The sequence below is a fragment of the Trachemys scripta genome, chromosome 8, assembly GCF_013100865.1.
Source record: "Trachemys scripta elegans isolate TJP31775 chromosome 8, CAS_Tse_1.0, whole genome shotgun sequence".
Taxonomy (NCBI): Eukaryota; Metazoa; Chordata; order Testudines; family Emydidae; genus Trachemys; species Trachemys scripta.
Window position 1 is genome coordinate 46,062,694 of NC_048305.1, and position 71,075 is coordinate 46,133,768.

The following is a 71,075-nucleotide window of genomic DNA, read 5'->3' on the forward strand; positions in this document are numbered from 1 at the left end:
TCCAGTTCTTCCTGCTTATTCCCCATACTTCTCGCATTTGTATATAGGCATCTAAGATACTGGTTTGATCTTTCCTCCCAGTTTTGTCCTGACCCTCCTTTCTCTCTGCCAATATAGCCCACGCTCCCTCTCGTTTCCGACCCATCTCCCAGGACTCTGTGTTCCCCACTTACCTGTGGGCTTTGCTCACCTGTCCCCGTTGAACCTAGTTTAAAGCCCTCCTCACTAGGTTAGCCAGTCTGTGTCCAAATAGGGTCTTTCCCCTCCTGGAAAGGTGAACGCCATCTCTGCCTAGCAGTCCTTCCTCGAATAGCATCCCGTGGTCTAGGAAGCCAAAGCCCTCCTGGCGACACCATCTTCGCAGCCAGGCATTCACCTCCATGATGCATATGTCTCTGCCCGGGCCCCTACCTTTGACAGGAAGAATCGAAGAGAATACTACCTGCGCTCCAAACTCCTTCACACATACTCCCAGAGCCCTGTAGTCACTCTTGATCCGCTCAGTGTCACGCCGCGCAGTATCATTTGTGTCCACATGGATGAGTAGCATGGGGTAGTAGTCAGAGGGCTGGATAATCCTCGACAATGCCTCCGTAACGTCTCGGATACGGGCTCCCAGCAGGCAGCATACCTCCTGAGATGAAATGTCAGGGCGACAGATGGGTGCCTCCGTCCCCCTCAGCAGAGAGTCTCCGACCACCACTACCCTACGTTTCCTATTCGCAGTGGTGGCAGCAGACCTCCCAGCCTTAGGGGTACGAGGCTTCTCCTCCTTTACTGTAGGGAGTGATTCCTTCTTTCCTGTATCAAGAAGAGCATAACGGTTACCTATTACCACGGCGGGAGGGAGATGTGGGTGAGTTTTAAGAGAATGGCTGGGTGATGTGGTTATCTGGTGCATGAGAGAAACAGATGTGAATTACGCGTATGTGCGAGAGAGAAAGAGACCAGTCAGATGACAGTCTCATTAACTACACAGTCCTGATCCATCTTCCAAACACTGTCCAGCCTGTGCTCTGAATAAATAGCGTGTGATCATCTAACTGAAAACAGTTGTCATAATGCAAATACTCAAAGGAGTTGGGTTCAAGTTGCCCAGCCAATCCAAATTCTGCCATTTCCCGAATTCTGAGCACTTGACTTTGCAAACGTAATGTTCCTTTAATGTAGTCGCTCTGTGTGTAACTTCCTAGGTTAGAGCAAGCTGAAAAAATGGCAATTCCATGATGCAGGATGGATGAAGTGTCCCTTGCTTGGGTACCCTTCTGCAGCAGGCCATAGCATAATAAGTGCACCTGACTCAGTTTCTCCTTCAGTGGTTCCCAGAAACTCCATGAAGAGGCTCTCTTGCCTAAATAATACCCCTCCTGGGGACACTATTACAAAAACATAGCGCAAGTAGTCCATAATGAAAGTCCCAGACCTCAGTGCATTTATCACCTCCAGTTCACGCAGTCCTTAAAATCCCAAGACATACAGTCCTGTAGCGGGGTGGTCCCCCACTCCTGCCTGGAAGGGCTTAAAACAGCCCTGGCAGAGGGCTGGGGCAAAGGAAAAGCTACTAGGCTGATCGGGGAAGCAGCTGCAGCTGGGCCATGCCCTAATCAGCCCCCAGCTGGCCCTATATAAGAGGCTGGGTGCTCAGCAGTCTCTCTCTGTGTTCAGAGAGAGATGGGCCTGGTTGTAGGGAACCTAACCAGGTATCTGGAGTGGAGCAGGGCTGGGAAAAGGCCAAGGGAGCCGGGGAGCTCTGGCCTAGGAAAGCCCTAGGCTGCAGGCCTGGTAAGGCCTATTAGGTACTGGGTTGTAGGGGGCAGCCTATGGGTAGCCAGAGGCAGGCAGCAGGTCCAAACCCCTTTGCCTGTGATGAGTGGCTTATACACTGCAGTCTTCCCCAGTGAATGGGCGCTAGATAAGGACTGACAGTAGTCAAGACTGAGGTGAAGTGAGGATAGTGAGTGGGGGTTCCCCTGGGAAGGGGAGACCCAGAGCTGTGAGGGGTTATTGCTAGGGGGCAGCACCCTAGACAACAGGGCACCAGGTCTGGGAGGGACACGGGGGGCCAAGCGGTAGCAGGACACTGGCTTGCAGAGGGTGCTCCAATGGCTGGAGAGTTAATTCCTGAGATAACCAGCAGGAGGCACTGCAGAGGTGAGTCTTGCATTGTTACAAGTCCCTTGATACCAGTGTCTTCTGCCATACCTGTGCTTTTTGCCAGACTGCTCTTGTCTCTTTTACCAGGAGAGGCACCCCAGCCCTTCCAGCTAGAGTGCAACCTTGCTCTTCCCAGCAGGAACCACAACAGCCACTGTGCTAGGAAATCATCCCCACTTGGGAAGCATCCCTCACTCTCCCTGACCCTCAGTCCTGGCTTCCTCACTTGGGGTAGTCAGCTAACAACCCCCTTTTGCTGCTCTCCTGCCTTCCCCCAAGAACCTCCTTCAGAGACCTCCACCAGTCTCTGGCAGCTCTTACCTGCCCTTTTCCTGACATGCTCCTCCTGTCATTTCTGTGGCCCAGGTGCCTTCTTTTAAGCCCCCCGGGGGGTGAGGAGGCTGTCAGTTATCACAGGTCTCTTGCCTCTTTTTAAAGGGCCAATGTTAGCCTGTGACAGGGACCATGATGAGTCCCACGTGGTTCATTGGTAGGGCTGGAACCCTGACAGTCCCTGCACAGACCTCAGCTGTGTGAGCTCAGAGTACCTGGTGGCAGCAGCGTGTGGGCCAGCCACTAGAGGAGATGATGCACACATTGTGTCAGTGGATTTCACAGATATTTGCAGAAGGATGTTGAGGATCAGGAATTCTGAGGTCTGAGCACACTCTAGGCCTTCTGCTCCTGCCTCTCGCAAGCCTGATCCTTTCTGTCCCTGTCCTGGCCCCAGTCCCAGTCTCCTCCACCCAGCTCCTCATCCCTGTCCTGGTATCTCCACCACTGCCTTCCCCTGGGCTCGACAGCCCAGACCAGGTCTCCCTGCTTGTCTCCATGTCCCAATGCACCTTCCTCATCGCAGTCCCAGATCAGTCCCCACAGTCAACAGTGTGCCCTTGTTGCCAAGAAGGCTAACGGCATTTTGGCCTGTATAAGTAGGGGCATTGCCAGCAGATCGAGGGACGTGATCATTCCCCTCTATTTGACATTGGTGAGGCCTCATCTGGAGTACTGTGTCCAGTTTTGGGCCCCACACTACAAGGAGGATGTAGAAAAATTGGAAAGAGTCCAGCAGAGGGCAACAAAAATGATTAGGGGTCTGGAGCACATGACTTATGAGGAGAGGCTGAGGGAACTGGGATTGTTTAGTCTGCAGAAGAGAAGAATGAGGGGGGATTTGATAGCTGCTTTCAACTACCTGAAAGGGGGTTCCAAAGAGGATGGATCTAGACTGTTCTCAGTGGTACCTGATGACAGAACAAGGAGTAATGGTCTCAAGTTGCAGTGCGGGAGGTTTAGGTTGGATATTAGAAAAAACTTTTTCACTAGGAGGGTGGTGAAGCACTGGAATGGGTTACCTAGGGAGGTAGTGGAATCTCCTTCCTTAGAGATTTTTAAGGCCTGGCTTGACAAAGCCCTGGCTGGGATGATTTAGTTGGGAATTGGCCCTGCTTTGAGCAGGGGGTTGGACTAGATGACCTCCTGAGGTCCCTTCCAACCCTGATATTCTATGATTCACACTTGGCTCCACATCCACATCCCAGTCCTCCTCCCATGCCATTTTGTGTCCCAGTCTCCCCCAAGGCCTGCTTCCTCCACCCTCTGCTTCCTCCTCACTGCCTAGGTGCTGACAGAGGAAACATGAAAGCACAGGAGACAGTCTTTCACTACACTCTGTTCCAATGTCCAGTGCTGCAGCTGCTGGCAGCCAGGAAGAGCAATTGCAGGGAAATTCCTGCTCAGCCCTGGGCCGGAACATGCTCAATTGCTCTGTGGGGATGGTGCATGCGCAGTCCATCAGGCAGATAGGACCTACGAGGAGCTGGAGCATGCTCAGTGTAGATGGAATCTTCAGAGGTTTAGCTAGGGTTACCATTCGTCCGGATTCCCCCGGACATGTCCGGCTTTTTGAGCTAAAAATGGCATCCAGGGGGAATTTGTAAGTGTCCGGACTCCCTTCTCTCTCCCCCCCCCGCATATGCAGAGCACGCGCGGCTAACAGGGCAGCAGGCCGGATGGTGCCACTTACATGGGGCTCCGACAGCCAGAAAGAGCCCCTCCTCCCCCCTGCAGCTGAGATCACTCCCTCCCAGCATTTGCAGATGGCCTCCGGCAGTCTGGAGCTCCTCCTCCCCTGCTGCCCAGCCTGCTGGGACGAGCAGCACGGTAAGGGGGCCAGGGGGTCAGAGAAGGGGCAGGGAGGTTCTGGAGGGGGCAGTCAAGGGGGGGGTGTCAGGAGTTCCAGGGGGGGCTTTCTGGGGCGTGGGGGTGGATAAAGTTTTGGGCAGTCAGGGTACAGGTAGGGGGTAGGGTCCTAGAGGGCCAGTTAAGATGGGGGGAGGGTCTCAGGAGGGGGCAGTCAGGGGACAAAAGGGAGGGAGGCTTAGGTAGGGGGTGGAGTCCTGGGGGGCAGTTAGGGGCAGGGGTCCCAGGAGGGGGCAGTCAGGGGACAAGGAGCGGGGGGAGGGTTGGGGGTTCTGAGGGGGGCAGGAAGTGGCAGGATGGGGGCGGGGCTAGGGCAGGACAGTGGCTCCTCCCATCCTCTTTTGCTTGCTGAAATATGGTAACCCTAGTTTAGCTGCCAAAATCTAACACGTCTTGCTGACACAGATTTTTCAAAAGCTTATAACCTGGCCATGTTTGGGTGGCTTTTTTTATAGGGATGGCAAAAGGAACCTCCCTGACAGCCAGGCGACCCCCTGCCATATTTTAAGTCCTTATTCCAACACACCAGGGTGTTAGATCTGCTCAACAAAATGGTTGTAAGAATTTTTTAACCTGAGCAAAACAACATATGTTTCACCAACCTTATTATGAGAAACTGCTGAACTGTTTTGGCTGAAATTTTCTAAGGGTACGTCTATACTTACCCACTGGTTCGGCGGCAAGCAATCGATCTTCTGGGATCAATTTATCGCATCTTGTCTAGATGTGATAAATCGATCCCGGAAGTGCTCACCGTCGACGCCGGTAATCCTGCTCCAGGAGAGGAGTAGGCAGAGTCGACGGGGGAGCCTGCCTGCCGCGTGTGGACCCGTGGTAAGTACCTTTAAGTTTGAACTAAGATACTTCGACTTCAGCTAAGTTGCGTATCTTAATTCAAACTGGGGGCTTAGTGTGGACCAGCCCTAAGAAAAATTCAGCCTGAGCCAGACACCCAAAATGGAAAAGATCAGTCAAAATAGTTAAAGGTTGGCAAAGCAAGAAGCAACTGAAAACAGGATCTCATAAAGGAAAGTGCTGGGCAACCTTAACCACAGGCAGTTTCTAGCTTTTGTTCTTGGAGAGAAAAGCTTGAAAGAGTGACAAGTTCATCCTAAAATATCAAAAAACAGAAGGCAAATGAAATGAACCCCAAATTTATTATGAAAAAAACCTCAAGATTTTTAAGCCAACCTCATGATTTTTTTGGGGGGTGGGGCAATTTAAGATTTTTGAACATCTGGTTTTGGTGATATTGAGGTTAGTTCTAGCAGCCTTTCCCCAGAGTTGAAGTTGAAATAACATTGATCTCTCGTCTTTGGATTCAGAAATGCTATCTCCTGTCAGATTGATTGTGACAACATTTGGGGGCCTAGCATGTAGAGTAGGGGGACTAAGGTGTGAGGGAACCATCCTTTTTTGACCTTTATATACAGCAAATTATTGCTCCTTGTGGTAGCAAGCAGGGCTGGCCTTTCATGGGTGATGTGGGTGACTGTGCAGAGCACCATGGTCAGGAGGGCACTGTTGAAGGGGACAGAGGGATAGCTCAGTGATTTGAGCATTGGCTTGCTAAACCCAGGGTTGTGAGTTCAATCCTTGAAGGGGCCATCTAGGGAACTGAGGTTAAAAAAAAAAAAAAAAAAAAAAAAAGGTCCTGCTTTGAACAGGGGGTTGGACTAGATGACCTTCTGAGGTCCCTCCCAACCCTGATATTCTATGAAGGCCTGGGGTGTGAGGGAGCTTGGGGCGCCTGGGGGAGGAAGTGGGTGCCAAAGTACAAGTTTTCCCTAAGGCCAGCCCTGGCAGTAAGGGTCATTTGGGGGAAGAATTGAAGGAATCAATAGATTTTAACATTGGTCATACCCCCAAGTGGCTTTAAATAAATCAGTGGGCAAAACTGCCAGTTCAAACAGAATCGGGAGTTTGGTTTGGGCCTTTTGTCCACGTCCAGAGCTGCCATGGCAATGAGGCCACAAGCTGCTATATAAACAAGCCTTATAAAGCTGGCACTGGATAAAAGCAAAGCAATCTACAGGAATGCAAGAGAAGCCTTCATTCTCCATATCCCAGCATCCTTGGCTTGTAAATGCTCTGTATACAGCACATAATCAATCTATGCAACTCTTCTGAAAGATTTCATTGAAGCCAAGAGTCAAAAAGAGGACTGGTTGTGTGTATGAACAAAGAACATTAGCAGCTATGCTAGAATTGATGCACTATTTTAAAAAATGTAAACTATAAACCCTCATGTTTAAAGGCATAATCCAACCAGTAAGGGACAGATTTTCCAAAGGAGCTCAACTTCATTTATGCACCAGAGTAAGTGGCTGGGTTTTCAGAAGAATTTAGCCTGTTGGGCGCTGAGCATTAATGAAAATCTGGCCATTAGTGTCCCAATTTGAGCTACTGGGCCTTGGGTACTGTGGAAAACCCAGCCCTGATTTTGAATGCTACACAGGAGTTGAGCACTAATCTGGTTCAAATGATGGGCGCTAGGCACTTGAAAATCCAACCCAATCTGATGGGGTTTGGGAAAAACTTTCTGCTATGAACAGGTACATTCATAATTATCCCACCCTGGGGTTTCTTGCATCTTTCTCTAAAGCATCTGGCACTCTCTACTGACAAAGACAGGAACACTGGGCTAAACAGACAACTAATCTGATCTGGTACAGTGTCTCCCACGTTCCTATAGCGGGCCTGAGTCTCCATTGTCTTTCACCATGTTACCAAAGCGAAGGCAGTGCTATCACCAATGAAGTCAGCAGACAATGAGCTCTGGTGGGTTTCTCACTCACTTTGCACAGGTGTTTATGATTACACCAGAGGGAAGGCAGGAGAGAATCAGACTGTGTAGATCAGTGGTTTTCAAACTTTTTTTTCTGGTGACCCAGTTGAAGAAAATTGTTGATGCTTGCACCCAATGGAGCTGGGGATGAGGGGTTTGGGTTGTGGGAGGGGCTCAAGGCTGGGGCAGAGGGTTGGGGTGCAGGGGTGAGGGCTGTGGGGTGGGGCCAGGAATGAGGGGTTCAGGATGTGGGAGGGGGCTCTGGACTGGAGGGTGCAGGCTCTGGGGTGGGGCTGGGGGTGAGAGGCTTGGGGTGCAGGAGGGGGCTCTGGGTTTGAGGCTGGGGCTCAAGGCTGGGGCAGGGAATTGGGACGTGGGGTTGGGGTGCAGGCTTACCTCTGGTGGCTTCTGGTCAGTGGCGCAGCCCGGGTGCAGAGGCAGGCTTCCCACCTGTCCTGGCACCGCGGACCACGCTGTGCCCGAGAAGCGGCCAGCAGCAGGTCCAGCTCCTAGGTGCAGGGCTGGTGCTACCATTAAGGCAAACTAGGCGGTTGCCTAGGGTGCCAAGATTTGGGGGTGCCAAAAAGCAGTGCCCCCAATTTTTTTAAAAAATTTTTTTATTACAGTGTTCCTCCCCGAGCGCACGGTTGCTGCTCCACTTCTCCCGCCTCCCAGGCTTGCAGTGCCAATCAGCTGTTTGGCGCCACAAGCCTGGGAGGAGAATTAGAGCAGAGGTGGCGTGCTCGGGGAAGAGGCGGAGCAAAGGTGAGCTGGGGTGGGGAGGTGCCACACTGCTCCCGGGGCGGGGGGGGGGGGGGGCTGCTGGGGGGGTGCCTCAGGGTTGGGGGGGGAAGCTGCTGCAGGGCTCCCCACCCCAGGTCACCTCTGCTACGTCCCCTCCCCGAGCATGCCATCGCTGCTCCACTTTTCCTGCCTCCCAGGCGTGCGGCGCCAATCAGCTGTTTGGTGCCGCAAGCTTGGGAGGGGAGGAGAATTAGAGCAGGGGTGGGTGCCTCAGGGCAGAGGGGGGGAGCTGCCGTGGGAGGGGGGGCCCTCAGGGTGGAGTGGGGGCAGGGAGCTGCCACAGTGCTGGGGGCAGGGTGCAAGGTGGAAGTTTCGCCTAGGGCGCAAAACTTCCTTGCACCGGCCCTGCCTAGGTGAGGTGCGCAACTCGCTCTACATGGCTCTCACCCGCAAGCACTCCCCCCCCCCCCCAGTTCACTTTGGCTGGTTCCCACCCAATGGAAGTGTAGAGCTGGTGCTTGGGGCAGGGGCAGCGCGCAGAGCCACGTGGCACCCCTTGCTAGGAGCCGAACCTGCTGCTGGCCGCTTCCGGGGCGCAGCGCGGTGTTGGAACAGGTCAGGACTAGCCTACGTTAGCCAAGCAGCACCACCAACGGGACTTTTAACGGCCCAATCGGCAGCGCTGACCAGAGCCGCCACGACCCAGTGCCTTACATTCCATGACCCAGTACTGGATCGTGACCCACAGTTTGAAAACCACTGGTGTAGATCATGCCATGGCTCCTGCCAATATCTTTAAGTGGGGAGGGTTGCCTTAATAAGAGACATTACCACTGATTATTTGGAAGCCTGTATAGCAGTGGTGGGCAACCAGCAGACCACACATGGCCCGTCAGGGAAATCCGCTGGTGGGCCATGAGACAGTTTGTTTACATTGACCGTCTGCAGCTCCCAGTGGCCGCACTTCACCGGAAGTGGTGCTGAATACAGAGTGGGGAGAAGTGATTCTTCTGCCTGGGAACCCGGGGTTGCTCCTGGGTGCTCTCTCATGAGAGGGCATGTTGCAGGAGTGTCCTATTAGGCTGCCTGGGGAGACGGGGCAGAATTTGGAAAGCAGCAGCAGCGCTGGAAGATCCTCAGTGGAGAAGTGCTTGAGTTGGCTGTTCCTGTCAAAAGCATCCCTTCACGCCAGAGAGTCACATGAATATTTGTTGTGTCTCTGTACAGCCCCCAGCACAATGGGGGGCCTGGTGCATGACGAGTTCCTAGATGCTAGGGTGAAATAAATCTTCTTTTTTGAGATCATCTGTTTAACAAGAGAAATAGAGGAATGGGAGACCTAGCCCTTACTGCAGCCAGCAAGTTACTATCCCTGCAACATTACCATCCACTCCCCCTAGACACAATGTACTCTAAAGTTCCCTCGTTTCAACCCCTGTTATTAAATCCACATTTGTGGTGTAGAGCAGTCAGCACGCCATTGTGTTGTGTCCATTGTAAACTTGATATTAGGCCTTTCAAGACGTTCCCAGCGTGTTATATACATATTAAGACATACCCAGGGTCCTCTGTGTTGGCTTAATGTCTTGGGGTTTTTCTTCCCTCTTCAAGTAGGAGAGTGGGCTAGATTGCTTAAGCCATCCCTATGAATATAATAAACCTATTTCTTATATTGTGCTTTTCATCAGTAGATCTCAAAGTGCTGCACATTCTTTATTGTATTAAGCATATCACATTTTTGATACTTCCCAGGTGCCAAACACGTAGGAAACCCCCTATTTTAAAAACAAACAAACTCTTCCAGGTCTCCCTTCTCCACCGTGATCAAACAAACTACGGCACCAATCCAAGTTTAAATAACTCGCCTTCACCAGTGTCTTTGTACTCTGGATTTCTTCAGGGCTGCTGTTTCTTATTTATTCATAATTACATGGTTTATGTATATGTGATTGGGGCCAAACATGCAGAATATCTTTTCCCAGGAACTCCCCATATATATCCTGCCTACTCATTGTGGCCAAAAAGAGGCTGACTCACCTGAGGAAATGAATTTCAGCTGTATTTCTGATTTTATCCCATCCCCTAAGGTCTGTTCCATTGTGGTTCTTGAAAGTTTACTGATGGGGTGAAAGGTCTAATGGTTTTTCTTTAGTTTCACTGGCACTACATTTGGATCTCTCATTCTAACCCCTCCTTGGACAAGTAGATCTCATTTCTATCCGGAAGCAGGAAGGGTCTTGCTTTTCCATTCTCCGATGGCTGTTTACTCATACGCTTCATGCATTTTCGCCTCTTGAAAAGGGGAGGGGCAGCCCTGCTTTATGCTTTGTTGGCATTTTGCAGGGAAGCATTTACTTGCTTCACAGGAAAACATTTTTTTAAGTAAAGGGAAGCAATGCAATGTCATCTCCTCCCAGACTGTTATGGGATGACAGTAGAAGTGGTAACCATGGCCCATCGGGTCACTGGTACTAGATTGCTGGCTGACACACCAAAGGGAGGAAAATGGCTTTAACCTGGGTTGCAATTCTTCTGCCAGGGCTAATGAATTAGGAGATGTTCACTTCCATTTACTATGAACTAGGTACTGGGGCCTTTTCTCAAAAGCAGATCAGAATAGGAGATCGAAAAGACAAATTGTTACTGATAGGTGGAGCCAGCTGACAGCCAGAGCAGCATTTAAGTGCCCAAAGTGGGCGTATGAGATATTTAACCAATAGCATATTAGATTTTAGCCATCACTTACTTCATGGTCCAAATGTATCCCTAGGACATGTGCATTCACTTCAGTGGCAGTACAGAGGGGAACGCATATAGTCCAATGACATGCACTTAGGCTCTATTGAACTGTGGCAATGATTTGGCTTAAATGCAGTGCAAGCTTCCATACTGTGTAACCCATGTTAATACAGTATGTCTCTCTGGTTTGCATGAGAGGTTCATGTGCCTGTTGCAGCTTCTAGTTAATAGCTATATTCCTGTGCCTCAAGCAGTCGAGGCACATGGCTTTAGTTTGAGCAGTCCCGGGTTTGTTCCCCACTGATGACCCATCCGTGATATTCAATAGACTTGCATGGAATCCCCTGTGACTTTCGGTCAGACCTCCCCCATTGCAAAGCACCAAGATTTGCTTGAATTGATTCTGATATTGCTAACAATTAAGTGAATCTTGAAAGACAACCCCTGTTTAAACACTATAAGGGCCTGCTCCAAAGCCGAAGTGAAATCAATGGGAATCTTTCCATTGACTTCACTAGGGTTGCCAATTTTGGTTGGCTGTATTCCTGGAGGTTCCATCACCTGACATAGTCTTTAATTAAAGATTAATCTTTAATTCCTGGAGACTCCAGGACAATCCAGGCATTAAAGATTAATCTTTAATTCCTGGAGACTCCAGGACAATCCAGGCGGGTTGGCAACCCTAACTTCAACAGGCTGCAGGTCAGAGCCTAACTGAGCAATCAAGAACAGGCTGCAGGGCTACAAGAGATGAAGGGTGCAGCGGCGTTTCCATTGTAAACTGTATCCAAAACTTCCTACAACTCTTCAACTGCAAGAATTTTGCCACCCATTGATACCTGGTGCAGGTGGCCTTGGGTCTCACGTCATGGCATGAATATTTTTAAGGGGTGGATGAGATTCTGATACACCTGCAAAATAGAGGCATTAAAAAAAGTTTTCCACTGATTCTTGGGCAGAGAATAATGTTCTGCAACCTCACACCACAGATGTATTGCTGCACCTGGCATTCCTCCATTAACTCAGTTGGGCCCTGGAAGCAATAGAGCAGTTTCTCAGCTGATGTGAATCACTGTCACTCCATGACTTCAGTGGTGCTAAACCAATTTCCACCAGCTGAGGAGCTGGCCCATTATCTGGGCTGCATCCTTGAGCAAACACCTTGCGAGTCTCATGACACTGCACGCTACAGGGAAATAATACAAGTTGATAAAGTACTAAGAAAGACTGAGCCATGGCCCAAGTGGGAGTGAGGCAAACAGAAGTTGGGAGGACAAGAGGCGACAGTGAAGCACAGATAAGCCCATGATTTTTGTAGCCTTGAGGCTATTGGCAGCACTATAGCTGGGCAAAAACTTATGATTATTCATGTGAACTTTTAGATAGGTTTGCGTTGATAGGTTTGCTTTGCTGGGAAGGTAATGGAGGGGTTCCCCTATCAGTGCCCCCCTCTGCTTATCAGTGAAATATGTAGCAAAGGAGAAAGGTTTCAGGTAAGAAGACCTTTGCTGACACACTGTAGTATCTCTTGGATAGTAAACTCAGTGGCCAGATGTATCTCGGGTTTCAGGTGTATATCTCATACACAATGTGATGTTGATTGCTCACAGTGATCTGTCAGAATCATGACCCATTGTGCAGTTGGGTGAGTAACCAGAAAATAATGTCAAACTCATCCTCTAACAAGGTGACCAAAGGTTTTTCAACAGTAAGTTACCAATATTCAGAGACCTCTTCTCTCAGGTGGACAGAGCCTTTGTGAAAAGAGGCCCTTGCTACAACAGAGATCTTCTATGTGTAATGTACTGAAACCAGCTATTCAAAGACTAAAAGTGAGCCTGGGACTGAAATATTGTCCATTTAGTGACAACAGAAAGTGACTCAGAGGATGAAAACAATGAAGGTAAAAATGGAAGACTCTCCAGCGTGGTTCCTAGAACATCACTCAGAAATGCTTTGAAGCAATAAACCATGGGGAAATATTGGGACAGTTAGCAAAACGAAAGACTACAGAGTGCTTATGTACCCATGTAATGAGTGCTGTGTGCACATTCTGTTAGTGGAGTCTTATACAGAAAATATTTGGGCTTCTAAAATACAGAAAATATTTGGGCATCTAAAATAATTTTTATTTGCAGTGTAGTTGTAGCCATGTTGGTTCCAGGATATGAGAGACAAGGTGGGGGAGGTAGCCTATTACCTCCCCCACCTTGTCACTATAGTTTTTAGTTGTTTGAGTACAATCCTGTGTTAGAAGGCTACTTCTGCTAAGGACCTGATTTTTGTTGCTGCCTCCAGTGCTCTTTTCAGACAGATGAGCTGATACATGGGACCTGCTGCCATCCAGCAATCATGGCACTATCAGCTGTTGTTATTCATCACCAAGGGAGATGGAAACATTGCAAAGACGCTATTCAGCGCCAGCCAGGAGCATCTTCCTCTCTGCTGTCCGCTCCATCCTGCTGCTGACTCCCTCCCGACACCTCCACTTTCCTGCCACAACTTTCTGACAGAATCTCTCTCTCTCTGCTCCATCATCCCCTAAATCAAGGGTGGGCAAACTTTTTGGCCTGAGGGCCACATCTGGGTATGGAAATTATATGGTGGGCTATGAATGCTCATGAAATTGGGGTTGGGGTGCAGGAGGGGTTGAGGGCTCCACTAGAGGTGCGAGCTCTGGGGTGGTGCTGGGGATGAGGGGTTTGGGTCACAGAAGAGTGCTCTGGGCTGGGATTGAAGGGTTCGGAGAGCAGGAGAGGAATCGTGGCTGGATCCCGGCCAATGGGAGCTGCAGGGGCAGTGCTTGGAGTGAGGCAGTCTGCGGAGCCCCCTGGCTGTCCCTATGCATAGGAGCCATAGTGGGGACATGCCGCTGCTTCTGGGAGCCGCGACACACGCATGTGGAGTGGCCCCAACCCTGCTCCCCAGCAGGAGCTTGATGGTTGATTAAATTGGATGTGGCCTGCAGGCCGTAGTTTGCTCACCCCTGCCCTAAATTCTTTCTAACAGCACTGCTCATCCCATAAACAGCTGCTGTACCCCAACATCCCATAAGTCCTGCCAGCACCCTCTTAGCGCTGCTCGCCCTCCTTCCTGCAGCCATATACCACAGCCAGTGCTCCTGCTCTCTTACTGTGTGGCGGCCCTAGCCAGATCACTCTTGTCTACATGGGGAAATTAACCAGGATACCTACTATAGCATTGCTCTCCAGGTGGGCACACTTATTCCAGGATTAAAGTGTTTTTTTTCTGGTATAGCTTAAACCCCTTCCAAAGTGACATACGCTAAACTAGAAAAAGGCTCTCTTAGACTGGAATAAGAGTGTATAACCATATTGGTTTAAATTCACACCCTACCTTATATTGAAATAACCTTTTCATGTAGACATGTCCTAAGGCACCTCTACTGTGCAATTTACTAGGCTCTCTTCTGGTGCCTGCAAAACAGTTGTGGGTGCAGTTTAGGTGAGAAGTTATTAATTTGCAGATGAAATTATGCTATCCGCTACCTAGACTTCCAAACATGTCCCTGCCCCCTTCCCACAAACAGTGTTTTAAAAAAATCAAATCCCTAAAACATAATTAAACCAAATACTTTGAACTGAATGGGATGGTCTAGACAGTATTTGGTCCTGCCATGCGGGCAGGGGACTGGACTCGATGACCTCTCGAGGTCCTTTCCAGTCCTAGAATCTATGAATCTATGAATCCAAATGCAGAGCTGGGGCCAGAGTCTTCTCTTGCTTCCCTTAGTGCATATTCTGTTGCCAGCCTCTACCCTTCCAGAGGCTTATCTGAATCTCTCACCGCCCTGCAAGAGATTCCCATCCCATCCAATGCGCATTTAGTACATCCCATCCTCTTGGTATAAATCATCATCCTTTTCCCTAGCGCCAATCACTATAATCGACATCCTAGTGTCTCACTTTACACAATATTACAGTTGCTAGCTACATAAACCCCTCGTAATAAATAATTCATTGTTTCCTAGCTGAGAGAGAATCAGGAAACCAGTGAAAAGATTCCAATACATTTTAATTTCAATATTGTAATTGACTTTAAAAAAACAAAACAAAACTGGTGCCTTGTACAATAGGGGCCTCATCCAATGTCCATTGAAGTCAATGGGGGGAGGGGTGTCTTTCCATTGAGTTCCATGGTGATTAGCTCAGGCTGTAAGTGAAGGGAGAAGAGACGCAATGAATGTAATCCCACCACGGAACATCTGGGTATGCATCTGGTTTAAACATGACTGGGCATAAACCTCCCTCTTCTGTCTGGGTGAGCGAGGATCTGACCACAGCATTCAGTCAGAAGCAGGAGATACCAGATAGCTAACAACAGCCTGTGTTCTAGACTGAACAGCTTCAGATAATAATGTTGATTGCTACACATATGGTGCCTTTCGTACAAAGAATGCAAAGCACTTTACAAAGTTGACACCAGTCCCTACTTTACAGATAAAAACCAACACACACGCAAGTAGCATGGTTTCCCCTCTGACTGCAGTGTAAACATACCCCCGGTCTCTTGCTCTAACTAGTAGATCACACTGCTTCAAGGGAATATTTATCCAAATGAAAAAGAAGATTCTGGGGGCTTTTACTAACTCATGACTGGGGAAAGGTGGAGAGCAACAATTTGTCTGTCAAGCCCTCGCTGACGAGTTCAGAGAAGTTCTCTCTAAACACAGCAGGAAACTGGATATTTTGTTTACCCCACCCCAGTTAGGATAGTTATTTTGATAGATCTGTAGTGTATGCATTTCAGATTGTTTGGTAAGAGGCAGATGCTGCAGCTGAACATGCTGTTAGAGAGAATTATTACAAGACCCAATCAAAATTTTCTCACTGAAAGATTTTTTTCAACGAAAAAATGGCTTTTTGACCAAAACAAATTTTCCGACAAATATTTTTACTGTGGTTAAAATGTTTATTTTGGTTGAAAAGTTTTTTTTGAGAAAAAAATTGAAACTGATTTTTGGGGGGGAGGGAGGGGAGTATAACTTCCCCGTCCTGCCCAAGTGCGCAAACATTTTTTAACTAAAAATTGTTTTTGAGGATTAAAAAAATTTTGGTTTCATTTTTTCAATGAGAGACCAAAACTTTCAGTGGGGAAACGTAAAACTAGAAAAACAATTTTAAAAAACAATTTCCCGTGAAAAATAATTGTCATTTTTTGACTAGCTCTAAGTTATCACACTACTGAATACTGTAGATGTGAAGGACTTGGGGTTTAAGAAAACATGGAGATAACATCTTATTTATCTCAATATTCCCCTTGTAATGAGTCTGTTCTTTCAGTATTTCCTAGGATACAAACAGAAGAGCACAAATCAGGTAATGCTCATTGACACCAAAAGAACATCTGGCACTGACTTCTATGGAGCAATGTCAGTTTACACAGCAGAGGCTGTGGCCCATTGAGTTTATACATGCATGTGTGGTATAGCTATCTATCATCTATCTATCTATCTGCACACATGGTAGGTCAGAACCGATATGAAGTGATAGGATTCTCTCCTCTCCTTTCTCAGGAAGAATTTTCCTTTCTATTCGCTAATTTCATGTTGAGAGCCTTAAAATTGTTGATTAGTTAAACATCAGAAAAACAGCAAGAAGGAGAAGAGGGAGGGCAAGTATTCTAAGCAAATTCAAGACAGGGAAATGTTTCTGAGAATCATGTATGACTCGGGTCCTCGTAGCCTTCAGCGTCCGGTCCCACTGGGTCAGGATGGCATTTCTGGCTCCATCCCACTTCCCCGGTCCCGTCAGACAAAACTGGTATGGACTGCACGGGCCAAAGTACGCTTCCAGGGCCAGCCTTGGATCCGTCAGGAACAGCAGTGGAAAATTGGGCTTCACACCAATAGCAGAGGCGAGTTCATCCATGTAGGAAATATAATCTGTCTGTAGGGTATTGCTCTGCCCATACCTTAAGGTGGGAAGGGAGAAGATATAATACATTGCTGAGTACAGTATTGTTGTACTCAGAATAGTTGTAGAAAAAAGGCATTTGGTTAATGGACACAAGGTTAACTCTGCACTTCTATATGGTGGTAGAAGGGATAGATACACCATGGAGTATATCTATTGTTGCTGTGATGTGGTATGCTATTGTTGCACAGAAATACTGTGGCAAACACATTTAACTCACTGCACTCTTACGTCTCATTGCCTCAGTGAGAGTTTTGCCTGAATGAGGGTTGCAGGGACTGGGGCTGCTCTGAATAAGCTACTTCTAAGATCTGTTCAGAAGGGGTGATTTCATGTGTTTGATATACAGCATTGGACTGTGACTGGATTACATCTGAAAAGGGCCAGTCTGATACTGCTGGAGAGTGAAGCCTTATATTTGTTAACAGAAGACATGCAGCGTGGACAACTACAGTGTAGGTTCCCCCCCACCCCCAAAGCCCTCACTTGTGTGCTTTATCTTGGAGCTGGTGGGCCCTGTTCCAAGGGTGAGAAGGTATTCTGTTCTCAACCTTGGCCTCTGTGCTGCAGGTGTCACTAAAGCAGCCAATGTAACGGGCCTAATAGGGGGGCATTTGGAATCCAAGCAGGAAAGAGAGGCAGAGGCAATCTAGAGGTCAAATTATGTTTTATCTCAATCAGTTGGGGAAATGTAGAAATCAGTTAAGTGGCAAATAATCACAAGTAAATCAGTTAGTTGTTTTAGCAGGAACTACTATTTAGGCTTACACCGTAACCTACGGTAAACAATCACTATTATCTACTGTCTATTGACTATCACTATCTTAATTAAACTCTTGTTATAGGCAATAATTAATGAAATAACAGAATTTTGAATTAGAAAATACAATGCACCAGAACATAAACCCCACCATTGTACGTTCCCTGGTCAGTTTCTTATTTGCAGCCTCTGTAAGCCCAGGGTTTGGAGTAGAGATTCTTAGGATGTTTAGTTATATATTGAGCAAGTCTCTTGTGCAATCTTTGTTCACTGTTCTAAGATTCAGCTTAAATAAAGGCATGTATGTACTCCTTGATGCGATGTGCTGGCTTCTTGATTGAACAATTCTCTCCCCTCCTTTCTGGCTTACAGCCCCTTTGCTCAGACATTTTCATTATTCCTGTCACTTCACCTCATCTACCTTAAGATGTTTTGTTTTACATCATTATTATTTTCTTACTTGCGCTACAGCTCACTTCCTTCTTGTTTCTTAAGTTTGTGTCCCTTTAATTAGAGTGTATCTTTTACTGCTGCTTATTTCCCCCACATTCATTCTTGCTTTACCTTTCTCACAGTTTTCTAACACTCTTTTTCTAATAATTTCTTAGATTACTTAGAGACACAGTCTTTTTTCCTTGTTTAACTGTACTTTTCTTCCTTTAACTTTTCCTCTTTTCCTTGTGTACCACTGTCTTGCCTCTTTCTAGGTCCTGTCCCTGTTGTGACTCTCCCTTCTCTTCTTGTGATCTCTGTCTTTCTTGCCCTTCCTGAACTGGACTTTCTTCCTTTCAGCTCTGTCCCTATTGCCCCTCCGATGATGCAACTTAGCCTATCCATTGGCTCCCCACTTCCTGCATCCCTTCTTCTCTGGTGCCAGTCACTGCCTCACTCACTACTAGCCTTGCTCTCTTCCACTGCTCTTTTGCCCCAGCAGCCTCCACTGCAGATGGGGTGTTACACCAGCATGACAGGGGTACTCTGCACTATTGTGGCCCTGAGGCCCCAAACTCTTTCTATTCTATGCCTTCTTGGATCCTGAGGACACATCCCATGGCAACACTACGATCTGGCTTTGTAAGGGATGCAAAAGCAAGTACTTTGGCTGGCAGGATTACTACAAATAAGACCACACTCTGTTAACTCCAGCAACAGTTGTCCATTTGTTATAGATCATGTGATTCTCTCACCTCATATTTTAAAGGTGACGTAAGCTCGTGAGCAGATAGGCAGAATTGCCAACTCTCCAGGATTGTCCTGGAGTCTCCACGAATTAAAAATTAATCTTTAATTAAAGATTATGTCATGTGATAAAACCTCCAGGAATTTGTCCAACTGAAATTGGCAACCCCACCAGCCAGGGAGTTCAAATAAAGCCCTAATGCTAGTTCAGTTCAAGTCCCTTTCCTCGGGGCCAGCTTCCGCAACAGAAAGAAGATTCCAAAACAGGATCAAAATAACAGAGAACACTTGGTAACACCTGACAGCTTTCCAGCTGACGGCAAGCTGGGAGGGGAGAGGACATCTCCTGCACTTAGGCAGGCTCTCTTGCCACAGCTTCCCTTTCTTTTATAGCCCCACCCTGAATCAATCACATAATGGGCAGAGAACCAGAGGGAAGTCATGAAGATCAAAGGTATAACTGGGTTCAAAAACGAATTAGAGAAGTTTCTGGAGCATAGGTCCATCAATGGTTATAGCCAAGACAGCCAGGTATGCAACCCCATGTTCTGGGTGTACCTAAACCTCTCACTGCCAGAAGCTCGGAGTGGATCACTCCATAAATTTCCCTGTTCTGTTCATTGCCCCGAAACACCTGGCACTGGCCACTGTTGGAAGACAGGATATTGGGCCAGATGGACCTATGGTGTGACGCAGTATGGCCATTCTTATTTTCTGCTTGTAACCCCTTCCATGAGTTAAGGAGTGCCTGTATACTTTGTCCCTGGTGAGAAGATGCCTATAATAATGGACTATCCCCCCAGACTGGAACTAACCTTGCTGGTTGGGAACTGAATTTGCATTTTTCAGGGAATTCCATGATTTGAAAAAAATCATTAATTCTGAATTGGAATGAAATGTCAAATTTCAAAATTTGCCGCAAAATGAAAATTTTAGCTACAGATCAAGGTTGTATTTTGATTTTGACTCTGTTTTATGTTGACGTTTATAAAATAACACAAAAATGTAAAAACATTAAAAAACATAAAAAAAAAATACATTTCAAAACAAAAAGTAATTTCAAAATTGAAAACTCCAGTCCAATAAGGTTGGATTTTGACGGTCAGAAATGACACACTCACATGGAACGTTTCAAGTTTAACAGATCCACATTATCTGACAGAAAAACGCCCCACTGGAAATTTTTTGACCAGGTATGTACTCAATACAACTCCTGCCGAAGTGAAGGGAAATGCTTCTATTTACTTTAATGAGGGCTGGGTCAGGCCGGTAAACAGGATTCTCCACCATTCTGAGGGAAGCTACACACTATCAGAGTGAGAGAGGTTCAGAACAATGGAGGGGGGGGGGGCTTGGGGGGTGCAGAATGCTTGTTGAGGAGGCCAGAGTTTTTAATGATCCTAAACCTGGTGCTGCAGAAGTTTCTCTGTTATATTTGTTCGGTGGGCCAAATAGGGGAGAACCCAAGTTCCCAGGCTGAGGAGAGCACGTGATATACAATATTTGGGATGTGTGCTGGGGTGGGAAGTGGGAGTTTAAAAGAGTGGCTCCTTGGAAAAAGCCACTTGCTTATTGGATGGCAGGTTGTCATAATATATCGGACAGAGCGTATGCATTACAGAGATCAGACCATAACATTATGTCGGGTTTATACAGAAAAGACAGGTCGTGGTGGCCTTTTTCATGCACCCAGAGCAGGGAGGGCTACCTGAGAACTGCACTTTGCACATACCATTTGAGCTTTTTCCCCATTTTTTCATCAATATCTTCCATCATGTCAGTCACTGGGGGAAGCTTATATAACCCTAGAAAAGAACAGGTACAAGGTCACTAGTTTATTCCATCTCCTAATTAATAAGATATTCTTCCAGCCCTTCACCCATGCACTCAGTTAAACCAGCCATACTCCCACTGATCTACAACTTCTGGGTGAGCAGGCCTAGCAAATCCCATGAGGTCTGCAGGTGCACAAATGAACGCCTGCTTCTCTTTTTGGACCAGATCCCCAGCTTGAATCTGCAAGGAATTACAGGTTGCAAAGCAATGCTAGTTCTCACAGACAAGCTCATCTGGGACAGTTCTCTGCCCCCCTATTTCCCTTCACCTACCCTTAAACACCCTTATAGCCCAGCGAGCTTGGAGATCTGATGTTGGAATAATTGCACCAAGCGACTGGACCAGGCCAATAACAGCCATGGTTGGCTTCTCGAGTCGAGGAGGAAGGATGCCCTTGTACAAAGTGACCTCGTTGTCTCTGCATTTGATGATAGTGTTGTCTTCTATGAAGGGGTAGGAGTAGCTGTAGCCTGTTGCAAAGATGACAAAATCAACGTTTTCCTGCACAGTCCCATCCTGAAATATAGCTGAGGTTTCCGTGAATTCCTTCACATTGGGTTTCACCACCACTGTTCCACATGTGATGCGGCTTGGGAGATCATCATTGAACACTGGTTCTTTACGGCTGGTTCTATAAAGAAAGAAAAGCATAGAGGCCTGTAGTGGGGGGAGGGATAGCTCAGTGGTTTGAGCATTGGCCTGCTAAACCCAGGGTTGTGAGTTCAATCCTTGAGGGGGCCATTTAGGGAACTGGGGTTAAAAAAAAAAAAAAAAAATCTGTCTGGGGATTGGTCCTGCTTTGAGCAAGGGGGTTGGACTAGATGACCTCCTGAGGTCCCTTCCAACCCTGATATTCTATGATAAAGTGCTGCCTGTCTCCTGGCTAGGAGAAGCAGAGAGATCACTGTGTTTCTGTATGCGAATGTCAGGAAAAGGAGCTAACCCTTTCTCCTTGAGCCTATGGTTACCCATCGCCAGCACTCCACAGTAGAAATTCCTGTGCTTGCTACCTCCCAACACTAGTGCTCAGGCATGAGCTGATTTACATGGCATTGCTGGAGAACCTCTTCTTTTATTTGTAATGTAAGGCTGCAACAGGATCACTTTAGCAATGAAGGGTTTTATCCTTCAAAGCTCAAGGAACTGTCTTTCTCACAGTAATCGCTTTAAGGCTGAATAAATAATTCACAATTAATTTAGAATCTTTCTTTTGCTTATGGGATATCCATGAATGGATCACGAGTTCCTCAGAATCTACCATTTTAAATTATTCAACACTTTTTTTGTGTTTTAAAAATACCCAACCTATGGCTGGATTGGAAACAGTGCTTCGCAAGTCATTTGTATTCTAAATTTGCTATTTGAACCCAGATTTGGTCAGATAAATCACATGGTATTGTTTGAGTTCCCTGGTAAACTTGGGCATAAGCATTTCTGGCATGAATGCTCATAGGCATGAATTTAAAAGCCAGTTTCCACAAACTGGTCTGCATGCAATTTTGAAGTTTCCTTTACAAAAATATTGGTACCAATAAACTCATTTTTGTGGGACAGGGAAACATCGTTTGGTCTGTGTTTGTACAGCACCCAGCACAATGGAGTCCTGAGCCAGGACTAGGGCTTCTAGGTACTACTGTGATACACATGATAAATGAATATTTGTGAGAAACAAAACACATAAATATTGACAAATCAAATTCATTGAAAATTTGAATAAAACATTTTTTTTTTTTCAGTATTTGGCCAACTTTGAGTTCTAATAATCTGGACACTATCTTTTTATATGTATTATAATTGACATTTAATTATGAGAGAAACAAGGTGGGGGAGGTAATATCTTTTATTGGACCGACTTTCTTCTTGTGAAAGAGAAGCTTTCATGCTACACCTAGCGTTTCTGGTCTGGAAAAGGTAATCCGGTGAACATTCTGATGACCTCTTCCATATTGAAGAAGAGCTCTGTGTAAACTTGAAAGCTTGTCTTTTTCACCAATAGAAGTTGGTCCAATAAATGATATTTTCTCATCCATCTGGTCTCTTGCAAATCCTGAGACCTCATGGTTGCAACAACACTGCATACATCGCATAATTACAGCTGTTCCTTGAAATAGGATCTGCTAACTCACTTTTGAGATTTGGTGACACTACTGTAGTAGTGTATCTAGTTGAAAAAAAAAAAACCACTATTGTTGCCAGGTTTTGAGTTACTCTACCCTAAACAATGAGATTGGGTCCACAGATCTCCATATACGGGACAACGTATGGAATACTGCACGTTTCCCATTCTTTCAGCTAGAGCTAAAACTAAGATCATCCCCATGGTGCAATGACGTTTAAAAGCAAAGTCAGTCCAAACATGAACTTCACTGGCATTCTGAAGTCCCTGCCAACACATGGGGCGTTTCAGAAGTAAATTAATCCTTGAATTACCTACTAAAAGTAGTGATGTGTTTTTGGATTTAGGCAAAGACGTGGACGTTGTTTAGAAAAGTATGCAGTGTAATTGTAGCTGTGTCAGTCTCAGAATATTGAGGAGACAAAGTTGGGGGAGGGAATATCTTTTATTGGGCCAACTTCTGCTGGTGAGAGAGACAAGCTTTCGAGACACACAGAGCTCTTCTTCAGTGTAAACTCAAAACTGTCTCTCTCACCGACAGAAGTTGTCTCTCTAATGGCTTAGGAAAGACATTGCTGTACTGGACCAGACCTAGCCCTGATAGTTTGGAGTCCCATCTCCAACAACGATGCATGAGAGCATAGCAAACTAGCCATGTGCACCTCTCCGGTTGCATAACTCTGCGTCCATATGGATTAGAAGGGACGGAGGATTCCTTTCCTACTCTTGCAAGCAATCCATATGGCTCCTGAAGCATGAGATTTCATTCACTTGTCCTGCACTCTTATTTTTAAGCTAACCTGCTATAAACCTGCTGCCTGATGAGAAGAAAGTACATTGATGCTACCAGTAGAGTGCAACCGGGACACCACTGTGCTGCCTTTTCAAAGCTGAGCAAGACTTTGCCTTCCTTCTCAAATGCTTTGCAGGGAGAATCCCATAAAATTACCTGTTCAAAGGCATCAGGCCGTAGTTCTCATGCTTAAACCACTTGTTCATCCTCCTCACGTACAGCCAGTCGCTGACGGAGGTGGGAAGGGTATCCCTGAGAAAGGTTTCAAAGCGAGTCACAGTCAGCATATCCCAGGGGTAGCCATTGTCCCAGACGCGACTCATCACCCAGGAGCCGCTTCTAGAGCTGAGATAAACCTAAAAAAAACAAAAAAACAAAAAATGGACAAAGCAGGGTAAGGCCATTACCATTCTAGAAAAGCAACTACAACAGAGTGATCACTGGTAGAGGCCTCTTCACCACTTCAGTGCTCCAGTTTTACACCAGTGTCACCTCACGGACTTCACTGCACTTACGTTGGAATAGAACTGGAGTGAAGCAGTGGTGAATCGGGCCCACTTTACACTCCTCCAGCTCCAACCCAGAACTGGTGGGAAGATATACTGCAAAAAAGTGTACATTGCGGGAGTGACACCTACAGTGCTATGTGCTTGGCCTGCTCTTGATTAAAATTTGTGCCACGTAATGTTTTCCTCCGGCATGCGACCATTCTAAGCTTATGTTAAGTGTATGAACTTCAAAGCCACCTAGAAGACCTGGATGCCTATTCCCATTAATTGGGTGTCCAAATCCATGATGAGACAGCTTTGAAACCCTCAATTATTGTACCTCAATAATGAGAGCTAGCAACTCCACAGCAAGACAGGGAATTGTACCTGTGAGGCCGTGTGACTGAGTTCCACAGCAATGTCTGAACCAGAGTTTCCCAGTCCAATCACAAGCACTCTCTTCCCTTTGAATTTTTCCGGTTCCTTGTATTCCCGGCTGTGGAAGTAGCTACCTTTAAACGTCTTTAACCCTGAGGAAAAGTGGAAAGTAAAATGAGTTCATCTGGATATTTAAAGGGATAGATTTTACCCACTTGCAGCTGGACCCCTTTGCAGTAATTTGTGGGGCTCAGCATTTAGTCTCTATCTGATTTCCACAGCAGATTTGCTCATTTCACAAGTCACAAAAAGGATGGTTCAAACTACTCATGCTACAAACTCCTCCTAGGATTTGATAGTTCAAGGGGGTTCTTTTTTGCCTTGGAAACAGTCTAAGGCACAGGCCCAGGAGCCAGTAGTGTCCAGCTCTTCCACCTTGTCTAGTTTTTCAAAGTTCTGAGCACCTGCAGATGGAGTGGTGGGTGCTCAGCAGCTGTGCAAATGAGGCCCATCATCCCTATGAGATTCAGTCTTCCCAACTGTAAAATCATGTACGGTGAGGCTGAATTCACTCACACTGGTAAAGAATGTTGAGACACTTGGACAGAAAGCACTACGTAGATGCAAAGCATCCTCATCCTCACCAGGCATAAAGGTTCTGCCACAGCATCTTAGTTGATTGCCAAGTCAAGAACCCAGTTACTCCAATGAAATTGCAGATAATAGAAGCACTCAGAGGTCATTGAGAGCAGAATCTGGCCCTGCACATTTTGCTGACATTTTTTGGTGAGACTTCCAACCCCAAGACAAGAGAACACTTGCTTGCATAAAAAAACATTGCATTTGAAAATAGGCCTTGATCATTTGAGAGGATTTGAATTGTTAACTTGAACAAAGGACAGAACAAAATCTCCAGAAACACCCTCTCCAAGTTGTTCTAAAGAGATTAATCCTGTGCCTTCGTAATGCCCGGCCAAATAGTAAAATTTGATGACTATACCATTGCATAATGTTTCTCTAAACAAAAAGCTGGTGTTTATATACCGTAATTGCTAACACTGTACTTGACAATTATATGGTCTTGGTTTTTAATACTGCTTATAGTTCTGAACTAAACAGTTATTAAGAAAGTTTGGCAAGTTTTTAAAGCTATTAGAACAAGTTGAAAAATGCTTATTCTTTGTGGGTGACAAGGTGGGCGAGGTGATATCTTATATTGGATCAACTTCTGTGGGTGAGAGAGATAAGCTTATGAGCCACACAAAACTCTTATGCAGGTCTGCATGGCTCGAAAGCGTCTCTCTCACAACAATAAAAGATATGACCTCCCTCACCTTGTCTCGCTAATATCTTGGGATTGACACAGCTACAACTACAAGGAATACAACATATTTTTTGTGGGAAATTGTAAAATTATTTTACACAATTTTCTGCAATTTTGTTTGAATTTCCTATGAAAGAGAGGAAACTGAAATGATTTTGTTTTCAAAAAAATCATTATTAGTACAAATTTTCAGGTTTTGGTGAAGTTTTTGAAAACTGAATTAGTTTCCAAAAATTTAGGGTTTTTTTCAATTAAAAAACCTCCTCAATGTGCTGATGAAAATGTTTTGACTAGTCCTTGCTGTAATATATGCACTGCACACACAACTCACCAGGGAAGCAATCAACTGGGAAATTTGGATACACATGATGCCCCGAACAAACCATAACCGCATCAAATACAGCTGACTCTTCCTTCCCGTCCTGTTTTGTAATAACATCCCACTGTCCGGTGACAGGGAAATCGGAGCGTTTTTTTATACTGCTGACCATAGTCTTAAAAGAAACAAACACATGAGTTTGTATTCATTGGCACACGATTCTGCAGGCAGATAGCTTTGTAAATGTCATCGGTCTTACTGGATTCACAGTAGAGAGCTGGGCGAAACCTTGCTCCACTAAACTCCATAGGAGTTTTGCCATTGACTTTAATAAGGCCAGGATTTCACTCTGGAATACATGTGTAAGAGCTAATGAACTGGCCTTGACCCCAATAACAACATGCCAAATTATTTTGATTTTCCTGCCTGGCGTTCTCTTACTGCTTTGCCAAAGCGACACCTTACAAAGATGGAAGTCAGTTACAGAGATGTGTTTTCAGTGATGTACCATTTTTAGAAGGTAGGTTCTTTGGGGCAAGGACTGTCTCTCTGTTCTGTGTTTGTACAGCTCCGAGCACAACGGGGTCCTGGTTCATGCCTAGAGTCCTAGGTGCTATTGCAATAAAGATAAATAATAATAATCACTTTGATCTGGGTGACATTTTGGAATCAGAGTTGGACAAATGTAGCCTTTCGGTATGCGTTCACCCAATAGCAGATTGATTTTCACAGGTTTGTTCATTATTAAATCTCAGTCTATTAATGCTTCAGGTAAATTTCAGCCCATGAATGGATTGCTCAGGACCAGTTCTTTGCTATACTTAATTCACTGTTCTCACTGTGTGATGTCGTCTAAGCCACATGGGATTGTTTTGATTGGATGACCGAAACATTTATTTTATAAACAGGAGGAAGGCTTAACTTGTATTTAAACCCTGTGTGACTCCTGTCTAACATTCAGTTACTCCACCACCAAAACACCGTGTAGCTAGAAGCCAGACTCAGAGGGGATGTTTTGAGAAGCACAGTGTGACCCATTTGCCCTTTTAAATTACCAGCAGACAGACGGATTACATTTGTTCATTGCTCTGAATTAGTCAGTTAAGGCCTGATGGTGCTCATCTAACGAGGTCAGCAGGGGTAGAACACCAGCCTCTGCCCTCAGAGGAATAAGGGGCTGGGCGTGAGTTATTCTGCCACTAGGAGTCACTCTTCTAATGGGGACAGGAAGTAGGTAAAGCCATGATTCTGGCCCGCCATGCACTGGCCTTAGCAGCTCTAAGTCTTACCTTGAACTTTATATATCTTAAAAGAGCAAAGTGCTTGGCATACATCCTGATGTACTCTTGGAGCTTTGAATTGTGCATGTAATTTGGAAAATCATCAGGGAAAGGGAAGTCAGGGAAACACATCATTTCTTTGCAGGAGTTGGTGAACACGGAGCGGTAAATGCTGGCTCTGCCTTCCTCCACACGTTCCTACAGAGAATAATAATAAGAAACAAAACAGCAAAAACATCTGCACAGAAGGTGACTGCAAAACTTGCTGTAACATGGTGGAGATTCACTCACTAAAGAATTAGCTACAGAGACAATTCTCAGCTTACCTGGGATGCTTCATCCAGCGTTCCTGCACACATAAGATGAGAAGCGCGAGCTAATGATGAGTTACAGTGTGCTACCAGTGTTGCCAACTTGCAACATTTTGTGTTTATCTTAAAGCCCCAGCTCCTGGAAGCAAGTGATAACATGAGAATCTAATCTTTCATTTTTTAACAGAGTAAGCTGTAGCCCACGGTTGCAGAGAAAAGCTTGAAAATGTGACCTGAGTGTCCCCTGGAGGCAAGTAAGAAGAACCCCAGATTTACCATTTAAAAAAATCATGATTTTTATGCCAATCTCGTGATCTTTTCAGGCCTGATTTATGATTTTTGAACACCTAGGGTTATTTGGAGACGTGCCATTGTAACCCATGGTCCATGTGCATGCCATCTGCTGCTCTCTATCTGGGTAAGTCTGCTTTGACTCTTCAGCTCCAGGTGGGGAAACTCATCCTTTTAGCTCCAGAGGTACCTGCCTGGTTTGAACTCCAGTGTGCTAGTCAAAATGTCGGCTATCCCACAATTACAGAGAAATACGCTACAAGGTCAAAATTCCCATTGACTTCAATGGGAGCAGGATCAGACCCCTAAGCCCTGATTCTACAAGGCACTTAAGCACATTTTGCTGAATAGGGATGGACTGGAGTATGTACTTCAAATTAAGCAGATGCTTAAATCCCATCTTCAATGGGATTAAAATTAAGTGTGTGGTTTAGTGCTTTGCTGAATCAGGGCCCATGTTTTTACCATGTAATTACAGAGTACAGAATTCACCAGCCAAATCCCACCAAGGATGGACAGAAATGTTTGGTATAAAAATAAATCCAGTCAAGAAAGAGGACTCTACGTTTTAATATAATAGATGTACAGAAGTGCTGCTGCCTTCTCCAATCCTATGCTCCTTTCATAGCACCTCTCAGATTCTATCACAGGCAGGAAAGAAAGAACATATGCATAACTTCAAATCAATACTCTTTAAAACAAAGTTGGAGGGAGTGTTGTCTAGGGAAGGTGACCAGCAACCAGGACTTGAGTTATATTCCCAGCTCTGCCACGGGCCAGCTTTGGAACTTTGGGAAAGTTACTTCACTGCCGAGAGAGACAAGGCTGCTGTGACTCAGTTTCCCCATCTATAAAAGGGGAATAATAATACTACGGTAGCTAAGATCACTTTGAGCTACTCAGATGAAAGACTCTAAACAGATGCAGACTATTATAATCAACTCCTCCTCCATTTACTGGCCGAGACCACAGTTCAGGTCTTCAGGAGGTCTGTGGTTTCTTTGCTGCAGAAAGCTGCTAAGATAAAACCAAAGCTCAAAGCAAGGCAAGGAATTTGGCTCCCCATCCCCTCTGCTCCACCAACACCCCCTTCCTGGTCTGCTTGTTCGTCAGATTTTTGCACACTCCCCTCCTTCTTCGCAGCCACCTATGCCTGGTTCAACCTCTTTGAGCTCATCCACAAGGCCCCACCTGTCCCTATTTAAAGACCCACTTTTATTGCCCCCACTCTGAGAGCTAGGATGACAAAAAATCACATGTGTCTTGACTGTGATCCGAGGCAGGATTTCAACTCAGGCTTTCAGAGGGACAAGGGTAGTGCCTTAATCAACCTCCCTTTAATACGAACATGAGAGTTCGGTATGTGGAAAATGCAGAAAATTAAGAACATAAGAATGGCCATACAGAGTCAGACCAAAGGTCCATCTAGCCCAGTATCCTGTGTTCCAACAGTGGCCAATGCCAGGTGCCCCAGAGGAAATGAACAGAACAGGTAATCATCAAGTGATCCATTCCCTGTCACCCATTCCCAGTTTCTGGCAAACAGAGGTAGGGACACCATCCCTGCCCATCCTGGCTAATAGTCATTGATGGACCTATCCTCCATGAACTTATCTGGTTCTTTTTTGAACCCTGTTATGTGTGGCTATTTGGCTTTGTCTGCTGATGAAATGCAAAGGTCTAATGCGACCTATTGAAATTAGTGCTAAAAATCCCATTGATTCCAGTGGGTGCAGGCTGTGGCTGGAGTTGGTTAGGATGATGGAGGGGGAACTAGCTGGGAGAAATAGTATGTAATTTAGAAAAAAAAAAAAAAGAGTTGGACTGAACAGCCTGACAGATCTATTTTGTTGTGTACTAGTCTCACAGGGGAAGTGGTGCATGTCATGATATATGGAATCGACAACTGTCTTCACCGGGAGGCATTTATTAAAGAAAACAGCTACATGTTACTGAAAAACAAACAGGCTTCCACACAGCTTGAGTTCAAGTCTTGTCTCTCCCGTTCACCATGGGGTGGGTTTCAGAGACCGAGCTCCAGCCCAAGCCAGAACGTCTACGTGGCTATTTTTACAGTTGTAGCCTGAGCTACAAGATTCTCTGCCATGTCTTGTTTGTTTTATTTTTTGCTGTATAGGCGTTCCTAGAGACAGTGAATGGCTGCATATCACAATGCCACCTATTACAGGGCAAGCACTAATCTCCTAGGAGGTTTAAAACTTGACCAAGGCATTGAGAAATAAAACGGGTGGGAGGAATCTTGCATTGGCAAGATGGGGATACAGTAAATAGTCCCACTGATACTTATGCGCTAAACATTAATTTGATTGGTAGTTGGGAAGTTGCCAGTGACCTAAGGGTTAAAGTAGGCTGTTGCCAATTCATGCTGAGTGTTTAAAGTTACCTGATACGTGTGCATTTGTACTTGTGCTCTGCAAATGGGAATGTGAAGTAAGAAGGGTTATGTAATGAAAACAGAACAAAACACATAGCTCCCTATTAACAGGCAATGAGGTGCAAGAAAGGGAGCTGAACCTTTGTCAACTGCATGCTGCTTAGTTGGATTTTCGCTGCAAATACAGGAGTATCTTTACCTGTTGAGATAAGGAGCTTTATAAACATCTGGGATGGGCCCTAATTTTATTCTTTAACTGACTAAAGAAATACAGGATCCCCCTAAAGTTCCTCTGCTTTGTCTCAGGTGCAAACAGATTAATGACTCTTTGTGTGACAGCCTGGCTCTTCTTAAGTGACAGGCAGAGAAACCACAACCCTGTTGTTTAAACACAATATCACTGTCAACAAGTTTGAACAAGTGATGGCCGGGAGAACTGCACCGTGAATTGTCTGCCAGGTGCAAAGCTTGGGGATCTTGAGACATCTAGACAGACTTATGTGCAGTGCTGGGGGAGGAGACAATGGTCACGGTACATGAAGGAACCAATGACATAGGGAAAGGTAGGAGAGAGCCCCTGGCAACCAAATTTAGGCTGCTAGGTAAGAGATTGAAGTCCAGGACCTCCAGAGTAGCATTCTCTGAAATGGTTCCAGTTCCACACCCAGGGCCAGTAAAGCAGGCAGAACTGCAGGGTCTCAATGTGTGGATGAGATGATGGAGGAGGGATTTAGGTTTATTAGGGACTGGAGAACCTTTTGGGAAAGGAGGAGCCTGTACAGAAAGGATGGGCTCCACCTACACCAGAACAGAACCAGATTGCTGGCATGTAAAATGAAAACAGTCATAGAGGAGTTTTTAAACTAAGGGCTGGGGGAAAGCTGGTCTGGAGGAGCTCATGGTTCAGACAGAGACATCCCTTAGAGACATCCCTTAGGGAAGGATCTATTAAAGGGGACATAGGCGCCAACTCTGTGGAAAGGGGATTCTCTATATCTTAGTGGAGAGGACAGAAGTTGACGAAGTACAGATAGGAACTGAAGAACAATAGTCAAATGAAAAAGAGTCCCAGACAATTACACCACAGGAAGGCAGAGAACCAAATACTGACAAGTTTTATGAGTGCTTGTACACAAATGCTAGAAGTCTAAATATTAAAATGGGTGCCTGGTAGTAAATGAGGATATTGATATAATAGGCATCACAGAACTTTGGGGGAACAATGATAATCAATAGGACACAGGAGTGGCACTATGTGTGAAAGAAAGCATAAAGTCAAATAGAAAACATTTTAAATTAATCAAACTGTACCACAGAATCTCTATGGACAGAAATTCCATGCTTGAATACTGAGAGTATAGAGGAGGAATGTACTACTGACCACCTGACTAGGATGGGGATTGTGAAATGCTCAGGGAGATTAGAGAGGCTACAACAACAGAAAACCCAATAATAATTGGGGATTTCAACTATCCCCATATTGACTGGGTACGTGTCATCTCAGGACGGGATGCAGAGATAAAATTTCTAAACACCATTAATGACTGCTTCTTGGAGGAGTTAGTCCTAGAATTCACAAGGGGAAAGGCAATTCTTGATTTAGTCCTAAGTGGCACACAGGATCTGGTCCAAGAGGTGAATATAGCTGAATCATTCAGTAACAGTGACCATAATATAATTAAATTTAACATCCTGATAGGGGGAAAATACCAAATAAACCAACCACAGTAGCATTTTACTTCAAAAAGGGGAACTACATAAATATGAGGAGGCTAGTTAAACAGAAATTAAAAGGAACAGTCACAAGAGTGAAATGCTTGCAAGCTTCATGGAAACGTTTTAAAAACACCAAAAGAGAGCCTCAAACTAGATGTATACCACCCCCCCCCCCACAAGAAAAACCTGTAAGAGGACCAAAAAAATGCCACCATTGCTAAACAGAGTAAAAAAGGCAGTTAGAGATAAAAAGGCATTCTTTAAAAATTGGAAGTCAAATCCTACTGAGGAAAATAGAAAATCATAAACTCTGGCAAGTCCAGTGTAAAAGCATAATTAGGCAGGCCAAAAAAGAATTTGTTTTAAGTACATCAGAAGCAGGAAGCGGGGTCACTGGACAATCAAGGTGCATAAGTAGCACTCAAGGAAGACAAGGCCATAATGGAGAAGCTAAATTAATTCTTTGCATCGGTCTTCACTGCAGAGGACATGAGGGAGATTCCCACACCTGATCCAGTCTTTTTAGGTGACAAAGCTGAGGAACTGTCCCAGATTGAGCTATCAATAGAGGTGGTTTTGTAACAAACTGATAACTTAAATAGTGATAAGTCACCAGGACCAGATGGTGACCCAAGAGTTCTGAAGAAACTCATGAAATTGCAGAACTACTAACCGTCGTGTGTAGCTTATCACTTAGATCAGCCTCTGCACCATATGGCTGGTGGACAGCTAATGTGACACTGATTTTTTAAAAAGGCTCCAGAGGTGATCCTGGCAATTATAGGCCAGTAAGCCTGACTTCCGTACCAAGCAAATTGGTTGAAACTATGTAAAGAACAGAATTATCAGACACATAGATGAACACTACATGATGGGGAAGACTCACCACTGCTTTTGTAGAGAAATCATGCCTCACCAATCTGTTCGCATTCTTTGAGGGGATCAACAAACATGTGGACAAGGGTGATCTAGTGGATATAGTGTCCTTGGACTTTCAGAAAGTCTTTGTCAAGGTTCCTCACCAAAGGGTCTTAAGCAAAGTAGGCAGTCATGGATTCAGTAACTGGCTAAAAGATATGAAACTGAATAAACGCCCAGTTTTCACAGTGGAGAGAGGTAAATAGCAGAGTCCCCCCTAGAATCTGTACTGGGACCTGTGCTGTTCAACATATTCATAAACGATCTGGAAAAGGGGGTAAACAGTGAAGTGGCAAAATTGCAGACGTTACAAAATTACTCAAAATAGTTAAGTCCAAAGCAGACTGCGAAGGGTTACAAAGGGATCTCACAAAACTGAGTGACTAGGCAATAAAATGGAAGATAAGAACATAAGAATGGTCATACTGGGTCAGACCAAAGGTCCATCTAACCCAGTATCCTGTCTTCTGTCAGTGGCCAATGTCAGGTGCCTCAGAGGAAATGAACAGAGCAGGTAATCACCAAGTGATCCATCCCCTGTCGCCCATTTCTAGCTTCTGTCAAACAGAGGCTAGGGACATCATGAATGAAATTCAATGTTGATAAATGCAATGTAGTGCACATTGGAAAACAATCTCAATTATACTTACAAAATGCTGGGGTCTAAAGGAGTTGCTACACAGCCTTGGCCACTCTGGCACCAATTCAGATCAGACAGAAGTTGGCCGGGGACCAAATGCCATTTCCATAGGAAAGCTCTGGATGTGATGGAATTATTGCATCTTTCGCCCGAGGAGTTTAATGTGCAGGAGTTTAATGAGGAGTTTAAGGCCTGGCTTGACAAAGCCCTGGCTGGAATGATTTAGTTAGTGTTGGTTCTGCTTTGAGCAGGAGGTTGGACTAGATGACCTCCTGAGGTCTCTTCCAACCCTAATCTTCTATGATTCTATGCAGGACCCCAGGAGGTGGGTTAATGATCACGTGTCCCACGGCAGCTGTTTTGGAGCGCACAGCACCATTGCAGTACAGGGGTGAAGAATACCATCCTTAACCGGAGGTGCAGGGGAAGAGTTCAGAGGCAGAGTGGAAACGACCAGTTTGGAATTTGGCCAGGACATTGGGGCTAAGGCCCAGTTTCATACAAACAAGTCCCTGTAATGATCACAAGTGATCCTGTGAGTGGTGTCACATCTCATCTGGAGGACGGCGCCTCCAGCAACTTGGTGCCCCCTTGAACATCACACTAGGGACATGTTCAATATTGATTCAGAGGGAAGAGTGCCACTTCCCGAAGCACCAACAGTATTTCCTGCACTGCTCAGAGGGCCTTGAGAGGTCAGCAAGTCCAACCCCTTGTGCTGAGGCAGGACCAAGTATACCTAGACCCCCACTGACAGGTGTTTGTCCAACCTGCTCTTAAAAACCTCCCAAAAATGGGATTCCACAACCTCCCTAGAAACCCTATTCCAGAGCTTAACTGCCTTTAGAGTTAGAAAGTTTTTGCTAGTATCTAACCTAAATCTCCCTTGCTGCAGATTAAATGCATCACTTCTCCTACCTTCAACCCTTGACATATTTGAAGACTTATCAGGTCCCTCCATCAGTCTTCTTTTCTCAAGACTAAAGGTGCCCAGGTTTTTTAAGCTTTCCTCATCCGTCAGGTTTTCTAAACCTTTGATCATTTTTGTTGGTCTTTTCTGGTCTCTCTCCAATTTGTCCACATCTTTTCTAAAGCGTGGTGCCCAGAACTGGACACAGTACTCCAGCTGAGGCCTCACCAGTGCCGAGTAGAGTGGGACAGTTACCTCCCATACATATGACACTCCTGTTACTACACCCCATAATGATATCAGCTTTGTTCACAGCTGCAGGGCCAGTGCATCCACTAGGCAAACTAGGCAACCACCTAGGGTGCCAAGATTTGAGGGCGCCAAAAAGCGGTGCCCAAAATGTCTGGGATGCTCACCCGGCACCGGCTAAATGTGTAACCCTCTTTGATCAGCTCCGGCCAGCCGGGAAGTGATGTCATTCCTCCTCCGGCCGCTGGGGGGGGCTGTGTTGCTCCCTGCTGCTCTGGCTCTTCCCCCGGGGCCCAGCCCCTGCTCAGCCCCGCCCTGCCCCACTCCCCTGAGGTCTGCAGCAGAGACCTGGCCCCAGCCATGCCACCGGCGAGTGCTGGGAGGTAGTTCCCCCCTGCCTCCCAAGCCAGCCCCGGCCCCCCGGAGGCCTCCCCCACCACTCCCGCCTCCCCCATGGAAGACTGGGGCACCCCCCCACGTGGGGGGGCTGCATAGGGCCCAAGAATATCTAGGGACAGCCTTAGTCCCTGCCACCCTGCTCTNCTTCTGTTTTATATTGGCTGGGAGTCACTGCTGACTGCAGCGTGGGGGTGCATGGCCCCTGCTGGGGGAAGGGAGCATGTAAGGCTTCCCCAGGTGTCCCATCCAGTGGAACTCCCTGCGGGGAGCTCCTGGCGTGAACAGGGGTGCTTCTCCCTTGATGCCACACCCTCTTCCTAGCCTTGGGTGCCCCCAGACACAGGGCTTCACCTCCCAAGCTGGGCACGCGCATGGGGCGGCTCAGAAAATGACAAGAGCATGGCTTTCTGAAGGACGGGTGCATAGCTCTGCCCTGGATTTCAGGTGTCCGAGTGACACTCCAGGGACTATACCCCTGATCAGATTCGGGTGGGCCTGGATGCTAAGTGGGTGGGCCATGGCCCACCCATTCCCACTCATGGCTATGCCCCTGTTGTGCACCCATGACACCTAGCACACCTGCATTCCAGCTCTGGCCTTTGATGGCCGCCTTGTCTCCTGAAGAAGGGTTAGGTTCTCTGTCCAGGCTCTCTCTGGGCTGTGCTGGCCTGTCATTGTCTCCTACTTACTCCTTGGAAGCCTCAGCTGGCTCTGGCAGCTCTCTGCCCCTGGTGGTTCTTCCTGTGAGTCTGAGGCTTGTGCTGGGGGAGGGGAAGGTGACTATGTGGGTTGGGGGGGCAGTAAGGGCGTATCTTCCCCTTTCTGGCCCCACGAAAAACCATCAGAAAAAGGAAGAAAGCCCCAGGTTACATTAACTTCTCTGCAGCCTCTCCCCTGAGGATTGGGAATCTGCTCCTCTCAGGGTCGGGGCTGGTGCAGAAAAATCAGCAAAGTTTATGGGTAGCGCCTTTTCTATTGCTTGGGAGGATCTTCATGAGGAAACCCTCTCAGAGGTCTGCCTCCAAAGCCCCCTCCCATGAGTGCTAGTGTGTGTGTGTGAACTGTCCCCTTGTCAGCACATCTTTGCAGCAATACACAAACATTAGTCCTGTCAGTACCCCATTTCATAGATGGGGAGACTGAGGCAGAGAAGTCCAGCTCCATACACATGGTTAACAAGCGTCAGAAGCAGGACTGGAAGGCCTAAGGTGCTGGTTCCTACTAGCCCACACTGCCTCGCAACATTTCATCACAAGCACAATGGAAATGAGATTCGGTTCACTGTGGGCCTTATTCCTTCACCCAAGTGAGAGAATGAAGAACGAGACCCTGTGATCTGGCAATAAGCAGCTCTTTGAATAAGGCCCCTATCAGAGTCAGGGCTTTGTCTGTGCTGTCGGGAGGATCAGGTCATGAGAGCAGGGCAGCAAGAAGAAAGTTGCAGTGCTTGATGTCAACTTTTGTCCTGCAGGCAGAGTCTTTTTATAACATGGCTCTGCGCTGAGTCTAGATTCATTCCTGCAAGCCTGCCGACCGCCACAGAGAACATACATGCAGGAGGGTCACTTTGGGGGGCGGGGGTACTGAAAGGTTCTTCCCCTTCAGGGGTGGTAGAATCCAGCAAGGAGTCGAGCTTTCCGTGTTACAGCAAAGCAAAACCAAACTCCTTCCCTGCACTCCAGGGGTCGGCGGCTAGGGCGCAGGGCTCTGATAAGACAGCAAGGCCCGATAAGGACTGCATGTGGCACCATCATCGGACGCAACTTCCCTCCCACTCACTGCCAGAGTAAATGAGTAAGAGTTGAGTTTGCCTGGCTCAGACGCAGATGGCTCAGATTCCCGTCCCCAAATTGTGCCCTCAGCCTCGCTTCTAAAAGCATTAAGACGGAACTAGAGTTTGCTTTATTTTTAAGACATCTAATTAACTCTTAAGCAGTAAAATCTCAATAAAGCCTCCACAGAGTCAGTTATATTTCTGGCTGTTCTGACATGTGGTTGCACAGCACCTTGTGATTAACACAAAGGAACTTTTACAGGGACTGATGGCCTAATTTTCAGAGCAGCCACAGCTCCCCTTTACTCCAAATCAGTCTGTGGCTGTGACTGTGGTTAGTAAAGTGACCATTAGCACAGATTTCACCACCCTGTGCAAGTGCCATAGAAAGATATGGTGCCCAAAAGTTAGTGATCTGTTCTAAACAATGAACAGATACTTCTCCTGAAGAACAAACCAGTCTATAGGCGTCAGGGAAAGTAAAATACAAGACAGGGCATATGCAGAATGGAGTGACAGCTGGGATGCAACAACACCAGCCGTATTCTGAAATCAGAATGTTTTGTCAGAGCTTCCCACTTACTGTGAATTTCCAGAGCCCTCCGATGTCATCGCTTCGCTCGAAGCAGGTGGGCTCCAATCCCTCGTCCAGACAGCACTTAATGGAGGCCAGTCCACTCACGCCAGCTCCAATGATTGCCACTCTCTGTACCATGGTCTCCTGTGACAGAGAAGGAGCACACCTCTTCAGTGCATAGAGCTGTCGGTGAGCAGAAACCACAGCATTTCAGCAGAATGGCTTAGAACTTTATTAGAGAAGACTAGGCCACCTTTATGGACAGAAATATCGCACACATGCTCACTCTCTCTATAAATATAGTGGTAGCTTGTTCTGATTCCTATTAACACTTAGTGATGTGAATCAGATCCAGCTGCAATAAGGGAATGAAATGGAGCTGATTGATTGCCCAAGATCTGCAGGAATGTTAAACTCACAGTTGTCAGCTGCCCACTCTGCATTTCAGTTTCACAGTCACTTTAGCCATTTCTCTCCTTTTAGCCTACCAAAGCGATGTCCCGCTTTCCCCATTACCTTCGCTCCTTCTCTTCTCCAGCCTAGTCCCTGATGCCTGCGAGTGGGTTTCAGGTAGGCACGGGGGAAACAAATGCCTTTCCTGGAACCTATTATTTTGAGAAAAGCAACTGAAATGTGGGAGGAGTTTCCCTTAAAGAGCAAGCCACTTTTATGCACCACTTCACAGGGGACAGGCCTCGCTGGCAGGGCTGTGTAAGGATGTGTCTGTACAAGTACTGGTGGTGATTTTTGGAGCTTAGCATCCCTGGAGTGGAAAGCGAGGAGGAGCTGGGAGATTTGAGCTCTCTGCTTCAGAAATAAATTGTCTAGGTGATGCTATTCCAGACAGCACCTGGGGTCATTGGGCAGTGGTGACCAACCCTGATTCCCATCCGGATATAGAATGACAGTGATTCCCTAAATGCCCTTCTCTTCCACGTCCCACTTGGCTCTGACTCCACTTTTCAACCCACGCAGAGGGGTCCCTAGAAGCCACAGACCCTGCAAACAGGCTGGAGATAGAGTAGATCACATCCTCAGAGTTGCGGTAACAGCAGGGAGAGAAAGACTAGTGCCAGGGAGCACTAGGAATACATGGAAGTGGGGTGGTCTGGTTATGTTCTGAGAGGAAGCGGGATGGGGCTCAGCATCTGGGGAACCTAAACCACCCATTCACCAAAGCTATTTTTTAGAAGGCTTCTTATATGCCATCTGTCTGGTCCCCACTGTCCCGCCAGCTGCCGGTTCTTCCCAGAATGATGGAGTCACAATACCTCCGTTAGTTCTTGCCATGTTGTCAATGCAAAGTGGTCATTAGGAGTGTGCTACTCCTCATTTCAGCCCTAGAAAGGGATTGTTGGGACACCAGTGATGATTCTAGTACTGTGTTTGCACACAGCACAAACCCCACCAGCAGCGAAACGGGCGTATATTCACCTGTCAGCCTGTGCTAAGGAAAGCTGAACTATGTAGTGAAACCCTATTTGTACACTCTTCAGGGTGTCTGGCTTGTCCAGATTTTCCACATGCCTTCCTCTGGTTCAGAGTGTGCAGGCACTTCCTTCTGACCAGCCACAAGCTAGGCACAGAGTCCCCTCGCTGGCGAGTGCTAGACCTAAACAAACCCATAAGTCATTGCCTAGAGATTGCACAATGCTGGAGCTGCATGAATAATCCACGGCAAGTAATTTGTTGTGTGCAGCTGGTTAATAGCAGCAGACAAGAAGAAGTTGTGTTGGTTATTCAAAAGCCAGGACTGACCCGGCATATTCTTGAGGGCCACTGACTGGCCCTTCATCTGTTCATATGGATACAAACATGGAGCACCCACCACATGATGTAACTGGCACATTCAGCCTCATTCGCTGTTCATGGGTGGTCTGGGATCAGTTTGCCATTTTTCTGATGTGGTTATTTATTGGAAATTATTCACGTAATCAGAGAGCCGAAGGGCAATTGTACACAAGGGCCAGTCAGGAAGATCAATGGGACTTAAACCAGGAGAGCAGAGAACCAGCACAGTGGCTGGTGGGACAGAATGTGCAATGGACAAGGGGAGAAAAATCATTAGGTGTCATCAGGGACCACGGGTCCCAAACCCTGGTCCACAGGGCTCTAAGGTAGCCGGTCAGAACTTATTGGCTCCTAGAGACCTGGTAACAGTTGCCAGAACGAGAAGCTCAACCCTGACAGAGGACTCCAGACCTGGGCTCTCATTGGTGGAACTCCAGGAGTCCTGATTGGTTCCCTGCTCCTATTGAAACCAAGCAGAGGAGCAGGAAATTGTCTGTGCAATTAGGTTTCTCCTGCTCAGGGCTGCATCCACTGTGTTACCTGCGCCTACTGGGTCAGCCTGCCCACGTCCTAGTCATGACAGCTATGGAAAAGAGGGCAGAGTAAAGCACATGGATGCATGTTGCCCAGATAGCCTATTACATATTTGTATTACAGCAGCACCTGGAGCTTCAGAAGAGTTTGGGGTTCAGTTGTGCTAGGCACTGTACATGTATAGGGGGTATATCTACACTGCGTTCTTCTTTCAGTGGTGTGTAATGTACATACATGCATAGCCCCCAGCAGGAAAAGCTTCTGGCAGCAGGGATGGAGCCTTTCCCTGCTGCCTTCCTCTGCCAGAGCCTTTCATTGACACTTGTAGCTACATACTATAGCATGGACACAACCTGCTTTTCACACGGTGCATAGCTACATGTACCTTACACGCCACCATCAGTGGTGCATAGTGAAGACATGACCACAGTTAGGCAGTCCCTATCCCAAATAGTTTACAGTCTTAGACTGGACAAAGCGTGCAGAGAGAAACTGAGTGACAGAGAAGCAAAGTGATTTGCCCAAGGTCACATAGCAAGGCAGTGGCAGAGATGGGAATGTTGTTTAACCGCACAGTTTGAAGTGCTGCTACATAAGAGTATTCCCACAGAATTCTTGCCGGCAAGTTAAAGAAGTATGGGCTGGAAGAATGGACTATAAGGTGAATAGAAAGCTGGCTAGATCATCGGGCTCAACAGGTAGTGATCAATGGCTCCATGTCTAGTTGGCAGCCGGTATCAAGTGTAGTGCCTCAAGGGTCGGTCCTGGGGCTGGTTTTGTTCAATATCTTCATTAATGATCTGGAGAATGGCATGGACTGCACCCTCAGCAAGTTTGCAGATGACACTAAACTGGGAGGAGTGGCAGATACGCTGGAGGATAGGGATAGGATACAGAGGGACCTAGACAAATTAGAGGATTGGGCCAAAAGAAATCTGATGAGGTTCAACAAGGACAAGTGCAGAGTCCTGCACTTAGGACGGAAGAATCCCATGCACTGTTACAGACTAGGGACCGAATGGCTAGGCAGCAATTCTGCAGAAAAGGACGTAGGGGTTACAGTGGACGAGAAGCTGGATATGAGTCAACAGTGTGTCCTCATTGCCAAGAAGGCTAATGGCATTTTGGGCTGTATAAGTAGGGGCATTGCCAGCAGATCAAGGGACGTGATCGTTCCCCTCTATTCAGCATTGGTGAGGCCTCATCTGGAGTACTGTGTCCAGTTTTGAGCCTCACACTACAAGAAGGATGTGGAAAAATTGGGAAGAGGAGGGCAACAAAAATGATTAGGGGGCTGGAGCACATGACTTATGAGGAGAGGCTGAGGGAACTGGGATTGTTTAGTCTGCAGAAGAGAAGAATGAGGGGGGATTTGAAAGCTGCTTTCAACTACCTGAAAGGAGGTTCCAAAGAGGATGGATCTAGACTGTTCTAAGTGGTACCAGATGACAGAACAAGGAGTAATGGTCTCAAGTTGCAGTGGGAGAGGTTTAGGTTGGATATTAGGAAAAACTTTTTCACTAGGACGGTGGTGAAGCACTGGAATGGGTTACCTAGGGAGGTGGTGGAATCTCCTTCCTGAGAGGTCTTTAAGGTCAGGCTTGACAAAGCCCTGGCTGGGATGATTTAGTTGGGGATTGGTCCTGCTTTGAGCAGGGGGTTGGACTAGATGACCTCCTGAGATCCCTTCCAACCCTGATATTCTATGATAACCCTCACTCCTCTCCACCTTGGAATATAAAGGTGCAGTTTCCAAGAGGGTGTGATCTTGGGTTATGAAAAATGGGTGGTGCATCTAACCAAATGTGTCCATTGGTTTTGGATTCTGGTCACAAGTTGGCAGCACAGAGCAAAACAGTTACCGCTAACTGCTTCCATGCATGTGGGACACGGACTAGCTGACTTCTGGTTGGCCCTTCCAGCCCCACTTTTCTATGACAGGGTCTGGCCCACAGTGTCAAACACCGCATACAAGAAAGAAGAATCAAATACAACCAGAAAAGGGGGACTAAGGAGCTGCAGTGGGAAATCATACCCAAGAGAAGGATGTGGCAGTCAGAATGAAAAACACATTGATTAGGCCCCATTTTAAATTTCATAGACTAATGAAACAATTCAATTAGTTTAACTGGCATGTTGACAATTGAATTGAAAGGTTTTTAATCCTTTTAACTGAGTTCATTAGCTTATTTGGGTTGAATCAAATAAAGGAGATCTTTGCAATTGGTTGATTACAGGGATTCAGATATTTGGTTTCAGCGTGAGTTGGTTGTCTAATTTCTTCTGCCCTACTAGGAAGGGCTCAGTATTATTCCATGTGGGCAGAAAGATAACTCCAAAAAGTAGGGGCGTCGCTGCTTGTCATCTGGCCTTTGGATCTAGCTTCACTGTTAATCTGAAACAACATGGGTTTCTTGACCATTCACTTACTTCCCTATTAGTAGAGGACCCAGCCAAGATTGGGCGCCCATTGTGTTAGGTGCTGTACAAACCCACGGTGAGAAACAGCATCTGCTCCAAAGAGCTTCCAGTCTCTGCAGGTAAGAAAGACAAAGGGTGGGAGGAGAAACAGAAGCACAGGGAAGGGAAAGGTTTTGCCCAAGGTCACACAGCACACTGGTGGAAGAACCTGGAATAAGAACTCAGATCCCCTGACTCCCAGTCCAGTGCTCTATCTGCTAGAGTGCTACCATCAAGAAGATTCTTCTTTTGACTGTTTTTTGATGAAAAAGCAATTTAAAAAAAAAGAGTATGGTATGCAAATTTTGCCACTAGAAAAGGGGGTGGGGTGAGGTGAAGGTTGGTGGGGGGGAGGAGAGAGATGGGGGGAAGAACTGAAATCCCCCAAACCAAACTTTTTTGACCAGCCATACAAAATATGAGGCCAGCTAGAAAACGTGGTGGCGCAGGGCCAGAAACACATGTCAATGGGACGGCCTCCCTATTGCTCCATTCCACAACGCTACTCTGTAGCTAGGACAGTAAGGTCAATGACCTTGGCTAGTCAGCAAAGAGGACATTGACATACAGGTTTGTGGCCCCTTCAGCTCCAGCACGAGGCATGCCTGTAGTGCTCGTGACGTTAATATTTCACGTGGAACGGAGTTAGAGAATGGTTGCAACAGTGCTATAAAATGCTACGCCAGCATTGCTGCAGTGTACCAGTTGCACAAGTCGTAGCTGCCTCTGGTTTCATTGGGATAATTTGGTATCCAGGCCCGAATTTTAATTGAGCTAATACTAGAGCTGTGGAAAGTGGGTGTTTTTGCAAGGGTGTTATGTTGTACACATAGATGGGGGAGGGTTTGTTTTTGGGGTTTTTTTTTTTGATGACGGTGATCTTGAAGTCTGGTGCGAATATGACGGCCTCCATCTTAACCAACACAGCAGGGACTGAAGTAGGGACGTAGAGACCTAGACACATGCACTGCTACAGCTGACACTAAAGCTCCCTCGCTAGGGCTGTAAGACTCATCCTCTGAGGATCAGGCGCAGAGGGGGACCTGAAGCACTCACCGGCGGGGTACACTAACACCCCCTCAGGCGTTTTTCTGTTTGCCAAACTCAGACACATCAAGGGCTTCTGATTAGAAGAGTTCAAAAGGAATTTCCTGCAACAAGGAATACTATAACTAGAACCACCACTAGAGGCCAGTCAAAACACTAGGGGGAGCCTTGCCATTCACTTCAACAGTCACAGCAATATGCCCTAGGAGCATATTACTGAATGGATTCCCAAGAGTGTCCCTCACATCTTCCTCCAGGCTAGATGTAGCAATGTCATAGGGTGAGCCCTACCGAGAGCTCCCTCCTTCAGCAGGTCAGGGCGCAACCAGTGAACTCACCTCAGTTTCCCTCCTTCAGAGGCTTCAATAACTTTACTTCTGGCTCTCTGGATACAATGCCCTCCTTGAGGCTGGCTTATTATAAAAACTTGTGCAAAACAGTCCATAACAAAAGTTCTAAACATACAGTCCATTTCTCACCCCAGTGCAAGCACTCATTAAAACTCATTAAATCTTGTCCCAAAAGGCCCCGCACACCAGCCCCTTAACCGGGCCCGGACTCTGTCAGGCCTATTGTATTAATTTAACTGGAATATCTGGGCCAAAGCTGTTAGCGTAACCATCTCACTGTCCAACATTAAACGGTGTTATACAAGGCCCAAGTTTTGGTATATGGAGACCTCAGCCTGCTTAGCCCTATGGCAAAGACACCATTAAAAATCCTTTAACCTTGTATTACAGATACAGAAAAGACAGAAAACTAGTTGTTAAAGCTTTTGAAATGTAGAATATTAAATAAGGCTTGCATTTTAACAGCCTGCCTTGTTCCCTGTCCGGGGATGGCATGATATCCTTTTCCTTCAGCTGGAGACTGTTTGTAGAAGGAAAACCCCCCTTGTTTAACAGTCTCTTGGATGGTATTACGGACAATGACCTTCCTTTTTAAGGAAAAGAAGAAATTAGTTGAGATGGGCTGGAGCTGTTGTCATTAAAGTCCAATCCCGTTTCCTAGAAGACAAATGCACACAAAGGGGAGAGGAAAGAACAGCAAAGATAGAAAATACAACTTCTGTCTCTGGTGTTGACTCACTTGCACCCTCACTGAATTAGGGCTGTTTGGGGTATTGCTTTTAGCTGCCTCTTTCTGGTCACAGGCTCAATAGCAGTGTTGCAAAATATACAGTCTTTGCTGGCTAAGCCAGACTCCTATCAGAGAGAAGGAAAAAGGAGAGGGAGAGAGAGAGAGGAAAGGGGAAATAAGATAGGGATAGAAAAAGACACATGGGGTAGAGTGGGGACAAAGTCTCACATGCCAATGATGGTAGGGGTTTAGCTGAAGCTGGTAGGGGTGGAGATGTCATCTGGGTCCCTCTCTCTGGCCTGGCCTGGTCAGGACATTTTTCAGAATGAGGATGAAGAAGACCTGAGGTCCCCCAGGAGATGGTGAGGGTGGCAGCCATGATGATGAAACTCGCTCCCATGGTCAATTTTTCTCCCAAAGTCTCTTTCTTTAAGGTCCCCAAAGGGAGTGATGAGTGGAATCGCCCATCCTTTCATTATTTTGTCCATTAATTAGGCATGACTTCTGATATGCCAAATTTAGTCCATCTGTGTCCCATTCTTGTTCACCAGACATAATTTTAACACAGCCCTCGAGTTATATCAGTTGGTCTTTTAGGTTCCTTCCCCTGGTTACTGCAGGCCTGGATTTCAGCTCCATCCTGTGGCTATTTCTCATCCCTCCCATTCCCCACTTTCCATGAGACTAAACACAGCCCATCTAAGCACGCAGGAGACAGGCCGTCCTGCAGTGACACAAGTGCTGTGATCTGCTCTGCTGGAGGGACAAAGCTGGAAACTGTCAACTACCAGCTTGAGGTTTTATTTTATTTTATTTTATTTTATTTTATTTTATTTTTAAGAATCCCTTATCCTAGTTCCGAGTCAGTCTAATTGCCAAATGAGGCCCTGAATGCAGCTTGGCAGCAAGACTGAATTATGGGTGGTTAAAGAATTCAGTTATGAAATCAAGTGGGATTTTTTCCCCCCTCTAAAACAAACGAAATGTAGTATTTACCCTGGCCTGCCCTGCTCCTCATACAACCTTCCCCAGCCCAAGAGAGAAATCAGCAAGGTCAGGGACAGGCAGCTCACCCTCAGGCCCAGATAGGCATCTGTGTCAGAGGGCTCAGTTACAACACAGTTAAAGCAACATTCTGGTTTGTAATAGGGGGGACATTAGCAGAGTCCTGAACTTCAGTAAAGCCTTGGATAGTTCAGGCATTACAGAGGACCAGATCCGCAGCTGATGTGGACTGGTGTAGCCCTGTTGAAGTCAGTGGAGCTATATCAATTTACATCAGCTGAAGATCTGGCCCAGAAAGTTTTAAAATAAATCCTAAGTGATACACATTGTGATAGTGGGTAGGACACTGGACTGGGATTCCTGCAGGCATGGATCCTACTCACAGCTCTTCCACTGGCCTGCTGTATGACTCAACACTCTGTGCCTCTGCTTCCCTTCCTACACACTGTTTGTCTTGTCTATTTAGACTGTAAGCAGTTATGTGTATGTATAAGATCCAGTACAATGGGGCACCAATCTTGCCTGGAGTTCCTACATGCTACCTTAATACCATTTTGGGAGAGCATAATTTAAGCTGATCAACTACATTTCTTTTTCAGTTAGGTTTAAAAAAATGTGACGGAGCAAGAGGGTATTGCTCAGTGAGCAATTAAGAGCAGAGTATTTTTGTTTAAATGGACACACCATCTGCTTGACTTCTAGTACATGAACAAAACAAAGTTAATGTCTGGTACCAAACTTGTACTGGACCCCCGCTCCCCACCCCACTTCCTCCATCCAGCAGGTTTTGTGGTTTAACAAATCTCAGTTTCCTGTTTTATAAACATGTTTCTCTCTCTCTCTCTCTGCCTTGGGAAAGACACACTCAAACCAGCAGAAGAAACAGACCAGTTTAATTGACTCTACAGAAGAAAGAGTGAAACTGACTAAACATAAAGGCCCAGATCCTCAAGATATTTATGTGCCTAACTCCCACTGAAATCAGTGGGAGTTCGGTGCCTAGACACCTTTCTGGATCAAGGCCAAAGAGCTATCAAATGCACAAAGCAAACCTACCAAAAATAGAGATGACTGTGTCGTTCTTACCTCTGGTTTCTTTCAACTGCAATAATGGTAGATGTTACCTCCGCCTTAGCGTGGATATGTTGACCATGTCCTTTTAACCTGTGATTTTGAACATGATGTTGCATGTCAGATTAGGTGTGTAGATGCACATACAAAAATGCTCTTTTCCTAGCTGCTTTCATGGGGAAATTTTCAAAGGCACATCAAGGATTTAGGAGCACAAGTCCCATTGCCATTTGGTGGGACTTGCGCTCTTAAAAACTCTTAAGCTGTTTGAAAATCACCTCTATTTATTAAGAAAATAAACCCATTTCTTAATGGCCTAGCACTCTGCTCTGTGCTTCACATGCATTATTTAGAAATGAGGTATGCTTCCTTTCTTAATGGACACGTTAGCACTGGCATGAACCTCTTCTGTCTGAGCTACAAGAACTAGCTCTGTTATCCCAAGGGCTGTAGCAGACTCATAAACCTGTATGTAGTCTAGCCACTACAGGGAAACAGAGCCACATGTATGTGCTTACAGGGGCGACTCTAGCTTTTTTGCAGCCCCAAGCATGGCAGTCAGGCAGCCTTCGGCGGTATGCCTGAGGGAGGTCCCGGTCCCGCGGATTTGGTGGCATGCCTGCGGGAGGTCCACAGGTCCCGCGGCTTCGGCGTACCCGCTGCCGAATTGCTGCCAAATCCGCAGGACTGACGGACCTCCCGCAGACGTGCCGCCGAAGGCTGCCTGACTGCCGCTCTCGCAGGGACTGGCAGGGTGCCTCCCGCGGCTTGCAGCCCCAGGCATGCGCTTAGAGCGCTGGTGCCTGGAGCTGCTGCTGCGTGCTTATACCTGTACGCCATTAGCCTTTTATGTTTTTTTCAGTGATGAAGATGTACCAGATTCTATGTGGGTTTATTAGTCAGCTTTGGGCAGCCTTGTTGAAGTTACTTGGAATGTGAGTTGAGTTCTCTCTCTCCTTGACATAAGCATGGGGTCAGGCTGCCGGGCATCACAGGTCATGGCGTTTTCGGCTAAAGGAAAGGTCACATCTTCCAAAATTTTTATTTACTGGTTATGTCATGACTCCAAATAAAAGTCTGTGGCTGGAGTCCAAGAGCCGCTTGCTTCCTCGGACAATGCAAACTTACCATAACTGATCCAAACAGCAAATGGGGCCCTGTCTATTTTGAAAACTCTCCAGGGAACCATAAGGGGTCTCAAGTTGGGCACCCAAATCAGAGGCTGATAATATGGCTGCTTTCTTAGCTGTTTGCTTCCTACCCCTCAGATGACCTGTTTGGACTTACCTTCCAGAGCTGCTTTTTGCTCACTTCCACCTCTTTTAGGCACTTTCAGATCCCGTAGTAGGTGAGCACCTCTCAGGCATTAATGTATTTATCCCCACAACACCCCCGGAGGCAGGGAAATGCTCAGGTTTACAGCTGGGAAAGTGAGATATGGCCTTGGCAGCTCAAATGACGTGGAAAGCAAGTTCTTTGGGGGAGGGCCTGTCTCTTCGTTCTGTGTTTGGGGATTGTCCAGTGCAATGGGGCCTTGATCCCTCATGGGAGCCCCTATGCAGCAGCACCAGCACTATAAAAATAATCAGCACCAATCATCAGGTGCAGCTCTATGCCTGAATCCAGAAACATCCCCTGTAACCAGCCCAGGGTGGTTTGCAGAGTCAGGGTACAGACAGGCCTATCTCCTTTGGAGACACTCATGCATGAGGCCAGATTGCCTTTATGTGGGGGCAGGGCCAGATTAACCTTTCGTGGGTGCAGCGCCAAGCATATTTGTGAGCCCCCATGAGGGCAATGGACCATGGCGAGGGTGGGGGGGTCGGTCCCCAGAGCGAGGGGCCGTCAAAGGGCATAGTATGGGAGGGGTGACCCCGCTCCCCCCAGCCCAGTGCTAGGGTAGTATTTACAAACCGGCAGTTGCCAGACGCACAATGGCCTGCCCAGCCCTGTGCTGCCAGCATGCCCCTTTCCCTCAGGGGTGGGCCCATGCCACGCCACATATCCCCCTCGCCCAACACTGGAACACCTCCCCCCCGATTCTCTATGGCCAGAGCCCCCTGGACCCACTATACCCAATGCCCCCAGGAGACCCTGCCACAAATGCACAGCGCCCTGCACACCACCACCCCTACCTAGCACCCTCCGCCCACAGCCCCACTACAACTGCCCGGCACCCCGCACAGAACCCCCACTCTCCAGTGCCCCAACACACAGATCTTCCCTGCCACCTCACAGCCCAGCTCTCCCCAGGCCCACTAGAGACCCACTCCCCCACGCCCTGCCTCCCAGCCGCACGCACCAACCCTCTGGGAGGCGACTGTGTCTGACGAGCTGAGCTAGCAGCACAGCCAGGGCTGGTCCCGGGGCGGGGAATTGCTCCAGCCCCTCGGGAGTGGCGCGATCAGCCAGGCCAGGGCCTGCCCCAGCCAGGCTCCCCCAGGACCCATTTCCCTGGAGGGGCCCAGCCAAGTACCCCCTCCCCATTTCTCCCCCCACAACTGGCTGAGATTGGCCAGGCTTCGGCACCAGTCCCAGGCGGTTCAGCTCCAGGGAGACAGGAGGGCCCACAGGTGGTGGGAAGCAGAGACTGTCCAGAGCCAGAAGTGCACTGGGTCAGACCAGGAGGCAGAGAGAAGCTGGTGGGTTGGTCAGGGGGTGGAGAGTAGGGTTACCATACATCCGGATTTTCCCGGACATGTCCGGCTTTTTGGGCCTCAAATCTCCGTCCGGGGGGAAATCCCAAAAAGCTGGACATGTCCGGGAAAATAGGGAGGGAGGGACCGGCGGTGCTCGGCCGGGGGCTGGAGCCACTGGGGCCGGCAGTGCTCGGCCGGGGGCCGGGTTGGGGCCGGGGCCGGCAGTGCTCGGCCAGCGGTGCAGAGCTGGGGGCTGGCGGTGCTCGGCCGGTGGTGCAGAGCCGGGGGCTGGGGGCCGGGCTGGGGGTGCTCAGCCGGGGTTCGGGGCCGGTGGTACCCGGCTGGGGGCCATGCCAGGGCCGGGTGGTGCGGAGCCGGGGCCGAGCGGTGCTCGGCTGGGGGCCGGCGGTGCGGGGCCAGGCGGTGCTTGGCCGGGGTCGGCGGTGCTGGGCCGGGCAGTGCTCGGCCCAGGGCTGGGGGCTGGAGCCGGCGGTGCGGGGCCGGGGTCGGGGGCCGGCGGTGCGGAGCCGAGGACGGGCTGGTGGTGCTCAGCCGGGGACTGGTGCCTCAGGGCCCGAGCCAAGCCAGGCGGGAGACGACGGGGCCAGAGCCTCTTGGCCTGGGCCGGCCGGCCGCCAGAGGGAGCCGCTCGGCCGGGGCGGGGCCGGACTGGGCTGCGCCCCCCCGCCCCAGCTTGCCTGCTGCTTCAGGCTTCGAACATTTGATTTGCGGGAAGCAGGGGAGGGGGAGGGGCGGGGGAGCGAAGTGTCCAGGGGAGGGGGCGGAGTTGGGGCGGGGCCGGGGCCCGTGGAGTGTCCTCTTTTTGGACCCTTAAAATATGGTAACCCTAGTGGAGAGGAGCCCTCAGCCATCCAGTGGGTAGGCCGAGAAGAGCAAGTGGTGGGAAGCCAGCGAGCAGGCGGGGTCTTAGGACGCAATGCTAGCAGAGCAGGCTGGGGCGCCTTCTGAGCATGGGCCTGGCTCCGTGGTGCCACTGGCGCCATTGTAAACCTGGTACTGTGGGGGGGTGGGGGGACAGAGGAGCCTCCCCCAATTCCAATGCACTCCACAAAGAGGCAAGGCCAATCATAGGCTCTTTCTTAACTGAGAGGAGTTGAGGGGTGGTTCCCGCCAGGCATCCCCAAGGAGAAGCTGGGGCCATGGCCGTGCCCCACATCGTGCAGTGGCTCATGTTGCTAGGGGAAGCAGTCTCCCACTAGAGAGCTGGAGGAAGGATGTGTTGCCTGCGGGGGACAATCCTTCCTGGGGCTCCCCGGGGGGAGTGCAGTTTTACATCACGCCCACACCCTGCTTCACCCCAGAGCAACCCAGGCAGTAAAATACCCAATCTGGCCCGTAATATTTATCTGCCTTACAGTTCAGCTACCCATGAATTATCAAGCCCTTATAAACATGATCTCAAGTTTCCTCTCGTTAGACGTGAATGCTTTTTCTGTGCAGCAGAGAGTAAAGTTACCCCATTATGGGAGTTAATCACCCATTATTACAGATCCGGTTGAATTAGATACTGTCTTTACTCCAGGGGGGATTAACCAGTGCTGAGAACGCACCCAGGGAATTGTCTACAGGTGCTCTCTGAATGGAGGCTGCAAAGAAAAGAATTTGCAAACAGTGGCTGTTCCACAAAACGACAAACAAAGCTCTGGAACTGGGATTTTTAGCTACAGATCTATCCACCCTGCCCTCTGGTAGCTAAAAGGTGTTGAGTTTGTTGTACCCACAGCCCTGGAAAGAGCTGCTGTCTAATGCCAGAGATCTCGCTATGTAAATCAACCAAGCAGGTCTAATCTGCATCCCAGAGGACAAGATTCCTGGCAGGAGATAATTGGATTGGAAAGAAGAAAACTCCAGCAGAGGGGAGGTGGGGCAAGCAGAGAACTTGTGGAAGTTGAGAGCTCTGGTTGGCATATGCACATGAGCACAAAGAGATGATAGGATTGAGATTTGTGCAATTGGACTATTGATTTTCCCCTTTCTGCAGGGCTGGGTGGGCTCAGGGGACTGGTGAGAGAATAAGGCACTTTCACACGTAAGATGCCAGTTTGACAGTGCAGAATTGTCAACCCCATCTGTTCCATAATCACCAATCAGTCCCCCACAAATCTTGAGACAAGCTTAGAAATCATGAGATTTTTAAAAAAAATTATAATTTTGGGTTCTTTGTATTTTTTTTTATGGTTCATTTGGGTCACATTTTCCAGTTTTTCTCCACAGCCAGAATGACTGGAAATGTACTTTTAAAAAAAAAAATCACATGACTCCAGAAGCTGGGCTTTCAGAAAAACACCAAATATTAAGAGACGCATGATAAAATCATGAGAGGTGTCCAACCTGAGAATGTGCCAGCTCCTCAAGATCAGAAAGGGAAAACTGGGCCAAAACGTCATGGTTAGAATACGGACCACTTAGAGGGGCAGGCAGGGCTTTAATGGTTGGCACTGTCAGATTTAAAGGGCAAGCTCCAGAAAGACATGCTGGGAAAAAAGTTCAGCCTTGCATTGTGCAGAAGTAGCAGAGACCGACGACTTACTAAGGAAAATCTTCTGGGAAAGAGGCCGCCAGTATAAGCCCTCCAACACCATTTTGCATGTTTGGAGTCAGGGGTGGATCTGCGGAGGCCAATAAGCTGGCTGCTGCACAGGATGATCTGGCCAAGCAATCTGCCCCTTAGTGGAAGGGGGTAGCTTGATGCCGACAAAGAGACTAGATTTAGTTTCAGTTTTAAGCTTTGGAGAGAAGCCGAATATCCCAGGGCGTCTCTGGTTAACTCCCACTCCCTATGGAGGGCATCTTTACACGGCTGTGGGATCCAGAGCATGGCTCAGGCAGTTCCATTCCTGCAGAGACCAGTGCCCAGAGGGCAGAGATCCGACCCGGTGCCAATTACTGAGAGCCAGCCAAGACTCCCACAGGACTCCAGGTCAGGGAGCCAGAAAAGGACCCTGCCTCACCCAAGGATGAAGATGTAGTAAGAGGACTTTTGTTTTTGTGTAAGCCAGCCAACCTTTACAGCAGTGAAGCACTCATCTCCGGACTCATCCTCAGTGTCCCATCTGCCTGGGACGGTGCCCGGGCGGGAACTGGGGGTTGGGAAGAGCTGTGAGTGTTGGGAGGTAGAGAATATGTTGATGAGTTAGTACTTATTAGCTAACCCTGTCATGGGGGCTTGGCATGTCGAGTGAGGCCTCCCCGTTGGCCCAGAGCGGGGTTGGTACACCCTGTCACCAGGAGCGGCAGAAGCTTCCTAAAAGTGGGGAGCCACTGGTGCCCAAATTGTGGCCCCACCCCCCCCATGCTGCCCTTCCCCCTGATCCCCCACCCTCATGTTGCCCCTTCCCCTGAGGTCCTGGCCCTGCCTCACCCCTTCCCCTGAGGCCCAATGGCTCTTCCCCCCCCCAAGACCTCACCCCCCGCTCATTCTCCCCGTCACTCACCCTTACAGATGGTAAAAAGTGATGGGGCCATGGCCCCCGGCCCCCCCTGTTTCAGTGCCCTTGCTGGTCACATGGTCATCAGGATTCCCTGGTAAGTTAAACAATTGTGGTCGGGGGACTCAGGACCCCTGGTAGGGCTGAGCAACCAAGCAGTCCATAGTCCCTGGGGTGGGGCAGAGCAAACGCTCAGTCTATGGCCCCTAAGCCTCCTGGCTGGGGCAAACAAATAGCAACTGGGGCTCTGACCCTCTGGGCAGGGCAGAGCAAACCTACTGTTTGTAGCCCCTGGGGCGGGGTAGAGCAAATGCTCTGTCTATAGCTGGTTGCCAACTTTCTAATTGCACAAAACCAAACACCCTAGCCCCGCCCCTTCCCCAAGGCCACGCCCTCTTCCCTGCCCCTTCCCAGAGGCCCTGCCCCCTGCTCGCTACATTCCCCCTCCCTCAGTGGCTCGCACTCCCCCACTGGGCTGGGGCAGGGGGCTGGGGTGCAGGAGGGGGTGAGGGCTCTAACTGGGGATGCAGGATGGAGCCAGAAATGAGGGGTTCAGGGTGTGGGGGGGGGTAGAAGGAAGGGAACCCAGGCCCACCCTACTTCACCAGGCTCTGACCCAGGGCCCTATGAAGCTGGTAAATCCCCTATTAATGGTTCAAGCATCGGCTTCTAACACCTTCCCTGGGTCACTTTCTACCATAAGGCCCATCTCAGGCATCTCCTTGGCTGCGGCTCAGCACCCCAGTCAGTCTCTGCGGTCAGCTAGTCCTCCACACTGTAGCCTGGGTCCACAGTCCCCGCAGCCTGGAGAGTTGTAGGTTCCTCTGCAGGAGCTTGCAGCACCCGTTCTTCTTCCTCCTGAGCCATCCCCAACTGAACTGGCTGCCTCCTTTTATCCGTCCCTTCCACCTGGAGCATGGATGTGGTTTACTGGGCCCACAGTGATTGGTCAGGCCCCATTTGGCCAATGCGGGGTTGGTACACTCCATCACAAACACTAACACTGTCTTTCCCAGATCCTATTTTCCTGCTCCCAATCAAGTCCCCCTTTGCTATATTGTTATTTTTGGGTGTATCATTTCTCTGCTGAGGTTTGCATTGATGTGCTTTACTGTTTCTGGTGTACTGTGTGTTACATGCCTTACCAGTAGTGGTAGCCTCATGCATTTTCCCAGGGGACAGCGCCCTTGGGCCTTGCACACAGAACAGAGTCACCTTGGGTGGAGGCACCTGGCATCACAAAAAAAGAACCCAATAACCAACCCATGTAAGGAGGGGGAAGAAGCCCCTCCAAGTTGTAAGCATGCCTCAGGGGAGAAGGCTACACCATTGTTACACTCCGCCAATTTTAACAACTTTCCATACAGCTGATCTGTGCTGGATTGAAGTCCCTAGTGGGGAAAGGGTCTGCACTAGGGCTGGTCAAACATTTTCCACTAAAACTGTGCTTTGAGAGACTGAATAAATTTTTTCATGAAAAAGTGACTGCAAAAAAATGAAAGATTTTCAATTTTCAAATGTTGCTGCAGTGCCTCATAGGAGTTGTATTTCAGTGCTCTCACATCCCCATTTTCCTCCATGAGGTGGTCTCCTTGGATGGACAGCAGCTCTCAAGGGATCAGGAGGCCCCCAAACTGCAACTTCCATGAGGCCCCATGGCAGCATTTCCAGATAGAAATATTTTGGTTTGGGCCAAAATGTTTTGCCAAAAAGTAGAAGTTTTCTGCCCACCCCTCCCGGTTTTCACACTCCACTCCACTCTGTGGTTGTTATCAATTCCCAGAGCCATTCCAAACATATTTACACACCTCCTCAGTGCTGGCCGCAGCCCTATGCTCTCCTGCTGGCATAAGCACTTCAGCCCCGGGTGTGCATTCCCCAAGACTGCTGTGCATGTGTGCTAATGGGAAAGTAAATGCTAGGAGGAGTCTTTCCTTCTCTGCCTGGCATAGCCCTTGTTGAATGCCACATTCCAACGGGTACTTGGAGCTGCGGCTTCAAGACGCTCAATACAAGCGGGGCTGGGAGAGCCAAGTACTGAGAAGAGGATCAAAAGACCTGCCAGCTTGATAAGTATCAGAGGGGTAGCCGTGTTAGTCTGAATCTGTAGAAGTGAGGTTCTGACCCACGAAAGCTTATGCTCCCAGTACTTCTGTTAGTCTCAAAGGTGCCACAGGACCCTCTGTTGCTTTTTACAGCTTGATAAGGTCTCTCTGGGCTGCTACCAAGCCCCATGAGCAGGCCAAGTCTTGATAAGGTCTCCACAACATGCAACAGACACAGCTCTGGAAGTTTTATAGTTCTTACCAGGCTGTGGTACAGCATACAAACATCTTTGCTTCAGCCCCTCAAGGAGCCCTTTGGGGATCTCTATAAGAGTTCAAGTCAGTTTCCTCTCCCACATTCAGAAGTCCTCATTAGTCCTCATGGAGCTGGGCTGTAACTCAGGATCGCTTCCCCTCTATCGGTATCTGTCTCTACTGTTTCCTAGGCCCTTGCATACATTCTTTCAGCCTGCCTATTTTTCTCAATGTTCTTACATTCCATGTGGCTATGGTGAAGTTGTCTCTTCCATGGATCCTCTTTGTTGGGGTTATACCAGTAGTATACTTGTTGCGTCCACCCTGGTGGGGGACAGATAGCGTGGTCATTATTAATCCGAGCTGTGACCAATCCGGTATGGACATGGTTAAGTTGCTCATCAAATGGTGTATCTTGGGCAAATTTCTAACCTGGCAGAGCCCATCTCTCTCCAGGCAGCCCCCTTTTAGTCGCCTCTTATGACATGCAGGAGGAGCAGTGGGCCTATTCTGTCTCCAGACCCACAGGGGATGACTTGGCATAGGCCCATCAATTAACCAGGCCTGATTTTCATGAGTGCTCTGCAACCTCGGTTCTCACGGAAGTCAGAAGTCGTGGAATTGAGGACGCTCAGCATTTCTGTTCCGTATTGTTAAGAGGAAGAGTGAACCTGGCCCTTGTCACTGCTGGCAGAAGGATTAGAATAGAAAAATAACAAAGCCTGCATGCAAATCCCTGCCTCAGTTTCTTCATCTCTCCTAAGAGCCCTTGGGGTCTTACTCTTCTTCCAGGGGGTCCTGGATTCTTCCTTTCCTTCTCCACAACCTTGTCCTCTTGTTCTGGTCTCCCCTCCCTCCCCATTTGTTGGAGAGAGTCCTTTTTAGAAAGTTTCAAACTCCTCTATCAGTTGACTCCTGAGTTGCTTCAAGTTCCTTGTCATGCGATTCATTGCTTAGTTATAGCCTACCTAGGAGAACTGGACTTCAGTCAGCTCAGTGTTCCAGTGTGCTTTCATTTGAATGGCGGATCATCTAGGTTAATGACCCTTGATTGTTCTTTACTGTTAACCCTCTGCTAGAAGAACACTGAGTCTCTGCTGATCCCAGTCCAAGATGGAGGTTAAAAGGCAACAGTGAACGTACAATGAAGTTTACAATCAAAATGGGATTTACAAACAAAATGGGGTTTGTAAAGACAAAGATATACATCTGTGACCAAGTCTATCAGGTCTTCTCTGCCCCTGCTGGAAGAATTACTGCCTTACAATAACTGCACAAAGGAACATTGTCACCCGGGAAAGAGGGCCATGAGTCAGACCTTTGAGTATTGCCTCGAGAAGTCACTCAGGCTCTGGTACAGGGAAAGCCAATAAGACATGGTCCCCCAATGGCTAGAAGGGCCGGGAGTAGGCAGCAATCAATCAAGACCCAGCAGGTGAGTTTAGAATCATAAAAATGTAAGGCAGGAAGGGACCCTGAGAGGCGACTACGTCCAGTCCTCTGTGCTGAGGCAGGACCAAGTAAACCTAGACCTTCCCTGACAGGTGTTTGTCTAACCTGTTCTTAAAAACCTCCATTGACAGGATTTCCACAAACTTCATTGGAGTGCTTTGTTCCAGGTGGTCCTGGAGTGGTTGATTGGAGGGAAGGCTTTGAGCCAGGGCAACCGCTTCAAGCCAGCAGACTTATAAAAAAGTAGCCAGTTGCAAACTGAGTGGAAGCAAACAGAGGGAGTTTTCCTGGGGGGAGTTCCCACAGAGTTTTTTGCTTTTCAGGCTTCTGTGAGCAGTAAATACAACATCTGAAGAGGCTCTTAGAAGTAAGACAATATTGATAGTGAGCAATCAGCTGTTGTGACCTGCACAGGATGTGCCATGTTTGTCTTTCTCCCAGAAGATAGAAGTGACTTCACCTGTACAAAGTGCAAGCTGGTCTCCATGTTGGAAGAGAAGGTTAAAGGACTAGAAACCCAAGTATCAAACCTGCTTTCAGAGAAAATGAAGACTTTCTGGATAGAATTCAGCATTTTGTACTGCAGTCACAGCATGCTGGAGGCTTCTCTGCACCTTGAGGTCTTTAAACCACGATTTGAGGACTTCAATAACTCAGGCATAGGTTAGGGATTTGTTACAGGAGTGGGTGGGTGAGATTCTGTGGCCTGCGTTGTGCAGGAGGTCAGATTAGATGATCATAATGGTCCCTTCTGACCTTAAAGTCTATGAGTCTATGAGAAAGAGGAAGAAAATTGGCAGCATGTGACCTCCAGAAGAAGAAAGAGGAGAACCTATATACTCCCAATGCAGATAGAGGTAAGAAACCATTTTCAGGCTCTCTGCACAGGTACTACAGCTGAGAATGGTTTGGAAGAGTCATCTGAGGAAGGGATCAGAAGGAGTCCCCCATCCACAGGAAGGCATGGGATGCATTGTCCTAGGGATGGGGGTTCCACAACCACCACTCCCAAGAGGAGGAGATGGGTGGTGGTGGTGGTCAGGGACTCCCTCCTAAGGGGGATGGAGTCATCCATCTGCTATCCAGACTGGGAGACTTGGGAAGTGTGCTGCTTGCCTGGAGCTAGAATTCAGGATGTGACAGAGTATCTGCTGAGACTGATCAAGCCCTCGGCCTAAGTTCCCTCTAAGCTGTGCGGCCGCACAGCTGCCTATTAAGCCCCACACAGAGGCTCAGGGCTGCAATGGGGAGAGATGCCTCTCCCCCACCATGGACCTGCCGTGGTCGGGAGAGGCACCACTACCCGCCGGCCCCAGCACGGACCTGCCCCAGACTTGGCACAGCCGGGGGAGAGGAGCCCTCCCTAAACCCAGCCCAGCCCCGCCGGAGCTGCTGCAGTTGGGGAGAGGCACCTCTCCCCTGGCCTCGAGCTGCTGTGGTGAAAGAGGTCTGGGTGGAGTCCTCTCTGCCCACCACAGCCCTGGGGCAGCCTGCACCCCAAACCCATCATCCTCAGCTCCACTCCAGAGCCCCCCCCACTGCCCAACCCTCTGCCCCAGCCCTGAGCCCCCTCCCACACTCTGAATCCCTCATCCCCGGCCCCACCCCAGAGCCTTTACCCCTAGCTGGAGCCCTCACCCCCTGCACCGAATCCCCTGTCCGAGCCCTGAGTCCCCTCCCGCATCCTGAACCCCTCATCCCCGGCCCCACCCCTGAGCCCACACCCCCAGCCAGAGTCCTCACACCTCACACCACCGCAACCCTCTTCCCTAGCCCTGAGCCCCCTCCCACACTCCAAATCCCTCTGCCCCACCTCCACCACATGAATTTTGTTATGTGCACCAATATGAAGGTGATGCATCACACATAATCTCCAATTGGTGCACATAACAAAATTAATTCCGCACATGGATGTAAAAAATTAGAGGGAACACTGTCTCAGACCGCTACCCCTTCCTACTTCTCCACGTGGGCACCAATGACACTGCCAAGAGTGACCTTGAGCGGGTCATTGCAGACTATGTGGCTCTGGGAAGAAGGATAAAGGAGTCTGAGGCTCAAGTCATGTTCTCGTCCATCCTTCCTGTTGAAGGCAAAGGCCCAGGTAGGGACCATCGAATTGTGGAAGTAAATGCGTGGTTACGCACGTGGTATAGGAGAGAGGGCTTTGGATTCTTCGACCATGGGATGTTGTTCCAGGAAGAAGGATTGCTAGGAAGAGATGGGATCCACCTAATGAAGAGAGGGAAGAGCATCTTCGCAGGCAGGCTTGCTAACCTAGTGAGGAGGGCTTTAAACTAGGTTCGCTGGGGGATGGAGCCCTAAGCCCTGAGGTAAGTCGGGAAGTGGGATACCGGGTGGAAACACAAGGAGGAGCGTGCAACAGGGGAAGCCTCCTGATTCATACTGAGAAAGTAGGGCAATCAGCTAGTTGTCTTAGGTGCCTGTACACAAATGCAAGAAGCCTGGGAAACAAGCAGGAAGAATTGGAAGTCCTGGTACAGTCAAAGAACTATGATGTGATTGGAATAACAGAGATGTGGTGGGGTAACTCACATGACTGGAGCACGGTCATGGATGGGTATAAACTGTTCAGGAAGGACAGGTGGGGGACAAAAGGTGGAGGAGTTGCACTGTATGTAAGAAAGCAGTATGATTGCTCAGAGCTCCAGTATGAAACTGGAGAAAAGCCAGTTGAGAGTCTTTGGGTTAAGTTTAGAGGCAAGAGCAACAAGGGTGATGTGGTGGTGGGCATCTGCTGAAGACCACCAGACCAAGACAAGGCTTTCTTCAGACAACTAACAGAAGTATCCAGATCACAGGCCCTGCTTCTCATGGGGGATTTCATTCACCCTGACATCTGCTGGGAAAGCAATACAGCAGAGCAATACAGCAGTGCACAGACAATCCAGGAACTTTTTGGAGAATGTTGGGGACAACTTCCTGGTGCAAGTCCTGGAGGAACCAACTAGGGGCCGTGCTCTTCTTGACCTGCTGCTCACAAACAGGGTAGAATTGATAGGGGAAGTAGAAGTGGGTGACAACCTGGGCAGCAGTGATCATGAGCTGGTCGAGTTCAGGATCCTGACAAAAGGAAGAAAGGAGAGCAGCAGAATAAGGACCCCGGACTTCAGAAAAGCAGACTTTGACTCCCTCGGGAACTGATGGGTAGGATCCCCTGGGAGGGGTAAAGGAGTCTAGGAAGAGCTGGCTGTATTTTAAAGGGTGCAAGAACAAACTATCCTGATGTGCAGAAAGAATAGCAAATATGGCAGATGACCAGCTTGGCTAAGCAGAGAAATCTTTGGTGAGCTTAAACACAAAAAGGAAGCTTACATGAAGTGGAAACTTGGACAGATGACTAGGGAGGAGTATAAAAATATTGCTTAAGCACGCCGGGCTGTAACCAGGAAGGCCAAAGCACAATTGGAGTTTCAGCTAGCAAGGGATGTGAAGGGTAACAAGAAGGGTTTCTATAGGCATGTTAGCAACAAGAAGGAGGTCAGGGAAACCCTTACTAAATGGGGGAGGCAACCTAGTGACACAAGATGTGGAAAAAGCGGAAGTATTCAATGCTTTTTTTGCCTCAGTCTTCACAGGCAAGGTCAGTTCCCAGACTGCTGCACTGGCCAGCACAGTACGGGGAGGAGGTGGGCAGCCCTCAGTGGTGAAAGAACAGATTAAGGACTATTTAGAAAAGCTGGACATGCACAAGTCCATGGGGCCGGATGCAATGCATCTGAGGGTGCTGAGAGAGTTGGCTGATGTGATTGCAGAGCCATTGGCCATTATTTCTGAAAACTCGTGGTGATTGGGGGAGGTCCTGGATGATTGGAAAAAGACAAATATAGCACCCATCTTTAAAAAAGGGAAGAAGGAGAACCAGGGGAACTACAGACCGGTCAGCCTCACCTCAGTCCCTGGAAAAATCATGGAGCAGGTCCTCAAGGAATCCATTTTGAAGAACTTGAAGGAGAGGAAGGTGATCAGGAACAGTCAACATGGATTCACCAAGGGTAAGTCATGCCTGACCAACCCGATTGCCTTCTATGATGAGATAACTGGCTCTGTGGATATGGGGAAAGTGGTGGACGTGATATACCTTGACTTTAGCAAACCTTTTGTTATGATCTCCCACAGTATTTTTGCGAGCAAGTTCAAGAAGTATGGATTTGATGAATGGATTATAAGATGGATAAGTGGTATAGATCGTCGGGCTCAACGGGTAGTGATCAATGGCTCGATGTCTAGTTGGCAGGCGGTATCAAGCGGAGTGCCCCAGGGGTCTGTCCTGGGGCCAGTTTTGTTCAACATCTTTATTAATGATCTGGATGACGGGATGGATTGCACCCTCAGCAAGTTCATGGATGACTGTCACAGGGTCTGCACATGGGTTTCTGCCTTCTCGCCCTGTGCCCAGGCTAGTAAAATAAGAGTTCTCATGCCTTCTCCTGGTGTTTCACCCTTGTGCTTTATTTTACAGTGCCACTGTGCAGTCCCATTTATCCCCCAACAGTTATCCCCTTTTTAACCCATTCCAGGGTCTCTTGGCCCGTGAGACTCCCTTCCTGTGGAGAGGAGACAGAGCTGTAGCCTCCTGTCGCCTCCCAGGCTAGCCTCCCAACTGAGTTTTGTTCAGGGCTTTTATAGCCCTCCTAGCCTTCAGCCCAGCTGTCGCTGCTTAGCTCAGTCTATTACAGTGAGCCAGCCCTCATTAGGGCCTGCAGCTGGGCTCCCTGCTGGCTGCTTTGAGCCTCTGCTCCAGGCCTTTCCACCTGAAAGCAGGGCTTAGCCAGCATTTTAGCAGGGCATTCAAAGGGTTTCACCCCTGCCCTGCCACAATGACACTAAGCTGGGGGGAAAAGTAGATATACTCAAAGGTACGGATAGGGTCCAGAGTGACCTAAACGAATTGGAAGATTGAGCCAAAAGAAATTTGATGAGGTTCAACAAGGACAAGTGCAGAGTCCTGCACTTAGGACGGAAGAATCCCATGCACTGCTACAAGCTGGGGACCGACTGGCTAAGTGGCAGTTCTGCAGAAAAGGACCTGGGGATTACAGTGGACGAGAAGCTGGATATGAGTCAGCAGTGTGCCCTTGTTGCCAAGAAGGCTAACGGCATATTGGGCTGCATTAGTAGGAGCACTGCCAGCGGATTGAGGGAAGTGATTATTCCCCTCTATTCAGCACTGGTGAGGCCACATCTGGAGTACTGCATCCAGTTTTGGGCCCCCCACTACAGAAGGGATGTGGACAAATTGGAGACAGTCCAATGGAGGGCAACAAAAACAATTAGGCAGGTGGAGGACATGACTTATGAGGCGAGGCTGAGGGAACTGGTCTTGTTTAGTCTGCAGAAGATAAGAGTGAGGGAGGACTTGATAGCAGCCTTCAACTACCTGTTGGAGCTAGGCTAGGCTGTTCTCAGTGGTGGCAGTTGACAGAACAAGGAGCAATGGTCTCAAGTTGCAGTGGGGGAGGTCTAGGTTCGGATATTAGGAAAAATTATTTCACTAGGAGGGTGGTGAAGCACTGCAATGGGTTATCTCGGGAGGTGGTGGAATCTCCATCCTTAATGGTTTTTAAGGCCCAGCTTGACAAAGCCCTGGCTGGGATGATTTAGTTGGGGATTGGTCCTGCTTTGAGTAGGGGGTTGGACTAGATGACCTCCTGAGGTCTCTTGCAACTGTAATCTTCTATGATTCTATAAAAACAACAAGGAGTCTGGTGGCACCTTAAAGACTAACAGATTTATTTGGGCATAAGCTTTCGTGGGTAAAAACCTCACTTTTTCAGATGCATAGAGTGAAAGTTACAGATGCAGGCATTATATACTAACACATGGAGAGCAGGGAGTTACTTCGCAAGTGGAGAACCAGTGTTGACAGGGCCAATTCAATCAGGCTGGATGTAGTCCACTCCCAATAATAGATGAGGAGGTGTCAATTCCAGGAGAGGAAAAGCTGCTTCTGTAATGAGCCAGACACTCATATGATTCTATGATTCTAACTGGAATAAGTAAAGTATACCAGCCTGCTCCCCACTGAACACTGCAGGGGTGAGGCAGAGGGATTGCATTACTCATTACTGCAGTGTAGATGGGTCCAAAGGAACAAATAAAATGTCACATGGGACTCACATTGTAAAAACAACAGGGCAGTTCCTCAGTCTGAGCAAATGCAGTGTCAAATGTGTCGCTTTAAGTTCCAACACCTTCAGCAGCAGCTGTTCCAGCTCACTACACCACATGGGCACTCAGCATTTCTAGATCACCTGGACAAGCCACTGCAATATTTGGTGGCCTATTTTTGCACTGTGCTCCCATTCTGACTCACTAAGGCATTCTATGACCCTGAAATTCATTCGCTCATTATAAAGAAATTGCTGGCTCTCTTACCAAGAAACGGAGCCATCTTTAGACATGTCCTGGAAACAATTAGTATTACATGAAGCATCCCGAGTACAGATCCACTGGGAGTGACTCGCAGTTACTGGAGTCTGGAAGAGAACAGGGTGTTTTCTCCTGTGGGTCATCATCGCCACCTAGTGGATGAAGTTGTTTAGTGGCCTCTTCCTATTGTGGAAAGGTGATGCAGCCAGGGCTGATGCTTTTACGGGCTGACAGGTGAGCCTTGCAGGTTTTCCTTTAGTAGCCATCTCAATGTAGAGAGCTAGGCAGATGTGCTGCCCTGAGCCGGACCATAGCGCAGATGTTTAACAGAGTGCACTGGAAGGCCCTCCTTGCTGCAGTTCAGAAGGGTGGAATCTCTAGCCTCTTCTCTGGGAAGGGGGAGGGAATAAATCCTGGCCTTCCAGTTGAATTTGTAGGAAACTAGAGCATTGGACTAGGACTCAGGAGACCTAAATTCTATTCCTGGCTCTGCCACTGACCTGATATGTCACCTTGGGCAAGTCACTTCACCTCCATTTCATCATCTCCACCTTCAGAGAAAATCATAGAATATCAGGGATGGAAGGGACCTCAGGAGGTCATCTAGTCCAACCCCCTGCTCAAAGCAGGACCAATCCCCAACTAAATCATCACAGCCAGGGCTTTGTCAAGCCTGACCTTAAAAACCTCTCAGGAAGGAGATTCCATCACCACCTCCCTAGGTAACCCATTCCAGTGCTTCACCACCCTCCTAATAAAAAAGTTTTCCTAATATCCAACCTAAACCTCCCCCACTGCAACTTGAGACCATTACTCCTTGTTCTGTCATCTGGTACCACTGGGAACAGTCTAGATCCATCCTCTTTGGAACCTCCTTTCAGGTAGTTGAAAGCAGCTATCAAATCCCCCCTCATTCTTCTCTTCTGCAGACTAAACAATCCCAGTTCCCTCAGCCTCTCCTCATAAGTCATGTGCTCCAGACCCCTAATCATTTTTGTTGTCCTCCGCTGGACTCTTTCCAATTTTTCCACATCCTACTTGTAGTGTGGGGCCCAAAACTGGACACAGTACTCCAGATGAGGCCTCACCAATGTCGAATAGAGGGGAATGATCACGTCTCTCGATCTGCTGGCAATGCCCCTACTTATACAGCCCAAAATGCCATTAGCCTTCTTGGCAATGAGGGCACACTGTTGACTCATATCCAGCTTCTCGTCCACTGTAACCCCTAGGTCCTTTTCTGAAGAACTGCCGCCTAGCCATTCGGTCCCTAGTCTGTAGCAGTGCATGGGATTCTTCCGTCCTAAGTGCAGGACTCTGCACTTGTCCTTGTTGAACCTCATCAGATTTCTTTTGGCCCAATCCTCTAATTTGTCTAGGTTCCTCTGTATGCTATCCCTACTCTCCAGCATATCTACCACTCCTCTCAGTTTAGTGTCATCTGCAAACTTGCTGACAGTGCAGTCCACGCCATCCTCCAGATCATTAATGAAGATATTGAACAAAACCGGCCCCAGGACTGACCCTTGAGGCACTCCGCTTGAAACCAGTTGCCAACTAGACATGGAGCCATTGATCACTAGACATGGCTGTAAACAATTAGTCTTCATCTGTCTTGTTTATGTAGCTTGTAAACTCTTCAGACTAGGGGCTTGCTCTTTAGTATGTGCCAGTCTCAGAAGGCCCAGGCACTCCCATGATACAAATAAAGAGTCAAATAATAGAGCTTCCTCTAAGTAGGGGTTAGATGACATAAGATAGAATGGGACCCTCTGAGCATAATCGACTCCTAGTAATAAACCATTTTCAACAACGATTTCTTTTTCATTTTGGGGACTTCAAAAAGCCACCCACATTTAGTGATCTCTGCTTATTAGTCATCTTGCTCACACACACATTTTTAAGATGTTGCTAAAAGTAATTACTTTTTTTTTGGTACGCTCGACTGGCCCTAGCACGCATTCGTCTCCCTGCACTGGGAAACACCCCCCAGCTGCAGCGTAGCCTGAGGCTCAGAAATGACAAGGCAGAGCTGCTGGACTGCAGCTTTCTGAAGTGCCGGAGCGTAACGCTATCCTGGATTTCAGGTGACTGCTCCGGCAGCACTATACACCGAGGTATAAGAGGCAGTGTTGTGTGTTATGAGAATGTGCGATAGCCACCTAGGAGTAAATAGTTAATAGATAATAGTGGCAGTAGCTGGTGCTCAAGAAAAGGTAGTTTAGTTCCTGGGTTTTATAGGAGCGATAAAATCTGGAGCTCTTGTAAATGGCTTCCTCTGTGCAGCTCTGTACAATAGCTCCCTGTACTGTATGCAGTATGGGGCTGCTTCCCCTTGTTTCTAGGCTGTGAAACAGGAGTACTCCCATGAAATCAATGGAATGACACTGGAGTAAGTCAGATCAGAAACAGGCTGTGTACGTCTATCAATCAATAGCCAGGCCCCAGGGCCTTGGAAAGTTACCATAGACCACAGCATATTCAGATTTCTTCCTAGGTGATCATAGAAATAGGTGTTTGCAGAGCCTCCTCCTTTCCTAGCATATCGATGGGCTGAGGGAAATCCTTATCCTGTTAGCACTTTGAAATCTAATGTCAGTTATGGATAATAAAGGCCTAACTCTGACACTGCAAAGTTATAGGGTTCTACCTGGGTGATGACAAAGAATAGTAATATTGAGACACACCCGATATGGCTGGGCAGGTCCAGCTGCAGGGACTGAACCTGAGAACATGTGGATCTGAAAACAAAAGCCTCTACTCCTTGAGCTAAAGGACTACCTGCCTTAGCTTAGAGGCGGCAGCAAACTCAAACCTCTTTAGGTAGTCCAGCCCCTAAGGGGAGACAGATATTTGGCCAGTGTATTACACAAAGCAGCAAAGGTTTGGTCTACGACCATTGTCCACACTGGTCAACATTTTATAAGTCTGTATAATAGTCTCCATCTTCTTGCAATGTCAGCAATCATGACATCTGCTGGAGGTAACTTAACCAGACCCAAGCGATGAGAATATTTTGTAGTTACATGGAATGATTCTTTGGAGCTCTCAAAGCATTTTGCAGCTGGTAATGAGTGACACTTTAGAATGCTCTTGTGGAAATTTTTACATGTGCTTTACAGCTGGGAAAAACAAGCAGAGCGCAGTTAAGTGACCTTCTCACGGTCACACAGCAAAGCAGTGGCACAGCTGTCCCTAGACTGAGCTTTCTATAACCTGAAAAAGAAGACGAACCACAGATTCCATGGAGTCGACTAGGAACCATGCAACCACCTATCTATTTTATATAGGAGGTGCTCAGCCTCAGGGTGATGGGTGGCTGCACAAAAATATAAGCTAGACAGGCAAAGTTGGGGAAAAAAAGCCAGGGATCCTGACTTCCATTTTGCTGCTCTGCTCACAAGACCATATAGGGCACTGTTGAACAAGAAATCTTCCCCTGTGTCACAAGACTGGGAAGCTTTTTGTTTGTTCTCTTCTTTTCACCACATAGCTCAGCTCAGGTGCATCATCTGCTTTATAATGCGGTTCCTTCTTTACATTTTGAAACTGCTCCGGGCCAATGCAGGGGTATATGGTAAGTGGCTATATCTGCCTCGTTTGGGAGCTGCTGAGACCCTAGCGTCCCCTGCGTCAATGACTTTAGCAGGGGTGGAGAAATTCCCAGGGTATAAAAATGACCTGGCCGTGCCTCCTCCTGCCCCTGATGGGCTCAGAGCCTGCCAAGATAGTAGCTCAGCTCCAGCCCTATCTTCCTACCCAATTCATATAGCAGAGAGGTGTTCTATATCTGGCCTGCAGGGGGTATTTTTGAGGCTGACAATGATGTATCCAGGTTGCTTGAATCTCAACTTTAACAACAAAATAAAAAGGAAGTTTCTAACCCTTTTGGCTGCAGAGATACTTTCCAACCATAACCTGAATAGCTGCCTGAGTCTGCAGGCAGGTGGACCAATTGCTTAGAGGAGTGAACGCCCCCTCCCCTAATTATCTCATTGTCATGACAGCTCTAAAACCCAATGGCGACCCTGCACTCCTGCTCATTTTAGGAACTAGCCTGGGCAAAAGGGGCTGGGTGAGAAGCCAAGCAGGGTGGGGCTTGGGATTTGCTTCAGGGAAGGCTGTGCAGAGGGAAGAACAGAGGAGAAATGGGGAAAGGAAAGAACCAGCTAAAGGAGGGTGAGGAAGGAAGAGGAACAACAGGCAGGAGTAGCAGTGGCCTAGCAGGACTCAGATTGTTCACTGAGAGATGAACGTGCCAATAAGAGGCTGGAAGTTAACTGAACGTTCATTACTTTGTAGCAGTCATATTCAGCCCTAGATCAGCTAGCCCCTCAGTGACATGCTGGGACATTCTGCTGCAGATGGTGGGCAGTGAGCATTAATGATAGTTTGAATATAGCGCATATCCGTCAATCTCAAAGCACTTTATATTGGTCACTCATTATCCCCTTTGACAGATGGGGCAAGTGCGGCAGAGGGTGGTGAAGTGACTTGCCCATGGTCAGCCAGTGGTGGAGTAGGAACAAAACACAGTTCACTTCAGTGTCAGACCAGTGCCCTAGCCCCTAGGTCATACCGCCTTTCTTGTAGCCCCTTCCCACCAACTGAAACCATGGCCTGTAGGTCACTATCACGCATGGAACCTGGCCCTCTTCTCTCAATCAGCCAGACACCCCTTCTCTAGCACCTGCATTTGGTCTGTTCTATGCAGGTTCTCAGGCTGTGCTGGTCATTGTTGTATCCGAGGTGCTCAGAAATGTCCGGATTGCTGCTGGGAAATGTTAGCAGAACAGAAGTTTCTGGTGCCCATTTCCCTTCCTCTTAGTGTGTGTCTACACTGTGGCTGAGAGCAAGCCTCCCAACCTGGGCAGACAGACTCGTGCTAGGGGGGCCTGACCTATGAGGCTAAAAATGTTAGTAAGGATGCTCCTGACCTGAGCAGTAGGAGCTCAGGTGGGCTCGAGATCCAGAGTGGCCATAGTGATATTTTTAATGCACTGCGTCAGCGCTGCTAGCGCAAGTCGCTCTACCTGGGCTGGGAGACTCATTCCCTGCTGCACTGTAGACAGACCCTTAAAGATCCCGGTTGGCCCAGCAAGCTTCAAGCTCTGAGATGGGCATGATGGCTCCCAGTGGCTGGAGGAGGCCAGTCATAGCCAGCGTGGGCTAGCTAGATGTGGAGGAAAGATGAACTGATACAGGGGGACCTGGCTGTTGTTGCTTCGCACAGCAGGGGACCCAATCTTGGGGCCCCTAGGTACTGCTGTGATATACAAAAAGAAGCTGAAATTCATAGAGCTTCCTTTTCCCTTAGTTGGGGCTTGGTGACATACAGAAGAGGGGGGCCCGCCAAGCAAAATAGAATTATATTCATAAATCATTTTCAGCAAAGACTTGTTTGTCGTTTTGAGGACTTAAAGGCACCCGATTTAGTGACCTCTCTGCTTATTATTCATGTTGCACTTACGTAGGGTTTTAAAATAATTGCTAAAAAGTAAGTAAGTGTTTTGGGAAATATTTATTTTCAGAAATACAATGTAAGCCTCCTGGCATGCTGCTGGCTTAATACAGATATTCTTTGTAGGTTGGTACAGATGGCACAGGAAGTCGATAATGGTTGGTCACACATGGTTTTGTATGCTGTTCACTATAGCCAGCTCAAGATGAAACTACTCAGTTATTGCTTTCGTTATCAGGACATTGTACATCAGATTTCAGCCAGGAATACATACAGCTGAGTTATAAAGAACTGAGCTTTTTACTTATGATAACAAAAGTGCATAGAGACAATTAAACAGCTACTGAGGCCATATGGAAAACTTGGAAAAAAATAATCAGTTTGGAACCAATTCTGCGCTTGTAAGCTATGGCGTCCTATTTTACAAGAGTTAAATCAAAACTGAATGTGTAAATTATGCTCTAATTCAAGTTATGCTCTGGGAATTGTATCAGGGAAGTTCTCTGGTCTGTGTTACATAGGAGGTCATACTAGATGATCACGGTGGTTCATTCTGGCTTTTCAATCTGAATCTACAAGGCAACAGATACTTGCATAAAAACAGGTGGCAAAGTCCTGCCCCCAGATGATCACTACATTGACATCAATAGGGTTACATGTTGGTAAATGGAAGCAGAATTTTTGAAAGAATCCAGCCGGTACTGCTGCTTATTCTCCATCTGACATCATGATCTTTTGTGACATCACAATAGTTTCCTAAGCAACGGCAAGGACCCAATCAGAGTTATAGAGTTGTAGGCCAGAAGGGACCACCAGATCATCCAGTCTGACCTCCTGTGTCTCACAGGCCATCAATACCACCCAATACCCTCACTCTAAGCCCGACAACTAAAATTAGACCCCAGTATTATAGCCCACATCCGGCACTTCTTACCCACACCAAACTGCCACCGAAGCCAATGGAAGTGGTGTCCAAGTAAAGAGTGCCAGTCTGGGTGCTGCCAGGTGGAGCCATAGGTGCTGGAACTAGGGGTGCTGCTCCACCCCCTGGCTTGAAGTGGTTTCCATCATATACAGGGTTTACAGTTTGGTTCAATGTCTCTCAGCACCCACACTATACAAATTGTTCCAGGACCCCTGGGTGCAGCAGATTAACTGTCTTTGAAACCAAGGCGATAGTCTCACCCTAACATCCTCACCAATAGGCCGAAGAGAAAACATTTCAAACAAATATTTTGCAGTGTTGAGATCAAATTAGGCCACAAGGCAGAAAAATGGGCTCCTTGCATCGGCTCCCTTTAGCTCATAAAAACCCAAAGCAGAAGGGACTTAATTCTCCATTTGCAGACAGATTTAGTTAATTGACTGAGAGCAAGCAATTCCAGAATATTGGATGGGTGGGGGATTTAGAGAATTCCACAGCCCTCCAAACTAAGGGAACAAGGGAGTAGAATTTAAAGCCCAGGGTCCTGTCACAGTGATTTGTCTGATGTATTCTCTAAGGAACTTTTATTTTTCAAGGGACTTTTTGTTAACCTGAGGGCAGATCCTGCCACTATTTTATGAAAGGTAGCAGAGCCCCTTGGCTTAAGGGGAAAAGCTAGTTGCTTCTAGTGGAGTGCATGATCTCCCTTGATTTTGCAATGAGACCATCATTATTAGAGAGGCAAGGTCGGCACGGTGTTTATTGGATTGCCTCACCTATCTTTGTTTCAGCGAGACCCTGGGACCAACATGGCTACTACACTGCAATCAGTCATTCTTGTTGCTCATACTGGCATAGCGCGTAGAGCAGTGGTATCTAGCCAGAGGGCTGAACATTTTATTTCAAGAAGGTGAAGGAGCCACAATCAATACTTTGGGGCAGATTCTTTGCACTGCTCTGCTCCCTTTGAACCACCCCAGCATGGAAAGTGAGTGGAAACCACCCACAGGTCTCTTGTTGAGCGGTTCTCCTGGCATTGGGAAGTCTAGAGTGCATGAAGAACCTGCATAGCCAGCCCCTATATCTTCTTCTCCCCAGTGGGCATGTTAGGGATGGATGGAAAGCATGATGTTAAAGCTAGCTGCATGCTCTGAGAGGATCCTATCAGACCTGACTTGCAATGGGCACGGCTGGTGGATCAGTGTGGATCCAGTTGCTAAGTCCACCTGTGGAGGAGGGGAGGACACAGTAGCCTCTGGGCTACTGTGACCCCCAAGGACTCCCCTGAGCACAGCCCATTGCACAGAGATCAGGATTTGGGTCTTTGCCTCCTCTTCAGCAGCTACAGTGTAGAGGAGAGAAGATGGAGATGACCATTTCCAAAGTCCAAGTGTACAGAGAACAAGTGCAGGTTAGTATGGCATACGGTGGTGAGGAGGTTAGTCCAGCACTCTCTGGTTCCCAAAGATGGATTCAGTGACTCTTGCAAAGCTCCTATTTGTAGCATTCTCACCTCTAACATTACCGTGACACCTCCAGACCGCGCGGCTTTAAGCAGGAAGCAAACAATAAGCCATGGAGAGCAAGCGTGATGCAAAGCAAAGGCCAGTTTAACATTACGGCTCTTCTCACTCTGCAGTTGCACAGTAGCCTTGGAGCCCGACACATGGATACTTAAAAATAAGCACAAATGGCAGCAATAAGAACGAACAGGCCCATTATTTTAATGCACAGAGAGGAGACCAGGCAGGTGTCATTCTCAGAGTGGGTTTTCAGAGCCCGAGTTTTTGTGGCCTTTAAGATGCGTTGTCTCTGGGTCAGGATGCTCTTCCTAGCACCATCCCACTTCCCCGGTCCAGTCAGACGGAACTGGGCTGGTGTGCACGGGCCGAAGAGCACTTCCAGGGCCAGCTTCGGATCCGTCAGGAAGAGAAACAGCAGGTTGGGTTTCACACTCAATAGGGAGGCGAGTTCATCCACATGATCGATGTACTGCACCTGCAGGGTAATGTGCTGGCTCGGAATGTACCTTGGGACAAAGGAGAAAAGCCATATGGACCGGAATCGGTTTGAGGCTGAATGTTTACTCAGACATGTCTGAGACTACTAGGATGAGATCCAGTTCTGACCTTCCCCAGAGATAAAGATGTTGAGATCTGTGGGTTATGGAAAACTATGATCTACTACTTTAAATTTCAGGAGTCATTGGGGCATTTCCTGGTCCTGCTTGCAAGTAGGGAGTTCTGAGGGAA

General features: G+C 47.8%; 2 protein-coding genes across 6 annotated transcripts in view; both read right to left on the reverse strand.

The window, feature by feature from the left end:
• Nucleotides 1–14,641: 14,641 nt before the first annotated feature.
• Nucleotides 14,642–46,421, reverse strand: LOC117881689 (dimethylaniline monooxygenase [N-oxide-forming] 3-like). 5 transcript variants are annotated; one of them, XM_034779263.1, is made up of 10 exons: nucleotides 37,733–37,868; nucleotides 37,223–37,360; nucleotides 27,046–27,234; nucleotides 25,769–25,931; nucleotides 24,123–24,265; nucleotides 23,404–23,603; nucleotides 20,611–20,969; nucleotides 20,235–20,307; nucleotides 16,318–16,561; nucleotides 14,642–14,800 (listed from the first exon to the last, which is right to left on the reverse strand). In XM_034779263.1, exons 2-10 carry the CDS (start codon nucleotides 37,352–37,354, stop codon nucleotides 14,729–14,731), a joined length of 1,575 nt encoding a protein of 524 aa, XP_034635154.1. In that variant the 5' UTR covers nucleotides 37,355–37,360; nucleotides 37,733–37,868; the 3' UTR covers nucleotides 14,642–14,728. The 5 variants fall into 5 exon arrangements, with proteins under 5 accessions (XP_034635154.1, XP_034635153.1, XP_034635152.1 ...); XM_034779262.1 differs by lacking the exon at nucleotides 37,733–37,868 and adding an exon at nucleotides 46,220–46,421 and having other exon boundaries at nucleotides 14,642–16,561; XM_034779261.1 differs by lacking the exon at nucleotides 37,733–37,868 and adding an exon at nucleotides 44,357–44,849 and having other exon boundaries at nucleotides 14,642–16,561.
• A 24,076-nt stretch (nucleotides 46,422–70,497) lies between these two features.
• The window catches only part of LOC117881663 (dimethylaniline monooxygenase [N-oxide-forming] 5-like), a 21,261-nt gene continuing 20,683 nt past the window's right edge, over nucleotides 70,498–71,075 (reverse strand). The window contains exon 8 of the mRNA XM_034779203.1: nucleotides 70,498–70,852. Coding sequence (XP_034635094.1) covers nucleotides 70,498–70,852 — 355 coding nt within the window. The remainder of the gene's footprint in view (nucleotides 70,853–71,075) is intronic.

What these genes read in the sequence shown, in the direction of transcription:
- LOC117881689 (XM_034779262.1), bottom strand. Translation starts at nt 37,354, where the DNA reads ATGGTACAGAGAGTGGCAATCATTGGAGCTGGCGTGAGTGGACTGGCC. An exon ending in CCCAGTTGATTGCTTCCCTG is followed by an intron (nt 24,266 to 25,768) that starts GTGAGTTGTGTG and finishes ACTTTTCCTCAG; the next exon opens with GGTTAAAGACGTTTAAAGGT. An exon ending in GGCCTGATGCCTTTGAACAG is followed by an intron (nt 20,970 to 23,403) that starts GTAATTTTATGG and finishes CTTTCTTTATAG; the next exon opens with AACCAGCCGTAAAGAACCAG.